Raw genomic sequence first — 72,089 nt, forward strand, 5'->3', positions numbered from 1 at the left:
ACCATGGGTTAACTGCAGGAAAACCACCAATACACCTGGGCTGCAGCTAAACCATAATGCAGCAAAGAAAAATCGGCCTTAGTTAATAGTTTCTAGAGAATTTGCTTTGCCTTCCTATGGACTAAAAATTAGTTGTTAGAGAGTGAACCTGACAAGTAGTAGATGTCTCCTCTATTATAACTTATGGAGGAATGACTGGATGTGCACATATTAGGACCAGAGAATTGTTTGCAATGGCGCAAGCTGGGTATCCTGGACTGGTCCAGATTATTGGAGATCTACAGCTGGGGTACAGGTGGCTTGAGGAGGGTAGGGAGGCGCATTAGGATTATGTTAATTAAAGATATTGTTTTATTTTTAATCTGAGTGTTATTTCAATTAAGTCCCCAAGCTTTTCACTGTGCTTTTATATGGGTGGGGCCAGTGGCATCACTAGGGGGTGGCTCTTGGGGCTATAGCCCCGAATCTGGGGCCCATAGCCCAAAGTCTCTGCAGGGGTCCTCAAGGGGAGGGGAGGTTCTCTGGGGACCCTGATGCAAGGGGGAGGCTCTCTGGGGACCCTGATTTAAGAGGGAAGCTCTCTGGCAACTATGATGTAAGTGGGGGCTCTCTGTGGACCCTGATGTAAGGGGGTCTCTCTGGGGACCCTTATGTAAGTGGGGGGGGGGTTCTCTGGGGATCCACACACACACATGTATATTACTTTATATACATGTGTATGCCCACCCAAACTTATCACTTTCTTTACTACGCTGTTATGTGCTCTAGCCCCAGATCTTTTTTAGACCTAGCAATGCCTCTGGGAGGTATAAAAAGGTAAATAGAAAAAGCGTAGTCAAAGCATAGCCAGAGCCCAGTAACCAGATCGAGTAGTCAGCCAGGCCAGAGTTCAATAACCAGATCAGGTAATCAGCCAGGCCAGAAGTCAGGGATCCAAGTAGAGAAACAGCAAGCAGGATAAAGAGCCAGAAGGGATGTCAGCAAGCCAGTCTTTAAACAGAACTGCAGGAGATGGTTTCTTGTGATGTGACCAAGGCGAAGGCAGAGGTGAAATGAGCTGGACAGCTTTAAGTAGGCAGGTCAGACGAGCATGATCAGGAACAGCTAGTACCTGTGGAGAGAGATGAGAGCTGGTAATTAGCCGATAGCTGAGCAGCCAGCCCAGAGAAGGAAGGGCTAAGCCAGCCCTGACACATAGTTAACCGCAGAATAGCCGCAGATGCCTGACCCCAATCCCCCCCCGTTGTGTTCTGGGAAACACACAGTTCCCCAAACACAACGGGGAGCAGTGAAGATGCACATGCGCAGTAGGGAACCAGACAGTGAAGCCGCAACGCTTCATTTCCTGATTCCCTGACAGAGGATGGCGGCGGGGGCAGCCGAGAGATGAGCGAGCACCCTGGACACCCTGGTGTCGTGTGCACCCTGGACAGGTAAGTGCCCATTTATTAAAAGTCAGCAGCTGCAGTATTTGTAGCTGCTGGCTTTTAATAATTTTTTTTACGGTGGAGCTCCGCTTTAAGAAAGGCCTGGAGTCATTCCTAAATGTACATAATATAACTGGGTACTAACATTTATAGATAAAGTTGATCCAGGGAAAATCGGATTGCCTTTCGGGGGATCAAGAAGGAATTTTTTCCCCTGCTGTAGCTAATTGGATCCTGCTTTTCTGTGGATTTTTTCGCATTCCTCTGGTTTAACTGTGGGTATAGGGTTGAGTATATGGGATTGTATGATTTTTTTAATTTCATTTTATTTTATTTTATGGTTGAACTAGATGGACTTGTGTCTTTTTTTCAACCTGACTCACTATGTAATTATGTAACTATGCATGCTTGTGCAGGGTAAGAGACTCAGGGAGGCAGGGACAGCCAAGGAACCAATATTCTGAGAAGGAGGTGAACAATGGCAGGCTCCTTATTTTGTCTCCTTTAAACAAAACATTTTCCTGACTTGAGTTTTCTGCTGCACCCAGTCTGGCCTTTTTTATAGAAGTCAACTTACAATTTAGATTCATCAGTAATTTCAACAGCATGTAATCGGAAAGTAAGAAATTGTTATCTGACATATTGTATCGCAAATCGTTTGCGCTTTCTCTTTTAATTGTTGTGACTAAGTGTCATTTTGTTATACAGAGCTGCAAATTTCCTCTTTTCTCTTTTCCTCTGTACTCACCAAGCTCTCCGAGCCCACACTGCAACCCAAGGAGCTACCGAATTCACCCATATTTAATGTGTATGTAAATGTAGTTGGAATTCAGGATTTTAATAAAACACAGCCTTGTAGAGTGCTCGCGCCTGCACTGTAAGAAAAGCTGCTTTGTGCTATAGACATCTTTAATCCGTAGCCTGGCTCTGTCAGAGGCTTTAGGCAGTGTAATGCACTGATGCAGCAACTTAATGACATCCATGGCTAGTTGCTGTGCATCAGAAAGGAGGATTTAACCAGCAGTTTCCAGTGTGGGACAAAGTGCAACTCTACTGTATATCACACTGCAGTATTACGGGTCTAATGTCTAGCCAACGCAGTCCAGACTGTAAAAGAAAAGAGGTTTTTATCTAATAAAAAATGACATCAGTTACTACATACAGTACGCAAGAAAAAACTACTTAAAGGGCATCTCCACTTTCTTTTACAAATAGAACAGCAGAGTTATGGGTGAAGACAAATGCACTGTGTAAGACTAATCACCTAATGCCACGTACACATGACCAGACTTTCCTGCAGACTAGGTCCGACGGAATAATTCCGTTGGATAGTCCGATCGTGTGTGGGATAGTCCAAACGTTATTGTTTAAAAAAATCAGATGGACCTAGAAATAGATAGAACATGTTTCAAATCTGTCCGATGGACTCAATTCCTATTGGGAAAACCGTTCGTCTGTATGCTGGTCTGATGGACCAAATATGACACAAGGGCAGCTATTGGCTACTGGCTATTGAACTTCCTTTTCTAGTCCCGTCATACTTCATCATGTTCAAAACTAACAGACTTTTGAATGGACTTTAGTCTGTTTGTGTGTGGGCAAGTCCGTTTGTTTGGAAGTCCGTCGTAACTCCCTCGAAAGTCCGTCGGACCTTTTCTGCCGGAAAGTCCTGTCGTGTGTACGCGGCATAAGAGTTTCAAATCTCCTTATCTGTCACCCGTTTAGGTGGCTACAAACGCAAAGGGAAGGATTGGCTGAACCAGCAATTTATGGTCATAGAATACTGTGCTTATATGTCTCCTACCAACCTTTCTCAACCTTTTTACCCAAGAGGAACTTCTATAATAATTTCTAGACATTGGAGAACCCTTACTAAAACCAATTGATTATGACTCAGTGACAAAATGTCCCTTACACTGGTGGTCAGTAGGAAGACTGCAACCCTCACAATGATGGTCAGAATGCCACCCTTACAGTCAGCTATAAAGATCACGGGTGTCATGTTGCTGGCTTTTCCAATTGGCTTTTCATTCTTGAAATATGCAGGCTCCATTAGATGGGAGGGGAGGTCAATCAGCCAAAGCTCATGGAACCCCTAGCAACCTCTTGAGGAACCCTCATTGAGAATGGTGACTCTAGACCCACACTATGGGCCAGGTTAACAGTAATTTAAAGAAATCAGGTGAGACAAAATCTTCTAGGAAGTTTTTAGGTAATATAATGAATAATAAATAATACAACAATCTGGTGGTAAACCTAAACTGTCCACATGTGGCAATATAGTATAGCATTTTTTTACAGTAACAAGACAGCTCAATATGTAGAACATACACGTGCAGTGTGCTTGAGGATTGCTCCTTCAAACTGCATCAAGTCATTTTTGTTGAAGATATTTTTTGTCAGTTATACAACAAAGAAACAAGACATGCAGTGGACTAAACCAGTGACCACTGTCAGAAACACTTACATAAAATCACAAACTTAGGGTAACTCAAGACAACAGGTTTTTGCGTCTCCCATAGACGGTTTGCTCAGGCCAAAGCTCTCTCAGAAAGCAAAGATATCACAAAACCTACTTTGCTTCTATCCGTGGGAAACGCCTGGGGCAGCATCTCAAAGTATATCTCAACCTGGTTGAGAGACCCTCTGCATTGGACTGGATCACCCCCAAATCACTAGGGAAGTGGAGCGGAACCAGACATACCTCTTATAGAGGTAATACTCGAGGCGGGTGCCTGCACAGAGACTGGAGCAGCAGCAGGGATGGCCTGCAACACTGGTTATACTGGAGCAGTCACAGTGGGAGATTCCAGGTGAGCCATGCAACTCAGGAGCATTTGTAATGCCATGGCAAACTGATCCATGCGGTGATCCTGCTCATCCAATTTGGAAAAAATAATACCAACAAGTGGATTGACTGCATCTTCTGAATTCATGGCCTTCACCTACTGTCAGAAACCATGAATGATACAGAAGTACAGTTAAATCACACTTGTTTAATAATAATAAAAAAAGGTAAACAGAGTAAACGTAGTCAAAACATAGCCAGAGTTCAGACAGGCCAAAATGTCAGGGAGCCAGAGATGGGCGTAGTAGAACAGCAAGTAGGATCTGGAGCCAGAAGGAATGTCAGCCAAGCAAGTCTTTAACAGGAACACAGGAGAGCGTCTCTAGAGCTGTGACCAAGGCGAAGGCAGAGATCATCTGTACTGGATGGCTTAAGTAGGCAGGACTGACGAGCAGGATATCATCAACAGGTGAGTCACTGGAGAGAGACAGGAGCTGGCAATTAGCCGACAGCTGAGCGGCCAGCTTTAAAAAGGAAGGGCTGAGCCCAGCCCTGACACTGTTCTGACACTCCTTGAATGGTAACGGTGCTCAGTGGCAGCGGCTGGTGGCAGCTGCCAAAGACATTCTTTTACAACTCTGTCTGAGATAGGTATCCCTGCCCATGCCCACTGGGGGAAGAGTATATGGCAGTGGAGCCTGTGGTGAGTCACTCACCTTGAATGGTATATACAGTATATCCAATTTGAATTTGATTAACCAGGTTAGATATTGGCTGCTGATCGTAACTGTTTTTTTCCCCCAAGATAGGCCAGTACTAGGGATGTCTTCAGAGTCTTTTCCATCTTCTCTCCAATGTCATTAACTTTCTTGTTCAGGCATACATGGCCCCAATGCCATTTACAATACTGTATATAGGTTGCTTAAAGGATAACTCCACATTTTCCTTAAAAAAAATCAATATAGTATACTTTTATTACACAAGCCATTTTATAATTTAAAGTTATTAAAAATGACCTTTCCATTTCAATCTACAGCCAGCTTTGGATTTGTAAAACTGATGAAAAATTAAAGTGTAGCTTCCTTGTAACCATGGCAATCGGTGGGCTTTCTGTACACTATTATAATGTTATTTCTTGCTTGTGTGGTTGGTTTTTTTTTAGCTGGTTTTCTATTTTAAAAATTACACTGATATTGTTTCTTGGCACAAAAAAGGACGGAAAGGTTTATTTTAGTGAAAAATGGAATACAGTAGTTTCTACCAAGTAGCAGGATTTATGAATCTGTAATTAAAGAAATAGCGTTCTGTACATGTAGTACATTGTCCCATATTCCTACATACTGTGGAAGGCTAGTTATGTGGTCAGACAGGATCTTGACTCCACTCCTTCCTCCTCATCATGGCCAGCCAACAACTCAGTAAGCAAGGAGGCGGCTGTATTTTTATTTTTTTTATTTTGGCATGGGGTTCCCCTCGAAATCCATACCAGACCTGAAGGGTCTGGTATGGATTTTGAGGGGCACCCCATGCCACTTTTTTTAAATTTTGGCGCGGCTTTCCCCTTAATATCTATACCAGACCTGAAGGGCCTTGTATGGAATTTAAGGCAATCCCTGCGCAATGTTTTTTTTTTTTTATTTTGGTTCAGGGTTCCCTTAATATTCATACCAGACCCAAAGGGCCTGGTAATGGATTGTGGGGGAATGCCATGGCGTTTTTTTCAATGACCTTTATGTGTATTGCCGGGACCGACAATTCATTATAGCCGGGAGTACTTTTAAATTACTTTTTTCCTTTAGAAATGTAATTTTGCTCTCGGACTGTTCTAAACACAGGAAGCACGCGTCACTTTACAGGCATATTATAGACACCCCCTAGGTACGAAATTTAAAGGAATATTTCACTTTTATTGTTTCACTTTAAGCATTATTAAAATCAATTCTCCTGAAAAAAAACGGCTGTTTTTAAAAAAAAAATTTGCATTGATACATGTCCCCTGGGGCGGGACATAGATCCTCAAACACTTTTTATGACAAAAAAAATTTGCGCTTTTGATTTCTACCATAGACTTTTAAAGGGTGTTCTGCAGCTTTAGAATTTGCAGAGAATACCCCAAAATGTTCGCTATTTGGCGAACAGGCAAACACCCGATGTTCGAGTTCGAACTTACTTTCGACTCGAACATCGGGCTCATCCCTACTGGTGTATGGCCAGCTTTAGCGGTAAGGTCTCATGCACACTGGACGTTTTTACAGCAGCTGTTTTTGGCTTCAGACATTTTTTTCTACAGTCAATAAACTCCCCATCATGTTATCCTATGTGTCCATGCACACTTAGGATGTTATCAGCAGTTTTTGGCTGGGGCGTTTTTTGGCTTTAAAAAAATCACAAAACTAGTGGGTTCTGAGAGGTGTTTTTCAGCTGTCTTCAGCTGAAAAAATGCTCTAATGTCAAAAAACGCTGATAAACGCTCAAAAACACGTCTCACCAGCATTTTTTTTAACATTTCTGATCCATTGAAATAAAAAAAAGTTTAAAACGCTAATGCGGAAAAATGCTAAGAAATGCTGTTGAAAAAACATTAAAAAACATTGAAAAACTCACTGCAAAGCTATGGGCGTTTTTATAATGTTATTTTTTTTTCTACTTTCAAATATTTTTATTTATAAATAAATAACGTTAACAAAGGTGATGTAAACAGTATACAATAGGCCTAAGATACATCTCTTATGAATGGTAGGCGAGTCAGACCAAAAACATAAAGGAGCAAGTAATCCTACTACGGTACCGTTAGCCTGTCAAAGAGCTCAGGCCCAAGTTTAGAAAAGGATCGGAGTCCCGAAGCTACCAACCCAGCACCCCTAACGTGAACTAACTGTGCCAGGGTAGCCTCCCCCGGGCTCTCATAGAATACCAACTTCATATGCTAGCCTGGAGCATGTCAATAAAGATAGAGATACGGGCACCTGGTACCAAAACGACAAAAAATTGCTACAAAAACAGTCTGGATATGTATTGCGGCCTTGTTACAATCTTAATAAAAATAATAAAAGTAAAAATAGAAGGGAAGGAGGAGAGAGAGAGGAAAAAGACCATAACAGACAATGCCTGAAACATAAGACAGACCGGGGAGGGTGGTGGGAGACGAGGCAGGAGAGGGGATAGAGAGGTAGGAGGTAGAGCCAATCAACGGGGCATATTCCTGTCAAGCACAGTCGAACAGTGGTTATTTGGGCAGGAGGCCCGGACGAAGTGCAGTGCCTACGTGTTGGGCCCATGGTTCCCATATGGATTCAAACCATTCTGTACAGTCAAACAAGATGCTTGTCAGTTTTTCCTGGGTCATGACCCATTTATAACGTTATTTTAATGTCCAGTGTGCATGGGGCATTAAGAGTAGCAACAAAATACAGTTGCTTGTTAAAGTGAATGCACAAATCAGAAAAAACATATTGTACATCAATAAGCAACATTTGTTTTGAACTACAATTCACTGCTTTTTTGATAGCAGATGCAGAAAAAGATAGTAAGTAAGGCCACATTCACACCTGAGCGATTTTCTGCTTGAAGCTTAATGTACACTGGACTTTTTTACAACCTCTCCTGAACGATTTAACTTGACAGACAGTAACCTGCGTTTAAAATGTCAGTTTTGGTGCGTTTACATGCTGCGTTTAGAAGCGTTTGAAAAAAGATTTTTTTTTTTTTTTAAATAGCCAAAAATGAAAAACGCCTGTAAATGAAACACGGCTAAATACAAGTTACCATGCTAAGAAGTGTTTAGCGCTTGAAATGCCTCTAAACTCAGCGTCTGAACTCATTTTTTTGCTTTCCTAAAAAGGCCTCTAAACTCAACTGCTTGGAAACTACTAGAAATTACCCTGTGTACATGTACTGATAAGATAACATAGAGGAGAGTTCCGGAGCAGTTGCAAAAAATGCCCAACTGCTCCTAAACGTCCGTTTAGCAACAGCAGTGCATAGCTCCCAACTGTCCCTGATTTTGAGGGACTGTCCCTGATTTGGAGCAATGTCCCTCCGTCCCTCATTCCTCCTCATTTGTCCCTCATTTTGGTCTGATATATATAGATGTTTTTAAAATGCAATTTTTATCTATCAAAAAGTGTTTTCCAGCACTAAAACCTTTATCTGATTTCTTTGCTGCATTTGCAAATTCCAAAAGCCAATACAGGAATATTAGTGGTAAAAAAGCACTTGCAGGTTTAACCAATCTTGTTTTTTTTTGTACAATTCTCCTTTAAGGGAGCATGTCCCAGGGTGTGTCCTATGCTGCATGCTTTTGCTGATAGGCAGGGGTGTTGCTAGGTCTACAAAAGATCTGGGGCTAGAGCCCATAGCAGCGTAGTAAAGAAAGTCATACGCTTGGGCGGGCATACACATGTATGTACAGTAATATATATATATGTATATATACCCAGAGAGCCCCCCCCACTTACATCAGGGTCCCTAGAGAGCCTCCTCTTAGATCAGGGTCCCCAGAGAGCCCCCCACTTACATTAGGGTCCCCAGGCAGACCCCCACTTACATTAGGGTCCCCAGGGAGCACCCCCCTTACATTAGGGTCCCCAGAGAGCCCCCCACTTACATTAGGGTCCCCAGAGAGCCTCTCCCTTGCATCAGGGTCCCCAGAGAGCCTTCCCTTTGCATCAGGGTTCCCAGAGAGCCCCCCACCTTCATCAGGGTCCCCAGAGAGCCTCCCCTCCCCTTTGGGACCCCTGCAGAGACTCGGGGCTATAGCCCCGAAAGCCACCCCCTAGCAACGCCACTGCTAATAGGTGTCCCTCATTCCCATCTCAAAAAGTTGGGAGGTATGGCAGTGTACATGAGGCCTAAAACGCTCAACAAGCCAAATACCATTAATTTCATTGGCCCCTGTTCACATCTGAGCGTTCTGTCACATGAAAAATACCTGAAGCTCAAAAAATTACACAAGCTTCTTTTTGTCAGATTATAAGCGTTTTTGGCACTATAGACTTCATTAGAAACACCAGACTTGAGCATTTTACGAGAGTTTTGTCACTCGTTTTCTGCTCAAATAGCAGCTCTCCACCCCTAATTTCCTCTTTTTCTCCTCCCCCTAGTGCTTTCTTTTGGCTAAACAAAAACACCTGAAGCTGTAAAATGCTTGTAAAACACTTCTAAAATACTTTAAAAATGCTTGTAAAAAGCTGCAAAAATGCTTAAAAAAAATACCTGAAAAACTCTTAAAAGTGCAGAGTGGATTTGCCTTTAGTTAATCGACCCCTTTGTGAAACTGTTTGTACACAGTCTTGTCTACCTACTCCACCACACATGTCTATAAACTGTGGTTTCAGGCTTTTGCCATAAAAGCATTAACATGCAGATCTGCTCTATATGCTTGGTTGACAAATGGCCCTGAATCACATGTTTTCCCGACATCCCAACCTGCAGAAACTAATTTTGCCCCCCCCCCCCCCCCCCACTCCCCACAGCAAAATATTATTTAAATCACTTTTTCAATATTTTTTTGCAGTGCTTCTGGGGAAGTGGGTGGGGGGGGGGGATGGGTTTCACAATGCTTTTTGGGGGGAGGGGTTTGGGGCAGTGGACAGTGTAGGTAGGGCAGGGCAGAGAGGTGTCAGTCGTTTTTTTATTTTATTTTTTTACACTTTTTCATTTTTTTGGGGGGCTTTGGTGAGATGTCAGGGGTCTAAACAGACCCCTGACATCTCCCCTTTGAGACAGACAAAGGGACTGAGGACACACATACCCCAGTCCCTTTCTCAGCACTAAAGATGAATGAACAGGAGACAGAGGCTCCTGTCCATTCATAAACTAAGTAGAGTAAACACAGTTTACTCTGCTCATTTATCACAGGACACAGGAGCGATCTCGCTCACTGTGTCCATTAACTAGTTCCCCCCGCAGCCGGTGGGAAAGGAGAGGAGGGGAGCCGGCTACAGGGGACAAAGGGGACCGGAGGAGAACGGGGGGGCAGAGGAGGACATGGAGGGGGCCGGAGGAGAACGGGGAGGGAGAAGGCCATTAAAGGGGCTGGAGGAGAATGGGGGTGGAGAAGGACATGTAGGAGGCCGTAGGAGAAAGTGGATGGAGAAGGACATGGAGGGGGTCGGAGGAGAACGGGGGTGAAGAAGGACATGGAGGGAGCCGGAGGAGAACTGGAGTGGGGTGGAGAAGGGAAGAGACTGGGGGTGGAGAAGGACATGGAGGGGACTGGAGGAGAATGGGGTGGAAAAGGACACGGAGGGGGCCGGAGGAGAACGGAGGTGGAGAAGGACATGGAAGGGGCCGGAGGAGAAGGGGGGTGGAGAAGGACATGGAGGGGGCCGGAGAAGAACGGTAGTGGAGAAGGACATGGAGGGGGCTGGAAGAGAATGGGGGTGGAGAAGGACATGGAAGGGGTTGGAGGAGAACGGGGGTGGAGAAGGACATGGAGGGGGCAAGAGGAAAACAAGAGTGGAGAAGGACATGGAGGTGGGCCGGAGGAGAATGGGGGTGGAGAAGGGAGGTGAACGGGGGTGGAGAAGGGAGGAGAATGGGGGTGGAGAAGGACATGGATGGAACTGGAGGAGAACAGGGGTGGAGAAGGACATTGAGGGGGCCGGAGGAGAACGGGGTTGGAGAAGGACATGGAGGGGGCAGGAGGAGAATGGGGGTGGAGAAGGACATGGAGGGGGCCGGAGGAGAACGGGAGTGGAAAAGGACACGGAGGGGGCCGGAGGAGAACGAGGGTGTAGAAGGGAGGTGAACATGGGGTGGAGAAGGGAGGAGATCGGGGGTGGAGAAGGGAAGAGACTGGGGGTGGAGAAGGACATGGAGGGGGCCGGAGAAGAACGGAGGTGGAGAAGGACATGGAAGGGGCCGGAGGAGAACGGGGTGGAAAAGGACATGGAGGGGGCCGGAGAAGAACGGAGGTGGAGAAGGACATGGAAGGGGCCGGAGGAGAACGGGGGTGGAGAAGGACATGGAGGGGGCCGGAGGAGAACGGTAGTGGAGAAGGACATGGAGGGGGCTGGAGGAGAACGGGGGTGGAGAAAGACATTCAGGGGGCCGGAGGAGAACGGGTGTGGAGAATGACATGGAGGGGGCCGGAAGAGAATGGGGGGGGAGAAGGACATGGAAGGAGTTGGAGGAGAACGGGGGTGTAGAAGGACATGGAGGGGGCAAGAGGAAAACGGGAGTGGAGAAGGACATGGAGGTGGGCCAGAGGAGAATGGGGGTGGAGAAGGGAGGTGAACGGGGGTGGAGAAGGGAGGAGAATGGGGGTGGAGAAGGACATGGAGGGAACTGGAGGAGAACAGGGGTGGAGAAGGACATTGAGGAGGCCGGAGGAGAACGGGGTGGAGAAGGACTTGGAAGGGGCCGGAGGAGAACGGGGTGGAGAAGGACATGGAGGGGGCCAGAGGAGAACGGGGTTGGAGAAGGACATGGAGGGGGCCAAAGGAGAACGGGGGTGGAGAAGGACATGGAAGGAGCCGGAGGAGAACGGGGGCGGAGAAGGACATGGAGGGGGCCAGAGGAGAACAGGGTGGAGAAGGACTTGGAAGGGGCCGGAGGAGAACGGGGGTGGAGAAGGACATGGAGGGGGCCAGAGGAGAACGGGAGTGGAGAAGGACATAAAGAGGGCCAGAGGAGAACGGGGGTGGAGAAGGGAGGAGAACAGGGGTGGAGAAGGACATGGAGGGGGCCGGGGGAGAACAGAGATGGAGAAGGACATGGAAGGGACCGGAGGAAAATGGGGGTGGAGAAGGACATGGAGGGGGCTGGAGGTGAACGGGGGTGGAGAAGGGAGGTGAACGGGGGTGGAGAAGGGAGGTGAATGGGGGTGGAGAAGAGAGGAGAACGGGGGTGGAAAAGGACATGGAGGGGGCCAGAGGAGAATGGGGGCAAAGAAGGACATGGAGGTGGCCTGAGAGGAGCACACAGAGGATTGATCACCAATCTCCCTGTATGCTTTTTAGCTGACAGCTGCGAGAGGGAGAGGAGAAGCGGCTGTCAGCTAAAAATCTATACAAAGGAGATCAGTGATCACAGCTGATCCCCGCCGCACCGATCATTCCCAGGAGATCGGGAGGCGCTTGCGGGTGTGCGGGAGCCGCCGCAGAAATGCAGGAGTCTCCCGCACCTTCCGGGAGACTTGATTGTCTGCTTTCCGCAATTAAAGCTGAGCTCACAATGGCAATGCATTGTTACATTACGGTGCATTGTTGATGCTGGTTGCATACCTCCCAACTGTCCCTCATTTTGAGAGACTGTCCATGATTTGGAACAATTTCCCTCTGTCCCTCTTTCGTCCTAATTCGTCTCTCATTTTGGTCTTATTTATATAGTTGTATATAAAATGCACTACCTATCTTTCAAAAAGTGTTTCCCAGTGCTAAACCTTTCATCTAAATTCTAAATTGCTGCATTTGTAAATTTCAAGAGCCAATATAAAGGAATATGTATTAAAAAATAGAAACTTGTGGGTATAACTAATCTTTTTTTTTATATATATAATTTTTAAGGGGGTGTGGCAGAGTGTGTGTCCTATGCCTACATACTTTTGCTAATAGGTGTCCCTCATTCCCATCTCAAAAAGTTGGGAGGCATGGTGGTCTGTTAATGCATACCTCCCAAACACCTATCAGCAAAATCATGCAGGCATAGGACACACCCCTTACCACGCCCCCTTAAAGGAGACTTTTACAAAAAAAAAAGAAGATTGTTAAACCCACAAGTGCTTTTTCACCACTACAATTCCTTTATATTGGCTTTTGGAATTTACAAATGCAACAATTTAGAAATCAGATGAAAAGTTTAGCGCTGGAAAACATTTTTTGATAGATAAAAAGTGCATTTTATATACATTTATATGGATCGGACCAAAATGAGGGACATTGCTCCAAATCAGGGACAGTTGGGAGCTATAGATTATGTACTAGCCGGGTGATTGAGGAATGTTGGATGGTAAAGTGGGTAATGGTGGGTAGTGTGGTGTTTTATGTCTTATTGGAGTTATTGTATGCGGGGAGATTATACTGGGCCTGGGAGTCTAGGCTTCGGAGTGGCAGCACCATACAATTGTGGGCTAATTCTCCTTTAATTCTTCTTTTTCTTTATTGTGTCCATATGGTCTTCTCAGACTTTCAATTTTTACTTATTGCTGTTGTTGTCACGTTTTCACATTTCCATACTGAAGCTATTTCCATGTCTGTGAATGCTGGAATGATTGCAGTACAAACCAGTTTAAATGGCCACTGGTTTATCTCATTGTACCCAGCAATTAGTGCTGTAAAGTACCACCTGCTCATGTCAATCTTCATTCTCTCAGTGGAAGGATCCTTTTTCTAAATGACGGTTACACCTAAGCATTGCACTCATTGTTTTCTCTGTCACCTAATGCTGCGTGCGATTAGGATCAGATTACACGTTCCTGATGTGCATTTATTTTAAACTACTATGTGCCATTGCACAGCCAGATATAGAGGCCATGGAAGACAATGTAAGTTTTGATAAACCAAGACAACTGGGCCTCAGGTCATTTACTATTTTAGCCTAGGTTCACATTGGAGCGATTTGTCATGCAATTTGAGAGATCAAATCGCATGACAAGTCGCAGCCTATTGGAGGCAATGGCACTGCTCCAATCAGCGCAACACTGATTTTGCGTCGGCGCACAGATTTGCAAAAATTCGTTTCTGCACTACTTTTGCCGATTTCAGGTGGTACTTCAATAGACATCTGTGCCTGAAGCCACACAGATGTCTATCAAGTCACACCTGAAATCGCGCTGACCTTGCGACTTTGAAATTGCACTACTTCAAGTGAAGTAGCGTGATTTCAAAGTAGCATCAATGTGAACCAGAGCTAAAAAAAAATAATTTTTTTTACCTCTTTTTTACCACTTTTTTACTTCTGAAAAAACAATGACATGGGTTTGCTCACTATTTGGATAAAGATTATTCATTTTTTTTTATTTTAATTAGTATGTTATAGTGCAACATTATACAGTATTTCATAAAGTGTATAGAACTGTTTAGATCATTCCTTACACCAGCAGCAGTTTGTAGTTCTAATGTTACTCTCATGCACACATACGCGGTTTAAGGTTCGGCTAGTTCATATTCCTGGTCACTTGTCTAGATGTTTGCTGGAGAAAAAATCAGAGCACCAAAATGTAAGTATGGGATGGATACACAAGCAGCGCCTCGAAGTTGTACATTAAAGCCTCGTACGCGCGATTGGACATTCCAATGGGAAATGTTCGATGTGAAGCTGTTGGCGGAAAATCCGACCGTTTGTACGCTCCAACGGACAATTGTTGTCGGATTTTCCACGTAAAAATTTTGGATGGCAGGCTTCAAAATCTTCAGTGGACAAATGTTTGTTGTCGGATTTTCCGAGCGTGCGTGCACAAGTCCGTCAGACGAAAGTCCAAAGTACAAACACGCATGCTCAGAAGTAGCGTTCGTAATGGAGAATTAACATTTGTGACGTGGAAAATTATGAAATCTCAAAAAGCAGCGCACGTTCTCTTCTTCTTTAATGGGATAATAATGAAGCTGCTTTGCCTGTGATACTGATAGAAATTTTCAAAGGCTTTTATTATAATATTATTATGCTTTTTTTTTTGGGCAAGTTACCGCAACACCATTATCCCGTAGTTTTTAAGATCAAAGATACAACTATATTGGTGTCCCTTGTTAATTTTGCATTGTATTTTTTTTAAATGTAACTACCTACTCCCAAACTGTCATTTGAAGTAAAACACATAGCCAAGTATTATTCTACACAATCGTTTTATTGTGAATTAAAAAAAGAAAACAAATAAAATTAGGCATGCTATCTGCCAATAGAACTTAAAGGGGTTGTAAAGGTAAATGTTTTTTCACCTTAATGCATTCTATGCATTAAGGTGAAAAAACATCTGACACTGCCGGCGCCCCCAGTCCCCCCATTTTACTTACCTGACCCCTCGAAAATCCCGCGTTCCCCCCGCCGTTCTCTTCGCCGCTCAGCCTGGCCGCTGATTGGCTGGAGTGGATGGATTGAAAGCAGCGCAGCCATTGGCTCGCGCTGCTGTCAATCACATCCAATGACGCAGCGCGCCGGGGGCGGGGCCTTGTGATACAGCGAGCGGCTATAGCCGCCAGCTGTATCACGGGAGCGCACCCGCAGGTGCTTCTCACCAATGCGAGGGAGCTCGCATGAACGTGAGAAGCACCTGTGGGAAGAAGCAGAGACAGCCGCCGAGGGACCCCAGAAGAGCAGGTTCGGGGCCACTCTGTGCAAAATGAGTGGCACAGTGGAGGTAAGTATAACATGTTTGTTATTTTAAAAAAATAAAAAATTTGACTTTACAATCCCTTTAACCAAAAAGTGCATTCTATGCATCCAAAAATATAGAAAATATACCAAATCAAATCATTATTCAACCAAAAAAATAATGTCAAAGCAATAACTCCAAGGCCAATAATAAATAAATAACACGTTATCTCCTCCGATTCCGCAACATGGCTGGTTGACGAACGGCCGTTCAGAACAAACTGAAAAGCGTGAAATGAAAAGTGCGAAATTAAAAGTGCAATATAGCATTTTTTGAGCTTCAGTATCTAGGAGCAGAATTTTTTTTTATTTTTGTAGAGTTTCTTGGAGCATTTTTCCAGCAGAAAAAACGCTGAATGCTCTTAACTGCTTCTAAATGCTACTAACAGCTTTTCTTTACTTTTTTTTTCATGTACTGCCGAAACGCTAGAACATTTTAATGCTCCTAAATGCTCGTAAATGCTCCTAATAGCTTCTAAATGCTTTTAAAAGCTACTAAAATGCTACTAGAAGCTGGCACAAAAAAGCTATTATCAACATTTTTCACCCAGCATTTTTATTCCAGTTTTTTTTGAGCTCACTAAAAAATGGTAGAAGCATTTTGAAGCTTTTAGGGGCATTAGCATTTTATTAGAGTTTTTGCTCCAAGAAACTCCAAAAAAATTAAAAATGTTTGTTCAATTATTGTTGCAATACATAGGATAACACTATTTAGCTTTTAGGAAAAGAGAAAATGCTAATGCTAATGCCTTATACCAGTCCCTGCCCTCAATTACTATTCCACCCACTGACACCAACAATGGGGCCGTATTCCTCTTACTACCAATGATGATTGGGGCACTATTATTCCTACTGACACCAATGATGAAGAATTTCTACTCCCACTGACATCAATGATGGGGCACTTTTCTTTCCACTGATACCAATGATGGGGCAATATTCTTCCTACGAACACCAACGATGGGGCACTATTCCTCCCACTGACATCAACGATGAGGCACTATTGCTCTGACTGACATCAACGATGGGGTATGATTCCTCCCACTACCATCGATGGGGTATGATTCCTCCCACTACCATCGATGGGGCATGATTCCTCCCACTGACACCAATGATAGGGCACTATTCTTTCCACTGATACCAATGCCGGGCACTATTCTTCCTACAGACACCAACGATGGGCCACCATTCCTCCAACTGACATCAGCAATGGGGTACGATTCCTCCCACTACCATCGATGGGCCATGATTCCTCCCACAGACACCAATGATGGGGCACTATCCCTCCCACTGACACCAATGATGGGGCACGATTCTTCCTGCAGACACCAATGATGGGGCACTATTCCTCCCACTGAAACCAATGATGGGGCACGATTCTTCCTGCAGACACCAATGATGGGGCACTATTCCTCCCACTGAAACCAATGATGGGGCAGTATTACACCCACTGACACCATGATGGGGCACTATTCTTTCCACTGATACCAATGATAGGGCACTATTCTTCCTACGAACACCAATGATGGGGCACTATTCTTTCCACTGATACCAATGATGGGTCACTATTCTTCCTACGAACACTAACGATGGGGCACTATTCCTCCCACTGAAATCAATGATAGGGCACTATTCCTCCCACTACCATCGATGGGGCATGATTCCTCCCACTGACATTAACAATGGGGTACTATTCCTCCCACTGACACCAATGCCCGGCCTCCCTAAAGTCCGAAGGACAGTAAGCTGGCCCTTTGTTTAGAAAGTTTGGAGGCCCTTGCCCTAGATGATACATTGATATATTTCCTGGAGCTAAAGCAGTAGTCATCATATTCGTATCACAATGGTACAGTCTAAGTGATCATTAGGAGAGGAAAGGTTTCTTCCTGCCTGAATCAAACTGATGACATCATTATCCCAGAATGCACCTCTCAGCCTAAGCACAGCCACTTGCCTGAGAGCCCATTCACACAGGGGCAACACGACTTGTAGGCGACTTGAGTCAGGCAACTTGGACACGACTTGAGTTAAGATCACAGCGCGACTTGGGACGACTTCAAAACGACTTGTGATGACTTCAAGCCCGACTTGGGACGACTTACAAGTCGCCCCAGGCCAGGCGACTTTTGCCGAGGCCAAGCAGAGAATGAGCTCAAGGGGGAACTCCACGGCAAATTTCTGAAAAAAATTTGGCGTGGGTTCCCCCTCCGAGAGCATACCAGGCCCTTAGGTCTGGTATGGATTCCAAGGGGAACCCCCTACGCCGAAAAAACGGCGTGGGGGTCCCCCCCAGATCCACACCAGACCCTTATCCGAGCGCGCTACCCGGCCGGCCAGGAAAGGGGGTGGGGACGAGCGGGCGGCCCCCCCCTCCTGAGCCGTACCAGGCCGCGTGCCCTCAACATGGGGGGGGGGTGCCTTGGGGGAGGGGGGGCGTGCGGCCCCCCCACCCCAAAGCACCTTGTCCCCATGTCGATGAGGACAAAGGCCTCTTCCCGACAACCCTGGCCGTTGGTTGTCGGGGTCTGCGGGCGGGGGGCTTATCGGAATCCGGGAGCCCCCTTTAATAAGGGGGCCCCCGGATACCGGCCCCCCACCCTATGTGAATGAGTATGGGGTACAATGTACCCCTACCCATTCACCTGTGGAAAAAAAGTACAAAAAAAAAAACACAACACAGGGAAAAAATATTTTATTGCACAGCTCCGGGGGTCTTCCGTCTTCGGGGGTCTTCTCGCCGGACTCCTCCGCTATCTTCTTGTAGCTCTTTTACTAGCGGAGGAGTCCGGCTTTCTTCCTCCCCGCCGCCGGCCTCTTCTCCCGACTTCGGGGGTCTTGTCCCCCTCTTCGGTTCTTCTGCCGGGCCACCGCGCCTTCTTATAGCTCTTTTACAGGCGGTGGCCCGGTCTTCTGCTGCTGCCGCCGCCGCCGCCGCCGCCGCCGCCGCCGCCGCCCGTTCTTCTTCTTCTTCTTCTTCTTCTTCTTCTTCTCCAGGAGATGTTGACACGACGCTCTCTCCGGCCACAATGCCAGGGACGCGCTCCGCTGCCACTTATATAGGGACAATGGGGCGGTGTCACATGGGTTGATGTCACATGGGTTGGTCACATGGGTTGATGTCACATGGTAAGGGGGCGGGGTCACCATGTGACATCAACCCATGTGACCAACCCATGTGACATCAACCCATGTGACACCGCCCCATTGTCCCTATATAAGTGGCAGCGGAGCGCGTCCCTGGCATTGTGGCCGGAGAGAGCGTCGTGTCAACATCTCCTGGAGAAGAAGAAGAAGAAGAAGAAGAAGAACGGGCGGCGGCGGCGGCGGCGGCAGCGACAGCAGCAGAAGACCGGGCCACCGCCTGTAAAAGAGCTATAAGAAGGCGCGGTGGCCCGGCAGAAGAACCGAAGAGGGGGACAAGACCCCCGAAGTCGGGAGAAGAGGCCGGCGGCGGGGAGGAAGAAAGCCGGACTCCTCCGCTAGTAAAAGAGCTACAAGAAGATAGCGGAGGAGTCCGGCGAGAAGACCCTCGAAGACGGAAGACCCCCGGAGCTGTGCAATAAAATATTTTTTCCCTGTGTTGTGTTTTTTTTTTTTGTACTTTTTTTCCACAGGTGAATGGGTAGGGGTACATTGTACCCCATACTCATTCACATAGGGTGGGGGGCCGGTATCCGGGGGCCCCCTTATTAAAGGGGGCTCCCGGATTCCGATAAGCCCCCCGCCCGCAGACCCCGACAACCAACGGCCAGGGTTGTCGGGAAGAGGCCCTTGTCCTCATCGACATGGGGACAAGGTGCTTTGGGGTGGGGGGGCCGCACGCCCCCCCTCCCCCAAGGCACCCCCCCCCATGTTGAGGGCACGCGGCCTGGTACGGCTCAGGAGGGGGGGGCCGCCCGCTCGTCCCCACCCCCTTTCCTGGCCGGCCGGGTAGCGTGCTCGGATAAGGGTCTGGTGTGGATCTGGGGGGGACCCCCACGCCGTTTTTTCGGCGTAGGGGGTTCCCCTTGGAATCCATACCAGACCTAAGGGCCTGGTATGCTCTCGGAGGGGGAACCCACGCCAAATTTTTTTCAGAAATTTGCCGTGGAGTTCCCCCTTCAGAGCTAATAATTCTGTCAAAGTCGCCTCCGTATAGACGGAGATCCGACTTGGAGGCGATCTCCATTGAAATCAATGGGTACCGGTCGCCTACAAGTCGGATAGAAGTAGTACAGGAACCTTTTCTGAAGTCGGAGCGACTTCAGTAGTGTGCATTAAGACGGCTCTCATTCACTTACATTGCTTTTTAAATGTTGTCCGACCTGAGGCGACCTGAGGCGACTTGGGGCGACCTGAAGTCGGATCAGGAGTTGCCCCTGTGTGAATGGGCTCTGAAGCTGGGATGCTTTTGATAAAAGGTAGCGATTATTTCGAGATTTTATTCTGTTGCTATATTGTGGTATTTATTTTGGGAATGTATTGTTGCTGATTTTTTTTTTTTTTTTTGTTTACAAACTATTTGTATTGGGAACCAAGAAATGGTACAAAAAGATTTTGTCATATGCCGTAAAAAGTTAATTTTTGCAGATTTAACGTTATTGATAGATCTACATAAATGTGATAAAAGATGATTTCTGAGGTTTCCATGAGTTACAGAACATTATCACGTATTGCAGTGTTAATAAACAAGAACCTTTGTGTATTTACTGTGCACTAACATCATGCTTGTGTTTAAGTTCATTCCTTCCAGTGCACTATTGCTTCAGCTCATTATTATATGTGTTTGCTTTCCTGCTAGTTGTTTATATATTTAAGTATTTAATTATGTATGAGAGCAGGTGTTTGGTTAAGAGCGCCAGCAGTCTGTGGATCTGTGAGATGCACTTGTTGATCTGTTTAGTCTTCAGCATTTTGCTGCTTGTTGGGTAAAGGGATGATAATTTTGTTGCACAACGTCCAGTATATATATATATTTTTTTTAACCATTATTTTTATTGAGATTTTCACAGAATATCAATACAGAAGGATAGGAAATCAATGACAGGTCTTATTGTGCATTATAGCGTAAGGTAGAGATTTACTTAACCAAGCCTCTTTTTGAGATTTGTTGTTTACAAGTTAAAAACATTTTTTTTTGCTAGAAAATTACTTAGAATCCCCAAACACTATAATTTTTTTTTCTAACACCCTAGAGAATAAAATGGCGGTCATTGCAATACTTTCTGTCACACCATATTTGCGTAGCGGTCTTACAAGCGTACTTTTTTGGGAAAAATACTCTTTTCTGAATTAAAAAATAAGACAACAGTAAACTTAGCTCAATTTTTTTTATATTGTGAAAGATAATGTTACGCCGAGTAAATTGATACCCAACATGTCACACTTCAAAATTGCGCCCGCTCGTGGAATGTCGACAAACTTTTACCCTTAAAAAATCTCAACGGCAACGATTAAAAAAATTCTACAGGTTGCATGTTTTAAGTTACAGAGGTGGTCTAGGGCTAGAATTATTGCATTCGCTCTACCGATTGCAGCGATACCTCACATGTGTGGTTTGAACACCGTTTTCATATGCTGGCGCTTCTCATGTATGCGGTCGCTTCTGCACATGAACTCGGCAGGACGGGGCATATTTAAAAAAATATATATTTTTCTTATTTAAGTTACCTTTTAATTTTTATTTTTACACCGTTTAAAAAAAATAAAAAAATTGTGTCACTTTTATTCCTATTACAAGGAATGTAAACATGGCAGGACCTCTTAAATATGAGATCTGGGGTCAAAAAGACCTCAGATCTCATATTTACACAAAAATGCAAAAAAAAAAAAAATAGAAAAAAATAAAAATAAAAAATGGGCCTTTAAGAGCTGTGGGCAGAAGTGACGTTTTGACGTCGCTTCCATCCTGCATTGTTATGGAGACGGGTGACGGGTGGGGGCCATCATCCCCTCACTTGTCTCCATGCTTAGCCAGGGTGAAGATCCGATTGCAGTGGAGGGCAACGAAACATGGCGGGGGGACCTCTCCCACCACTGATAAAGGTGATCGGGCAGCAGATCTGCCACAGAGACCACTCTTATCAGAAACCGGACCGCCGGCCGAACACGAAGATACCGGGGTTATGGCAGCTAGCTGCTGCCATAACAACGATATCTCCTGTCAAAGTAAGGATGTATATAAGTGTGCAGTGGTCCGGAAGTGGAGTTCCACCCTTATAAAAGTGTAGCTGCTGACTTGTATTAATCAGACACTTACCTGTTCCAGGGTCCAGCGATGAAGCGTACGAAGCCCCGCTCTCCCTCCTCTCTGTGGCGCCGGCATTGTCACTGTGGGTGCCCGGCTGTGTCTTTACAGTTGGACACGCACTGCGCTGCACACTGTGGCTGGTCGGGCAATCTTCTGGGACCTGTGACATGTCAAAGATGATTGGCGAGAGGGAGGAGGGAAAGTTGAACTTTCTTCCGGCTCTGCAGCGCTCCGGGTGGAAGTGGGAGCTGGATCTCTCTAAAAAGAGGGTATCCATCCCCACCCCCCAAGAAAATGACATGACAAATGTGGCATGTCAGGGGGTCGCCTTCACTTAAAGCAGAAGTTCCATTTTTGGGGGGAACTCCGCTTTAATGAACGCCCAGTATCTTTATATAGCAGAGGAAAGGAAATATTTTGTGTTGATCATGACAGTCATTTAGATTTCATCCGTCATTTTTTTGCAATGTCAGTTAGAGGATGTAAGAAAGAATTATTTAGGGCCTTTTTTACATTCCTAAGGTGCATCAACACATGTGTGTTAATGTGTATTAAGTTGCACGTTAACGCATATTGTGTTAACGACACCCATTGAAATGAATGAGCTGCCAGCACATCAACACAAAAAATAGGGTTTGCCAAGCATTTGTAACGTGATGCACTGTGGTGAATTGTCATGTGTAGCCTTAGCACATTGGGTGTGTCAATCATAATGAATGCATTTCCCCAACACATAGATGTAAATAGACCTTTTGAATTTGGCGCTGGGCTCCGTCCCTGTGCGTTGCGACTCTCGCAGTGAACGGAGCTTGAAACACAAGTACATCACAGGATCCTGGGGACAAGGTAAGTAACTTTCCCAGGATACTGCGATGCAATCCCGAGTGTGGCTCGGGGGTTACCGCTTTTGGTAATGAAAATTCACCCTGAGCCACACTCGGGATTACCACCAGGGAGGTTAAAGTTCATGTGCGTGTAAACTTTTGGTAATATAGTGTATGTGTCCACGGCGGCCTGAGGTTGGTTTATGTGCTGAAAGCACGTTCATTATGTATGTCCAGCTCAATGACCAAGCTGTCACCGGCAGCTGTTTGTCACGGCTTCTGATCAGGAGCCATCAAGACAGACTCCTGATCGTGTAATTGTTGTCAGAGTCAATCACAGAGGTTCTATTATAGAGAAGCTGCACCACCTCCCAGGCATAATTGCCCACATAACCGTTTCCGACCACCTCATGCAGATATACTACGGCAGAAGGCACGTACAGGCAGATTAACGTACCTGTACGTTGCCCTTTAAGAGGCGGATCATGCGCTTGCCCACCGAGAGGTCCAAGATGGTGGGTCCTGCGGACCCGATGTCCATGGGGATACCCGCGATCGTCTCATGGTGAGGAAGAATGGGGATCCTGTAATCGGGAGCGCTGATCAGCGACTTGTCACACACAGTCCCTCCTCCCCCCACAGTTAGAATCACTCCCTAGGACACACTTAACCCCTTCAGGGCCACCAAGTGGTTAACCCCTTCACTGCCAGTCACATTTTTACAGTAATCAATGCAATTTTTTAGCATTGATCGCTGTATTAATGCCAATGGTCCCAAAAATGTGTCAAAATTGTCCGATGTGTCCGCCATCACTAGTAAAAAAAAAGAAGAAAAAGATCAATAAAAATGCCATAAAACGATCCCCTGTTTTCTAGACGCTATAACTTTTGCGCAAACCAATCAATAAACACTTATTGCGATTTTTTTTTTTTACCAAAAATATGTAGAAGAATACATATCGGCCTAAACTGAGGAAAAAAAATGTTTTTTAAAATATTTTTTGGGGATATTTATTATAGCAAAAAGTAAAAAATAATGCGTTTTTTTCAAAATTGTCACTATTTTTTTGTTAAAAGCGCAAAAAATAAAAACCACAGAGGTGATCAAATACCACCAAAAGAAAGCTCTATTTGTGGGAAAAAAAGGACATAAATTTTGTTTGGGAGTCACGTCGCACGACCGTGCAATTATCAGTTAAAATGACGCAGTGCTGAATCGCAAAAAGTGTTCTGGTTAGGAAGGGGGTAAAGTGGTTAAAGCGCCACCAGGAGGTGGTGTGAAGGGGTTAAAAAGGATAAAAAAAGGTTCAATCCACACATTGGGGATAAATTACAGATAAGCGTGTATGTCGGTGTGCTTATTGCGCACACACAATCATATTGTGTGCTCATGGTATTTTATACTATGTCTGTGTTGCATGCACACTATGGGGGTTATTTCCGAAAGGCAAATCCACTTTGCACTGCAAGTGCACTTGGAAGTGCAGTCTCTCTAAATCTAAGGGGTAGATCTGAAATGAGGGGAAGCTCTGCTGATTTTATCATCCAGTCATGTGCAAGCTAAAATGCTGTATTTTCCTTACATGCCCCCTTCTGATCTACAGTGACTTTACTTCAGTGCACTTTCAGTGCAAAGTGGATTTTCCTTTAGTAAATAACCCCCTATGTATAGATACACTGGTTTTAATAATAAGTAGGGTTTGCTATGGAATGCATGTTGCAGAGCCCAAATGTTTCGCTAAGCTAAGACAGCTAATGCCTAAAATTAAAATCCTTAATTTTTATTGGTCTTTCTGAGCAGGGTTAGGTTTTTAAAATCTATACATACATTTTTTTTTAGTTACGATTAGAGTAAGGAAGGGTTAAAACCGTTTCTGTTTTGATGTCTGTGTACTATTGGGGAAATTTTCTTTCACTTCTAGTCCCAGGGACACAAGTTAGAGGATGTCAGAGGAAATCTCCCAAAGTGATAGGAAATCCATCTTTACACATTTCCCCTGACCTCGGGGACAGAGCAAAAATCTTGCATTTCTCTCTTTTTCTTTCTTGGTGACATTGGTCACCAGAACAAATAGAGGGGAGAATCTCCCCACTGGGTTACAGACAGACAAAAAAACTTGACGTAAGGTCTAAACCTGTCCCACTTTACCCAAAACGAAAAAATAAAATAAAATTGTCTAGACAAACACTTTAACCACTTTCAGACCGGACCATTTTGCTGGTAAATGACCAGAGGTCTTTTTACACTTTGGCACTGCGCTGCTTTAACTGGTAATTGCGCGGTCATGCAATGTTGTACCCAAACAAAATTTGCGTCCTTTTCTTCCCACAAATAGAGCTTTCTTTTGATGGTATTTGATTGCCTCTGCGATTTTTATTTTTTGCGATATAAACGTAAAAAGACCGCAAATTTTGAAAAAAAATGATATTTTCTACTTTTTGTTATTAGAAAAATCCAATAAACTCAATTTTAGTCATACATTTAGGCCAAAATGTATTCAGCCACATGTCTTTGGTAAAAAAAAAGTCAATAATTGTATATTTATTGGTTTGCGCAAAAGTTGTCACATCTACAAACTAAGGTACGTTTTCTGGAATTTACGCAGCTTTTAGTTTACGACTGCCTATCTCATTTCTTGAGGTGCTAAAATGGCAGGGCAGTACAAAACCCCCCCAAATGACCCCATTTTGGAAAGTAGACCCCCTAAGGAAATTGATAAGAGGCATGTTGAGCCCATTGAATATTTTATTTTTTGCCTCAAGCGATTGAATAATGACAAAAAATTTTTTTTTTTTTTTTTTTACACAAAGTTGTCACTAAATGATATATTGCTCACACATGCTATGGGCGTATGTGAAATGACACCCCAAAATAAATTCTGCTGCTTCTCCTGAGTACGGGGATACCACATATGTGGGACTTTTTGGGAGCCTAGCCGCGTACGGGGCCCCGAAAACCAAGCACCGCCTTCAGGCTTTCTAAGGGCGTAAATTTTTGAGTTCACTTCTCACTACCTATCACAGTTTTGAAGGCCATAAAATGCCAAGATGGCACAAAACCCCCACAAATGACCCCATTTTAGAAAGTAGACACCCCAAGCTATTTGCTGAGAGGCATGTTGAGTTCATGGAATATTTTATATTTTGCCACAAGTTGCGGGAAAATTACAAACTTTTTTTTTTTTTTTTTTTTTTTCACAAAGTTGTCACTAAATGATATATTGCTCACACATGCCATGGGCATATGTGAAATGACACCCCAAAATAAATTCTGCTGCTTCTCCTGAGTACGGGGATACCACATATGTGGGACTTTTTGGGAGCCTAGCCGCGTACGGGGCCCCGAAAACCAAGCACCGCCTTCAGGCTTTCTAAGGGCGTAAATTTTTGAGTTCACTTCTCACTACCTATTACAGTTTTGAAGGCCATAAAATGCCAAGATGGCACAAAACCCCCACAAATGACCCCATTTTAGAAAGTAGACACCCCAAGCTATTTGCTGAGAGGCATGTTGAGTCCATGGAATATTTTATATTTTGCCACAAGTTGCGGGAAAATTACAAACTTTTTTTTTTTTTTTTTTTTTTTTCACAAAGTTGTCACTAAATGATATATTGCTCACGCATGCCATGGGCATATGTGAAATGACACCCCAAAATAAATTCTGCTGCTTCTCCTGAGTACGGGGATACCACATATGTGGGACTTTTTGGGAGCCTAGCCGCGTACGGGGCCCCGAAAACCAAGCACCGCCTTCAGGCTTTCTAAGGGCGTTACAGTTTTGAAGGCCATAAAATGCCAAGATGGCACAAACCCCCCCCAAATGACCCCATTTTGGAAAGTAGACACCCCTAAATTTAGGGGTACACTACTGAGACTAGGTAATAAATGGCGGGTGCCCTGAAACTATAAAAAAATAACTAACCAACCAGCGTCACCTGTAACAGTTATATGGTGATCACTGGTGAAAGGGTTAACTAGGGGGCAATCAGGGGGCTTTATGCGGTAGTATATGGGGGTCCCTGGCGCTATAAAAAGCTGCGGCGAACCTAAATACCTACCTGCCTAACTAGCGTCACCTGTGACACTAATACGGCGATCAGAAAAATGATCGCTTATTAGGCTGGGTTCACACTGGAGCGATGCGGAAACGCCGCGAATCCGCGGCGGGTTCCCGCATCGCATGCCTCCCGGCGGCAGTTCACACTGCCCTATGCGAACTGCTGGGAGTGTCAGTGAAATGTTACTGACACCCCCAGATCAGTTCGCATATCGCAGTGCGATCTGCAAACTCGGATCGCATGGTGTGAACACCCATGCGATCCGATTCTGCTGCGGGCCAAAAAAAGGGTCCCGTGCGAATTTGCGGCGGGTGCGGCGGGTGTGGCGGGTGCGGCGAATGGCTGAACTCGAATCGCACAGAGATCGGATGTGATTTGCACTGCAGTGCGGTGCGAATCACATTCGTTCTCATAAACCGCTGCAATGTGAACCCAGCCTTAGTGACACTGGCGACGGGGGGTGATCACGGGGTTAAACCTTTATTGGGGGGGGTTAGGGGGGCACATTAGAACTAAAGGGGGCTAACTCTAACTGCCCTAACAGTTATTACAGTCACAAATGACACCAATGCAAAAAAAAAAAAAATGACATTGGTGTCACTGTGACTGGGGGGCAGGGGTAATTGGGGGGGTGATCGGGGGGTAAAGGGGGGGTGTGAGTGTGCCTGGCATGTTCTACTGTGTGTGTAGAGTGTTGGTGCAACTCACCGATCCGCTCTCCTCCGTGTCGGAACGAAAAATACCGACACGGAGGAGAGAATACATCACTTCCTCTCCTGTGTTTACATTACAGGAGAGGAAGTGATGTCACCGGGGATTTCCATTCGTCGAGAGCGATCGCGAGGGGGTGGCCATGAATGAATGGCCGCCCCCTCATCCCGGATCGCTCTCGACGGAATGCCGACCGCCGCAGGCACCGGGGGGGGGCCCGATCGGGCCCCCCACCCGCGGGCAGGCAGGGACTTATATATACGCCCATATGCCTGCCCGTGCCATTCTGCCGACGTATATCGTCGTGCGGCGGTCGGCAAGTGGTTAAATGCGCATACCAGGTAGGAGTAAATCTGCTTTAAGTTTACACTGTTAACCTTGAGAGAAGCCTAGCTAAGTCATAGGCCTGGGGAGGGGGTATTGTACCATGCAGCATACACTGATCTTTGTGTGCATGTGCAGAAATTCAAACAGAAGCAAACAAAATTCCATAAGCTAGTGCTTGGAAGTCAGATTTCAATTATAAATATCCATACATATGCTGAAATTCTTCTATGACAACATGTTGAACAGGTTATTTTAGACCTGCTGCTTTTCTTGGAGATTGCACATTTTGTTGCTTAGCAAGATGGTTTAGCATTTTTTATTTTTTTGGCTTTGTTTTTTTTTGTATTTTCTTTTTTTTTGTCATAAATTAATGGCACAGCAACTCACAAAGGCCTCATCTACACATGCCATTGGGGGGGGGGGGGGCGGGGGCATTGCAGTAAAAGTTGAGCTGCGTTTTTACAACCTCTTCCCCTTAGAGTAGAAGTTCAGCCAAAAACTAATGCCACGTACACACGATCGGATTTATGGTCGGAAAAAGGTCTGATGGTTTTCCTGACGGAATTTTGATGGAATTCCGCTCAAGCTTTCTTGCCTACACACGGTCACACCAAATTCCGACCGTCAAAAACGCGGTGACGTACAAACTCGATGTGGATAGGGGAATTCGCCCCATTTCAGCCTTTGCATTCATATGCCGTGTACACACGAGCAATCTTCCCGTCGGAATAAACTCTGAAAGCTTCTCTGACGGAATTTACGACGGAATTCAGCTCAAGCTGTCTTGCATACACACGGTCATACCAAAGTCCGATCGTCCAACATGTACAACACGTACGACGGGACTAGAAAAGGGAAATTCAATACCCAGTAGCCAATAGCTTCCGTCTCGTAGTTGAATCTGAGCATGCGTGAGTTTTTGCGCGTCGGAATTGCATACACATGATCGGAATTTCCGATAGAAAGTTTTTCCATCGGGAAAATTGAGAACATGCTCTCAAATTTTTGCTGGTGGGAATTCGGCTAGGTAAATTCCGATGGAGCATACACACAGTCGCATTTTCCGATGAAAAGCTCTCATCAGTCTTTTGCTGGCCAAAATTCCGATCGTGTGTACGCGGCATAACTCTAAATATACTGGCAGCCACATTCTAAAACGAATCTATCTAGTCCTGTAAAGAAGAAATCCCTATACATACCTTTTTTGCAGCCGGTCCAATCCCACACTGAGCTGTCAGCAGTGGCTTCGAGGTGGAGGCGGGTGCAGAGGACACAGCCAACAACGAAAACCCCATAGTAAGTTTATGGGTGACGTCACTTCCCATTAATTTCCCAGCCATCGACTGTCTCTTACACACAGCATCCGCCGCTGGAGACCGGACCAGATCAGCTTCAGAAAAGGTATGTATAATTTTTGCTTTACAGGGTTAGATAGATTAGTTTTACAATGTGATGCCAGTAGATTTAGAGTTAGTTAATTTTTGGTTGAACTTCTACTTTAAGTTGCAAAGGCAGTAGAATGGGGTGTACACATGCTATGGCTGCAAACCTTCACTTTGATGCAAGAATTTAATCCCCTGCTTTAAAAGGGTTGTAAAGGTTCTAAATAGGTTCCTTTAAGCTAGTGCATTGTTGGTTCACTTACCTTTTCCTTCGATTTCCCTCCTAAATGTTTTTTTTCTTTGTTTTCTTTGTCTGAATTTCTCACTTCCTGTTCCTCCTCAGTAAGCTGTTCTGGCTGACTAAACACCGCTGGGATGATGGTGTGAAGTTTACTGAGGAGAAACAGGAAGTGAGAAATTCAGACAAAGAAAAAAAACATTTAGAAGGGAAATCGAAGGAAAAGGTAAGTGAACCAACAATGTACTAGCTTACAGGAACCTATTTAGAAAATAAATACTAGTGTACTAATATTAGTGTAAACTAGCCCTAATTGTGTCATGTTATGATAAAATGCAGAAAAATGCACATTTTACCACCCTTTACTGCACAGCCAGCCTCAGCAAGAACCTGAATCAAGAGACAGTGATCTATATAGCTAAATTCCCTTTGCCATAAAGAAAGACCTGCTGCACTATCCACTCTGCAGAGCACACTGTAGTTTCCTGGACCTGGCTTGGTTTCACTGTAATCAAATACATGCTATTACATACACAATCCATAGGTTTGTTTAAAGCCCAACTTCAGGGAAAAAAAACAACCCCCTCTCATGCCCATCCCACTAAATACCCTTTTTACTTATCCAAATCAGCACTCATCTGACTTTCAGGTCCAGATCCTTCACTCCCCTTCTGTTTTCTTTTAGCAGGGTTCTTCTTTGAGTGTCCACATTACTACCTATGTGATGTGGACACTTTCTATTTGCTGTCAATGTGTAGGTTCTTTGCAGGTTCTCTCAGGATCCATAAGCAAAGTGATGTCATCACAAGGAGGTGGTAGGGAACAGGACAGGGAGAGATAAACTGCACATCTGGGTTGGTGGTAGACATGTGCATTCGTTTTCGTCCAAATGCATTTTCGTCCGAATTTCAGGTATTTTTGTTATCGTTTTGACAAACAATAATGAAAGCACAGAATCCGAAAAACGAAAGATCCAACATAAATAAATGCTTTATTTTTGTTTTCGTTTTGACACAGTTCGATACAGATAGTCATAGGATCATAACAGTCCATTCACACAGGGGCAACACGACTTCCAGCACGACTTTGGGAGGCAACTTGGACACGACTTGAGTGTGAATCACAGTGCGACTTACAACACGACTTTAATGTAAAAAAAAAACAAACAGCATGGGTTCCCCTTCAAGAGCATACCAGGCCCTTCGAGTCTCGTATGGATATTAAGGGGAACCCCACGCCAAAAAAAAAATGGCGTGGGGGCCCCCCTCAAAATCCATACCAGGCCCTTCAGGTCTGGCATGGATATTAAGGGGAACCCCGCACCCAAAAAAATGGAGTGGGGGTCCCCCTCAGTATCTATACCAGGCCCTTCAGTTCTGGCATGGATTTTAAGGGGAACCTTGCGCCATAAAAAAAATGGCGTGGGGATCTCCCTCAAAATCCATACCAGACCCTTATCTGAGCATGCAACCTGGCAGGCCACAGGAAAAGAGGGGGGGATGAGAGAGCGGCCCCCCTCCTGAACTGTACCAGGTCACATGCCCTCAACATTGGGAGGATGCTTTGGGGTAGCCCCTCAAAGCACCTTGTCCCCATGTTGATGAGGTCAAGGGCCTCATCCCCACAACCCTGGCCGGTGGTTGTGGGGTCTGCGGGTGGGGGCTTATTGGAATCTGGAAGCCCCCTTTAACAAAGGGACCCCCAGATCCTGGCCTCCCCCCTGTGCGAAATGGTAAGGGGGTACAAAAGTACCCCTAACATTTCACCAAAAAAGTGACAAAAAAGTGTTAAAAATGACAGGAGACGGTCTTTGACAAGTCCTTTATTAAAGTCTTCTTTCATCTTCTTTCTTCTGGTCTTCTTCCTTCTTCTTTTCTTCATCCTTCGGTTTCTTCCTCCATCTTCTTCTTCCTCTGATCCTCGTCTTCCTCCGATCCGCTTCTTCTTGCTCCGGTGTTCTCGTCCGGCACCTTCCTCCACGGCGTCTCTTCTTCGCTCTCGGGCCGCTCCGCGCAATGGGAGGCTCCCGCTGTGTCACGCTTCTCTTCTTCTGACAGTTCTTTTATAACGGAGAGCGGGGCCTTTTCGTATTGTGGAGGATGGGGAGGTTACAGGGAGCAAAAATCCTTTTTGGAAGAGTGAAGGTCTGTAAGCCCAAGATGTTATAAAATATGTCACTGCCACTGGTTTGCTTGCTGGTTCACACAGGAGTAAAGGGGCAGATTTATAGGGTTTCAACAACCAGCAGCTGTAAGCATTCTTATGAAAAGGGGGGAGGGAGTGGTCCTCAAACAGCTACAGTACAGTAAATATCATGATAGGCTCAAGTTGTCCACTATTGGCACAACAGTGATGAAAAATATGAGATCTGCCACCTTTTTATCCTAATTATTAATGATTTCCCAACCCTCAATTTGCATTTAGACATTGGAGCATCCTGCATTTGAGAGCCAACACTGTGCCTGGATGGTGACTCTCAATCCTAGCTCAACCCCGCTGATGATCAGAAATCATTTAGATATGTTCTCAATATTGTGATCATTATGCCAGGAGATATAATCACATGTAGGCTGGAGGCAATGAGAAAATGAGTGTTACTAAACCCACAACAGTAACATCAGTCTGTATATGCAGTAAAGCATGCCTGTTATACTCTCTGTGGAACCTAATGGGTTAATCTTCTGCATTGTGTAAAAATGCTGTTTGATCCTGTCTTCTCTGATCCTGCCCTTCTTCCACTGTCCCCAATTCATTTCCTGATAGAACAGAGCCTTGGGAGAACTCTGCACATGTTCAGTTGTGTGTGTATTGTTATAGATTTGTTTTTCTTGGGATGGTGCATGGAATCACCATAGGGCAAATCAGTACTGTCCAGACAGAGGGCCAGGGTTCCTGCAGCCTCATAGGACAGTAAGAGGAGAAATAAATCTCCTCCTAAAAGCTTTAATATAAAGTCACAAAACTGCTTTATACTGCTTATATTTACATAGTAGGAGGCATAGTAGGCGAGGTTGAAAAAAAGACACAAGTCCATCAAGTCCAACCTATGTGTGTGATTTTATGTCAGTATTGAATTGTATATCCCTGCATGTTGTGGTCGTTCAGGTGCTTATCTAATAGTTTTTTTAAATTACCGATGCCTCCCGCTGAGACCATTGCCTGTGGAAGAGAATCGCACATCCTTACTGCTCTTACAGTAAAGACCCATCTACAGTTTAAGGTTGAACCACTTTTCTTCTAATTTTAGTGAATGGCTACGTGTCTTATTAAATTCCCTTAGCAGAAAGGTTTTATCCCTATTGTGGGGTCACCAGTACAGTATTTGTACATTGAAATCATATCGCCTCTCAAGCGTCTCTTTTCCAGAGAGAATAATTTCAGTGCTCCTAACCTTTCCTCATTACTAATATCCTCCAGTCCCTTTATTCTCCAGTCCTGTTCTTACTATTTATGTACTTAAATAATTTCTTGGGATTTTTTTTACTCTCCTCCGCTATGTGTTCTATCTTAGCCGCCCTCATTGCACACTTACATTTCTTGTTGCATTCTTTGTAAAGTTGGAATGCTGATGATGATCCCTCAGCCTTGTATTTTTTGAAGGTCTTCTCCTTTGCTTTTATATGCATTCTTACGTTGGAGTTAAGCCACCCAGGACTTTTATTAGCTCTTTAAAAAAAAATCCCATTGGAATGCACTGGCTAATACTCTTATTTAATATGCTCTTAAAGCTTACCCATTTTTCCTCCGTGTTCTTTGTTCCTAAGGTTTTTTCCCATTTAGTTTCTTCCAGCAAAGATCATAGTTTAGGGAAGTTGGCTCTTTTGGAATTCAGCGTCTTTGTATTCCCCTTATGTATCCTATTTGTGTGATTTATACTGAAACAAATTGACCTGTGATCGCTGTTTTCTAAATTGTCCCGTATTTCCACATCCGTGATCAGGTCTGTATTGTTGGTACTCAGCAGGTCTAGTAACGCTTTGTTTCTAGTTGGTGCATTTACTATCTGACCCATGAAATTTTCCTGCAAGACATTTAGGAATTGGTGAGCCTTAGATGAATGCGTGGTTTCTTCCATCCAGTTCATGTCTGGATAATTAAAAGCCCCCATTATAATGACACTTCCCATCCTTGCCGCTAATCCAAATTGTGATAGGAGGTCCGCCCCCACCTCCTCCCTCTGGTTAAGGGGCCTATAGCATACTCCCAGTTTTACTTTCCCCTCCCTTTGTAGGTCTTGGTTGGCTGGTTGGTGGGCCTGGCGTGCGTCATCTGGAGCTAGCTTCAAGGACCCAGAAGAGGCAGCTGGGCTCAGAAGGACATCAAAGGGGAAGATGGTAACACAGGACCTGGGCTACATCACCTTAACAATGAATCGCAGAAAGACAATGGAAGATTTGTTGGCAGATGTGTATCTGAACTGTATAACAGGTAAAGCCATACGTGGATCGAAATTTTTCTGAGTCAGCAGGGACCGGCTACATTTTGATCCATGTATGGGCAGGCTGATTGTACCTAAGTCTATCCTTTGATCGACTTAGTTACAACCAGCCTGTCGGATTTTTCTATATGTGATTACTGCCAGGGGCTATAGCCACTAGCAGCCTCATTGTATTCTGCTGGCTTGGAAGGCTACCCATGCCCCTTCCGCCCCAGAATACAATAGTGCTATGGGAGGCATTGACTCACTGTGTCGATGGAGAAATCAAGCTATTTTTTGGAAGCAAAGAAAATAGACTCATCAATGGCTTAAGATAGAGGGGGAGAAAGGTGTAGTTCCAAGGCTGCAGATAACATTACACTGGTTGCCTATTGGGTATTTAATCTCAATACAAGGTAATTTCACTTATACATATACAGTCAAATATGGTAGCTTTGGCTTTAAAATGTCATAATTTCTCTAACTGGAAATATCACAGGTAAGAAGTTGTTATTGTGCGTTTTAATCACTTTGTTTATGCCTTCAAATGTCCTTGTTGTAGAATATAATAATAGGAAGGTATAATTTGCTTATTAAAATGGACTTTCCAAGACTCATTATGAGGTTATTGTTAGACAGGAAGTGACAGACTGAATCATCATTACATTATTAAGAAAAAATGGCTGCACCCCTCCCACCCGCCTTGCCACTCTCTGCTGAAATGTCAAAATAATTGTATTTGCTGATGCTTGGAAAAGTGACTTTTGCCGTGGAGAGGCTCTAATAAGTGAGCTTGTCTGTGGACATATAAGAGATTTGTGCATTACTAAGTGATTTTGTTATAGATCCATTCTATCCTCGGCTGGCAGATTCACAGGAAAGGTCAAGACAACAGACTGGCCTCTTCACCCGACAGACAATCTGAAGATGAAATGAAAAGCTTCCTCTGTGTGGCAGTGCATTACGCAGCAAAATGTGACCGCGGCAGAGACCCGAGTCTGTCGTTAGGCGGCACACAACGCTCGCAGAGCAAAGGTTGCTGGGTAATAATACCACACTCCCAGCACTGTCTAATCTAGGTTTACATTTATCTACCCCTTTTCTGGTGTGCCTAACTAATTTCATAAGTGCAAACAAGAATGTATTCAATAACCCATACTAATCAATAATATTTCAGCATTCATTAGTTTAGAGGTGTCAGAACTAAAAAAGGTGCCATCTACTTTAACCACTTAAGCCCCGGACCATTTGGCTGGCAAAAGACCAGAGCACCTTTTGCGATTAGGCACTGCGTCGCTTTAACTGACAATTGTGCGGTCGTGCGACATGGCTCCCAAACAAAATTGGCATCCTTTTTTCCCCACAAGTAGAGCTTTCTTTTGGTGGTATTTGATCACCTTTGCGTTTTTTATTTTTTGCGATATAAACAAAAAAATAGCGACAATTTCGAAAAAATTCATAATTTTTTACTTTTTGCTGTAATAAATATCCCCAAAAACATATAAAAAAAGTATTTTTTCCTCAGTTTAGGCCGATACGTATTCTTCTACATATTTTTGGTAAAAAAAAATTGCAATAAGCATTTATTGATTGCTTTGCGCAAAAGTTATAGCGTCTACAAAATAGGGGATAGTAATCATTTTTTAGTAATATTTTTTTTTACTAGTAATGGTGTCGATCAGCGATCGTGACTGCGACATTATGGCAGACAGATGGGACACTTTTGGCGCTATTTTGGAATCATTCACATTTATACAGCGATCAGTGCGATTAAAAATGCATTGATTACTGTGTAAATGTGACTGACAGTGAAGGGGTCAACCACTAGGTGGCGTTGTAGAGGTTAAGTGTGTCCTAGGGAGTGATTCTAACTGTGGGGCGGAGGGGCTGTGTGTGACAACACTGATCACCACTCCCGATTACAGATCATTGTCAGTGTCACTAGGCAGAACGGGGAAATGCTTGTAAACATTAGCATTTCCCCGTTCTTCCTCTGCGTGAGACGATCACGGGTATCCCTGTGGACATCTAATCCGCGGGACCTGTGATCACACTCACGGAGCTCGCGGCATACACCTGCAAACCACTTCTTAACTGCTTGCTGGCCACCTCACACCGATATACGTTGGCAGAAGGGCTCGTACAGGCAGAATCACGTGCCTGTACATTGCCCTTTAAGAGATGGCCAGGCTCCGCGAGTTGGGTCGCGCGTCCCGCGGACTTGATGTCTGCGGGGATACCCACGATCGCCTCACAGGGAGGAAGAATGGGGAGATGATAATGTAAACAAGCATCTCCCCGTTCTGCCTAGTGCCAGTGCCACAGATCTCTGCTCCCTGTAATCGGTGAAATGTCACATGTAGCCACGCCCCTCCCACAGTTAGAAACACACCCCAGGACACACTTAATCCCTACACTGCCCCTAGTGGTTAACCCCTTCACTGCCAGTGTAATCTACACAGGAATCAGTGCATTTGTCGTCACGATAAAAATCGCTGATCGCTGCCATTACTAGTAAAAACATAAAAAATAAAATGAATAAAAATGCCAGAAAACTATCCCCTATTTTGTAAACGCTATACATTTTTTGCAAACCAATCAATAAACGCTTATTGCGATTTTTTTTTATTTTTTTACCAAAAATATGTAGAAGAATACGTATTGGTCTAAACTGAGGAAAAAAAGTTTTTTTTATATATATTTTTGGGGGATGTTTATTATAGCAAAATGTAAAAAAGAATGAGTTTTTTCAAAATTGTCGCTCTTTTTTTTGTTTATAGCGCAAAAAATAAAAACCACAGGGGTGATCAAATGCCACCAAAAGAAAGCTCTCTTTGTGGTAAAAAAAGGACGTAAATTTTGTTTGGAAGCCACGCTGTACGACCACGCAATTTTAAGTTAAAAGTGCTCTGGTCAGGAAGGGAGTAAATTCTTCCGGGGCTGAAGTGGTTAAAGGGCAACGTACAGGCACTTTAATATGTCTGTGCATGCCCTTCTGTCAACGTATATCGGCGTGATCCGGTCAGCAAGTGGTTAAGCAATGTTAAAGTTAAAGCTGAACTCTAATCAAATATAAAAGATGCAAATGAATGCAGCTCTGTACTCATTATAAATCATTTTGTGCATTTTGTAATGGAAGGAGTGTAAGTACCTGAATTTGACTTAAAGTGGTTGTAAAGCCTCAAGGTTTTTTACCGTAATGCATTCTTTGTCAATGGATGCAGCAGCGTTACTCAAGAGCAAGCCCGCACGGGTGCCCCCAGGGCTGAACAAAATAAAACTAACAGCATAGGAGGAGTCGCTGTAATAACTGTGATGTTAGTATATCAATCTCACCTGCTGTGCTGGGATTGGCCCCCCACCAGAACACTCCGGGCAGCACTCTCAGCCATTGGCTGAGAGCATTGATTGGGACTCAGTTGGCAGTCACTTTTCGCTCATGCCCCTCCATGCGGCCGGCTTCTGTCAGACTAACTGCAGTACACACGGGCTGCAGGTCGGACTCTTTCTATTTAACTGGACGATGCCACCTGACATTTGTGTGTACTAGGCTTTACTTGGCCCAGCACCCATTCCTGGAATGTTTACTCTGTAGAAGACCTACACCACCTAAAAAGTCTTGATATTCATGTCCTCTATGGATGTAGGGCCATTGAGAGGAACCACAAAGCCTAGATGGGGAACATAGGCATCTGACATTTCTGGGAGTGTTGTATTGTATTGGATCCACCACACAGCTTGTAGGCTTGCCCGGTTTATTCAGCGAGTTTAGTGAATGGGTGTGGATGTGCCATCATACATTCATAGTAACATAGGAATCTCCACCAGCACACCTTGGTAAAATAAGGATCTTGTCCTTTATTCCTATAAAGAAACAGAAATCAAAAGCCAATGTTTCAGAACTTTGCTGAATCCCTCGCACAAGTGCTGTTGGCTCAAACCTTTGAAAGCAGAACTTCATCCAAAAGGGGAAGTTCCACCTTTCTTCCCCCTTCCCTTCAACTTTTGGCACCTTAACATCTTTTGGGAGGAGCAGATACCTGGGTTTGACAGGTACCCACTCGTACTTCCATCCAGATTGCCTAAGCAATCCGAGTGGAAGTTCAGCTCCCTTCTCTTTACCTGAAGTCTTCTGGGACATGTCACAGGTCCCAGAAGACTGTGGGACTATTTACAAAGCACAGTTTGTACAAACACAGTCGGAAGCCAGTTGAGAAGCCACAAGAAGTCACAGCTGACTTCCCCCACTAAACATGCTGACGTCGGGGACCCGAAGACTGGTGAAGAACCGGCCAGGGTTAGAACGGTACTGGATCCCTGGTAAGTGCCCTTTTATTAAAAGTCAGTATTTGTAGTTGTTGACTTTACATTTTTTTCTTGCTAGTGTGAAGATCCTCTTTAACTAAAGCAAACCGAGGACAAACCTAGATAATTCAATAAAAAAGAAATGGCTAAATGGCCAGTTGATCCAGAATTCAGAATACAATCTTATTTTTTCCAGTAAAAGTTGGCCTTACCCCACCACCCATCCCAACAACTTCTCCATTAGCCATTGAACAAGATGGGGATCCTGACTGACCAATAGGGAGACTTGGAAAGTACAGGTTCCCCTTACACACAACTAATATTCACCCATGAGACTTTGAATGAGGCATAATACAAAAGTCATAAACTATCAATTTATTGTACAAGGATTGAACACATAAATGTATCAAGTACACACAAAAAAAATGTTTGGCATAACAAGCCAAAGGGTTACACGTAACAATATTTCCTGTACGTCAAGCTGGTATATTTTCAAATACATGCCTTACATAACCAAGATTATTGCAATATAAGACTGAAATGCATCTTGTAACTTGACGCGTTTCGTGAATACTTTCACTTCTCCAGGAGTAGATGCCTCCATCAACAGAGCCCTATACTAAAAGACAAATACATAAATTATATCAATGAACTTCCTAGAAAGATGTACCCCTTTTACAGAAAAATGTACGTATAACCATTGTGTATTATGATATGTCCATTGCTTAGTCACAGCTGCTTAACCACTTGCTTACTGAGCACTTAAACCCCCCTCAGTCCCAGACCAATTTTCAGCTTTCAGCGCTGATGCACTTTGAATGACAATTGCGCGGTCATACAACACTGTACCCAAATGAAATTTTTATAATTTTTTTCCCACAAATAGAGCTTTCTTTTGGTGGTATTTAGTTACAGCTCGGAGTTTTATTTTTTGCTAAACAAACAAAAAAAGATGCAAAAAAAAATAAAAATAAAATCATGTTTTAATTGTTTGTTATAAAATTTTGCAAACGGGTCATTTTTCTCCTTCATTGAAGTGCGCTGATTAGGCGGCACTGATAGGCTACATTGGTGGGCACTGATGGGCTGCATTGGTGGGCACTGATGGGCTGCATTGGTGGGCACTGATGGGCTGCATTGGTGGGCACTGATAGGCATAGTTAAGGCGGCACTAATAGGCACAGATAAGGCGGCACCGATGGGCACAGATAAGATGGGCACAGATAAGATGGCACGGATGGGTGGCACGGATAAGTGGCACGGATGGGTGGCACGGATGGGCACTGATAGGTACCACAGATAGATGGGACTGATGGGCACTGATAGGTGGCACTGATAGGTGGCTCTGATAGGTGGCACTGATGGGCGGCACTGCTGGGCACTGATGGGCGGCACTGCTGGGCACTGATGGGCGGCACTGGGGTGCAGCACCTTTGAGGCAGATTGGGTGGCACTGTGGGTGGCACTGTGGGGTGGCACTGTGGGTGGCACTGTGGGTGGCACTGTGGGCACTATGGGCACTGACGGGGGGCACTTACTTTTGCGTTTTATTTTACTTCAGGATGGCACTGCGGGAGGCAGGTGGGCACTGGCAGGTGGCAGGTGGTCCCTTGTATTGATGGCCGTGATCGGGACTGATGTCCCGATCACGGCCGCCGGTGATCGGCTTTTTTTTTTCTCCTCGCGCTGTCAGCGCGAGGAGGAATAATAGCCGATTACCGGCTCCGTTCTATCACATGATCAGCTGTCATTGGCTGACAGCTGATCACGTGATAAGGGGTCTCATGGACTCGCCGATCACAGAGCGCGCCACGCGCGCCCCTCAGGGGGCGCGCAGGCCGCTCGTAACCGGGACGACGTCAATAGACGTAGTCCCGGAAATGTAGGTCCGCGCTAATGCCGTCATTTGGCAATAGCGCGGATCTCAAGTGGTTAAAGTGGTTGTAAACCCTTACAAACCACTTTGACCTACAGGTAAGCCTATATTAAGGCTTACCTGTAGGTCCAAGCAATATCTCCTAAACCTATATGGTTTAGGAGATATTTGCCCGAAAACGGGCACCGCTGTCTACGGTGCATGCGCCGTAGACAGCGGCGCACAGGCGCACTGAGCGCGACATTCTCAGCGACGGAGCTGCCGCGCGTGTCGGCTCCCGTGCGCATGCGCGGGAGTGACGTCATCGCGGCTTCGCCGAATGACAGCGGCGGAGCTGCGAGACCCCACCAACAAGATGGATGCGGCGGACTACAGGGGACAGCGGCGACTTCGCTGGCTCCTGTGTCAGGTAAGTGACACATAATGGGCTACTATGCGATGCATAGTAGTCCATTATGCTTTGCCTTTGCAGGGAATGAAAGAGGAAGTAAACTCATCAGGGTTTACTTCCTCTTTAAGGTTGTGACTGATTACAGTGTATGTAAACACTAATGCTGTGTACACACGACCAGACTTTCCGGCAGACGGTCTTCCCGAAGGACTTTTGGCTGAGTTCCGACGGACTTTCCGAATGAGCAGACTTGGCCACATGGGAATGGACTAAGTCCGTTTGTAAGTCCATTCGTTTTGAACGTGATGACGTAAACGGGACTAAACAAGGAAGTTCAATAGCCAGTAGGCAATAGCTTCCCTTGTGTCGTATTTGGTCCATCGGACCAGCATACAGACGAACGGTTTTCCCGATTTTAGTCCATCGGAATTGAGTCGTTCGGATAGATTTGAAACATGTTCTATTTCTAGGTCCGTCTGTTTTTAAAAAAAAATTATCGGACTAGCCCACACACGATCGGATTGTCCAATGGACTAATCCCTTCGGACCTAGTTTGCCGGAAAGTCCAGTCGTGTGTACGCAGCATCACAATACATTTCTCTTATTTGCTTTCTTTTGGTCTGTTAGATACACCATTTAGACTTACTCACACCACAATTCACATGCAATCCAGGTGCAATGCAATTTCAGCCCATTCATTTGAGTGTGCTGAAATCTTGCAAGACCGCAATAAAAGTAGTGCATGTACTACTTTAAAAAATGCACAGTAACAGTAGGTACTATGCGATCTGGTGTAGCGCCCTGCATTTGCAACCTGCTTTTAGGGTGTCGTTAAATTTACACTGACACCAACTACAGATTGCAAGTACAGTGCAAGAAAGATTCATGGAACGTGCATTCTGCATTCTGGTTTGAACAGGCCCTAAGAAAACGTTTTATATTATCTGTTCAACAAGTGCTTTACATCCAGCCAGAAATATTATGAGCTGATAACTTCCTACAATCCTCGTCTCTAGACTGTTATCAGTTGGCCTATTCCCTTGCTATTTCTGTGGACTACAAAACACCTCCCCTTGTTATGAGGAAGACAGGAAGGTGCTTTGTAGTCCTAACACAATTCCTGTCCTAGCGTGACAATGCTGCTCAGTATGTTTGTCACCGTAGGACAGGAAGTGCATAAATAGCAGGATTAGTACTGTAAAATAAAGGGGGAAAAACTGTAAAACAAGAAAACGAATGCAATCACCACATCATGGACCAATAAGCTACAATACTATCAATTTTTGTTCTTGGATTTAGATACGCTTTGGCTTTAAGCACCTGTGCTGTAGTAACTTCATTATACCAGTACTACAGGTTCATCATAACAGGTTTTTTTATTAATAGTAATTCTCACTGATTTTCTTACTGACAACTTTTGCCTGTAAAACAAACTATAGTTTTCAATTGGGAATCTTCAACTTTTTTTTTTTTTTGCATGCAGCTGAAACATTCTTCACTGTTTTTTCCACATGTAAACCATGTGAAAACACTTCTACTTCCTTTTCTGTTTTAAAGAATTGCTTGTCTCTTTACTGTTATTGATTACGTGCCCATTTGATAGTTACTGAAGTAATCTGTTTGCAAGTTTTAATGGTACAAATTACATTTTTATGACAATTAATATTTTTAACATACATCTTTATTAGTAAAAGCAACATTTTTATGACAATTAATATATTTTTTTTCAATAAAGATTTTTATTGAGTAAACACATATTTAGAATAATAATACAAAGATAACAATCCAGGGTGTCATGCATTATATCAAACATATGTTATGTTAAGGTATCTTTCACAGGACAATTCATGTTTTTTTTTAACATTTACAATAAATACTATTTTTACAGTTAATATGTTTAACAAAGTAGCAATATAAGATAAGTTTTCAGTCTTTTTTTTTTCCAAATGGTAAGAAATATAGAATTAAGTGATTTTGCAAGGTAAGGGAGGAGGATTAATATATATGCAGTATTAGGAAGTTTATCATTGTAGAATATTCACATATTCCATAAACTACAAAAAAAGAAAACTAAGTTGGCAAAAAAAAAAAATATATATATATATATATATATATATATATATATATATATATATATATATATATATATATATATATATTTATATTTATATATATTTATATATTTATTTATATAATATAAATATAATATAAAAAAATATATGAATATATATATATATATATATATATAATTTGCCAACTTAGTTTTCTTTTTTGTAATTTATGGAATATGAGAATATTCTACAGTTATATACTTCCTAATATTGCATATGGGTGTATTGCTAACTAATGTCTGTTGTTTTTTTTATCTCCTGCAAGTCTGGGCAAAAGATCAATCACAGCTGCCGCACTGGACACTCAGTAAAACTTGACTTGAGCGTTCATGGCCTGCCATGTAGACGTACTTGTGGGCAGTGAACGGAATCAATAAGACACCTCCGACTGCCTCTATTTACAAACTAGCTGCCTTGAGCAGCCAGCCTGTTTAAGCACTTCATTCCCATTCAGCAAAGGCCATCTGCTTCCCTTTGCTGTAAGTCTTTCGGAAAAAAAAAAAACCTCAGCCTTGACAAGCTGGAGATATGTCAGTGCAGTTATCAGCAGAAAGCAACATCTGCCATGCCTGACACCCACTATTGTAGGCCCTTTAATCTGTCCCCCTCCTCCCTTTAACTGCAGACAACAGCTCCCTATATTATATTTTGCCACTCAATTAGCACTATCATCCTGCTGAAATAGAGGCCAATTTACCTTTAATGACATCATTGTTAGGAGAGTGGCAGCGGCTGGTTGCTGGCTGTCATTGGTTTGCAGAAGGCAAGCTTGTCTCTCTTCGCTAACCCCGGCAGAGGCAGGGAGAGGCTTGGTGGCCTATCACAGGCAGCCTTCACCCCCGACCATAGACATTGTTTTCGACAGTTCGCAGAAGCACTGTGGCGGAAAATTGAGTCCAGATTCATTAGGTTTTTCAGTGTGCTGCTCAAGTCAGTTAAATTGATACATTTCCTAACAAAATTGAAGTGCTTTGTGCTGCCAGCGGAAAGCCTGGTGACCCTGCTCGGCCCACTGAGCAGCCGAAACGAGTTGATGGATCCATTAGGCCGCTCAGAATGCTTTTCCCCCCTCTCTTTCCATTCCTGAGTGACACTGTAAATCTGAGCCAATTTCAGGCCCTAATCATCATTACAAAAACTCTCCACTGTTCATTTATTACTCTACAATTCTAATAACGCTGCGCAAATGGGTCAGCACACGGAGAGGCACCGCGGAAGCAAAGGCAGGCTTAAAGTGCCAGAGTCAAACCGGTATTACCGCCGACTGCTGGGGTCATCGGTAAGCACTGGGCCGGACCCTATTTTTCTTCTTTATAAACAAAATTCTTTCCAAGCCTGCAAAGTAAAGATGGCAGAAATTTGTGCTGACCTGTCCCATTAACACTGCGTGATCTTTTGGCCTCGGCTCGATGGAACAGGATAACCGTTTTAGGGGAAAAAAATGTTTTATTGGCTTTTATTACCAATTTTCTTCAGCTGTTTTGTCTTCTACTTTATCTATTTTTTTCCTGATATTTCCTGTTTGTGACTAGCTGCAGTTGTTCTTTAAAATTTAAAGGGATAGAAGAAAAATAAATGGTTGTATAAAGGGGTTTGGGAAGTAACATGCCAGTAAAAACTGAAAGGCTACCTGCTGTAATTTTGCTGGCTTAGTTACCATTATTGATGGACTCAGGGGCATTCAGATCGTACCCTCCAGGAAGCCGTCACTGCACACCGCCAATCATAGGAAGCCTGTGTATATGCAGCTGCGGGTTGGGAAATGCCTCGCTGCCTATGATTGGCTGTGTGCAGTGACAGCTTCCTGGCGGGTACGATCTGAAGGCGCCTGATCACATCTCTAGTTACATTTTATTCATACTTCTAGGGTTTTCCACTCACACTGCTCCCAACCCCTAGGGCTTTTTTTTAACCACTTAACGATCGCCAACTCTATATATACGCTGGCAATTTAAAGATGGATATCTTGGTAATGGCAGCAGGTATCCTTCTTTTCAGTGGGCAGTTCTGTTTACGATAATGGTGATTTATATGGGGGACTTGCCGCGAGATCACCGTTATCGGTGGTGGGAGAGGGGCCACCCCTTCTCCCGCGCCCTCCGGTGCTTACCGGAACCGTTGGTAGCGGTGGAGGTGATCGGGTCCTTCTCCTTCCGTGGTATGGATACGATTGAGGGGAAGATGGTCCCCACTTGTCTCCATACCAGAGCAGGGCGGAAGCGACATCAAAACATCACTTCTGCCCATGCATCTTAAAGGGCCATTTTTTTCTTGTAATTTTTTCAAATGACAAAATTTTTTTTTTTTATTATTGAAATTAAGTTCAAATATGAGATCTGAGGACTTTTTGACCCCACATCTCATATTTAAGAGGACCTTTCATGTTTTTTCTATTACAAGGGATGTTTACATTCCTTGTAATAGGAATAAAAGTGACACACATTTAAAAAAAAAACGGTTTTAAAATCAATAAAATAAAGTAAAATAAACGCATACGTGAGCAGCGTATATATGAAAACGGTATTCAAACTACACGTATGAAAAATCACCATGATCGGTAGCGTGAGAGCAATAATTCTAGCCCTAGATCTCCTTTGTAGGTCAAAACATGCAACCTGTCGATTTTTAAGGGTAAAAGTTTGACGCCCTTCCACGAGCGGGCGCAATTTTGAAGCATGACATGTTGGGTATCAATTTACTCAGCGTAACATTATCTTTCACAATATATAAAAAAATTGGGCTAACTTTACTGGTGTCTTATTTTTTAATTCAAAAGTGATTTTTTTTTCCAAAAAAAGTGCGCTTGTAAGACTGCTGTGCAAATATGGTGTGACAAAAAGTATTGCAATGACCGCCATTTTATTCTCTAGAGTGTTAGAAAAAATATATATAATGTTTGGGGGTTCTAAGCGTTTTTCTAGCAAAAAAATATGTTTTTAACTTGTAGACACCAAGTCTGAAATACAGGCTCGGTCCTTTGGATTGGAATAGTCCAAATCTGAGTCTGGGACAATGTATGCAAAGGAATGTAATTTCTCTATGGCCATCCAGTCTCTCCCACAGACTAGACTATGAGAGGGAGGTTGCATGGCACAGAATCATGTGACAAGTGGAGACAATCCCACGCGATATGTAATTAATCTGGCTGCATTAGATTGTAAAGAAATAATATAGAGGGACAGTCACAAATAAATAATTATAGCTTGTAGCAGCTCAAATTAATATTGTGGTGAGGAGAAGAGATGTCGTCCTACACACAGCTCACTTCCCATCCAGTAATCCCGCTAGTATGGGGCTTATAACACAGGAAAATCGTTTTTAGAGTAAAGTTAAAGCGCAATTTCAGGAAGATATTGAAATAATATTATTTAATCCAGGAAAGCATTAAGAAAAAAAACATTACAATAATATATTATTTATATAGAATTAGCATAAGCATCAAAATCCATCAAGGTATCAGCTTTATGTGATCAACAACACAGGAGGACTCCCACTAAGAAAAGGGAGGGCAGAACTCTAAGCCAATCAGAGCTCTACTGCTCTGCACAGTGCTGTTAGTCAATAGCAAGGTCCCTCAATTTTTTTTAAACAAAGAGGCAGCTCACTGTCCTCAAAACTTTATGGGTGTAGAAAATGCTCTGGTGTCAGTGGTCAGTGGAAGTAGACAATGCCCAGGGCTCGGAGGTGAGTGGGATAAAAAAATGTGCCAGTGGTTGTGAGCTGTGGGAGTAAAAATGGCCTAGCATTTGTGGTTAGTGGGAGGAGCAATGAAGCCACATTGTTTCTGTTAGTGGGAGGAATAATACCCCATCGTTGGTGTCAGTGGGAACATTAGTGTCCTATTGTTAGTGTAAGTGGAAGAAATAGCTTCCCATGATATCCTCGGGAAGAATAACATCCCATTGTTGGTGCCAATGGGAATAATAGTGTCCCATCATTGGTGTCAATGGGAGGAAAAATGCCTTATCATTGGTGTCAGTGGAATGAATAGTGCCCCATCATTCATGTCAGTGGAAGGAACAGTGCCTCATGGTGTCAGTGGGATGATTAGTGTTCTATTGTTAGTGTCAGTGGAAGAAATAGCTTCCCATTAATGGTATCAGTGGGAAGAATAAAATCCCATTGTTGATGGCAGTGGGAAGAATAGTGCCCATCATTGGTGTCACTGGGAAGAATAGTGTCCCATTGTTGGTATCGGTGGGAGGAATAATGCCTTATCTTTCATGTCAGTAGAAGGAATAGTGTCCTATAATTGGCGTCAGTGGAAGGACTAGTGCCCTATCATTGGTGTCAGTGAAAGGAATAGTGACCCATTATTGGTGTCAGTGGGAGGAATAGTACCCCATAATTGGTGTCAGTGGGAGGAATAGAACCCAATCATTGTGTCTGTGGGAGGAATAGAACCCAATGTTATAATTTCCTGGTTTGATGTCACTTCCGGTCTGTGGATCACACGCTATGAACAGCTGCTTCCTGTATCTACAGCTCTATATCCATGCCTGTTTTTAACCGTCTTTTTGTAAGTACCGATCCCTATGCGCATTAAATCAACTTTTATAACAGTATTTCACTATTAGTCTATCCTCTTTTCATTCCTGGGTGCCTGTATATCCTGTTGAAAGCCTCCTATTGGAATTTATCATCTGATGTTTACACCGATCCACCATCTGATGTTTTGACACCAAGCCACATGTGTGGGCTACCATTTACAAGCCTGAAGTGACCCTAGACTGCAAAGCTGGAGGTCGTCCTGTTCTGGTGAGTGGGGATGCAAAAGGGGGTGTCACTGTTAATAGTTAGTTAATAATTTTGAAATTTTTAAAACAATTTTGTTTTTTATTTTTACAATTTTGGCCATTCGTTATAATAAAACATTTGAGGGGAAAATGTATTAAAACATTGTACTAAATGAAAGCTTCTCTAAGCCTGTGTCTTAAAATGTTTTTATTTAGGTGGTCAAGTTAGTCAACTGAGTTGTTGTCAAGCTGTTCAAAGCATTTTAACACTGCTAAATTTGACCTAGACATCTAAGCATTTATTTGATATTTGGATTTTGAGCAGATTTTGAAGAGATAATTCTCTGGTTTCTGGCAAAGAACTCCCTAAACCTGAGCTCTCAGTCTAGCTCGTTAGTTCACCATTATGAGAAGGTCTTACTGTGGGATTACAGTACAGAAATTCTGGTAAGTCAATCCCTCCTCTGAAGTCTATAAGAGATAAAAGTCGTTCAAGAGTGAGGTAGCCCACCAGTGTTCACTCATAAATGAAAGTGAAGGGAATAATCCATGGAACATATACACTAAGACAATGGCTTAATGGTCAGCCTTACAGAAATGCCTTTGATTCCTACAAGGGACAAATCTATATGCAGTAAACTATATATATTCCTATCATGTCTGTGCAAGTTTCCTCTCAAAAAACCAATAAAATTTCATCTAAGCTTTAACATTTTAATATAATTTAAAAAAAATGCAATATTCTTTAATTGGTAGCTTTCACTAAAACAATACTCAGTGATTCTGCCATATATTTTTGAGGCATTTTCTGTTATGGGGATACAACTATCAGAAAACTATGCAAGTCAGGAGACATTTGCCGGTTTAAAAAAAAAAACAGCCGACATTCGACCCGTGTGTATGTCGGATGAGCATTCTGGAAAACCAATCCCGATCAGTGCTCTCTGCCAATGGCTAATAGTGTGTACCTGGCTTCAGTGTATGTAGACAGGAAGTGCTTGATAGAGGCTAGAGAAGATCAGCAGTGCTGAGACACAAAAAAGAGGATAAAAACATTGAAAAAAGTATGTGCGCGGGTACATTGGGGAACCTTAGACTGGGTCACTTGCTCTACAAATGGAGTACCTTTACTTATGTACACATGAACTAATAAACTGGACTTCATGCATGTACCTAGATACAATTTTCCTCCTTCATACTTTTGCATAGGCACAAGTGGGGCTGACCTGCTCCCGTTGTTATGGATCTCTCAGAGAGGCTATCCCACCTGCCCAGGGCAGGACTTAGGGTGGTGGGGGCCCCTGGGCTTGAGTCACTTTCGGGTCCTACATTCTATACATTACCGTATTTATCAGCGTATAACATGCGCCGGTGTATATCACGCACCCCAAATTTAGGAGGGAATTTTAAGTAAAAAAACTTTTAGGAGGCAGGTTTAAGAAAAAAAAATACATTTAAATGCCCATCAATGCAGCCTTATCAGTGTCCATCTGCAGCCTTATCAGTGTCCATCTGCAGCCTTGCCCAGTGTCATTGCAGCCTTGTCAGTGTCATTTGCAGCCTTGTCAGTGTAGTCTTGTCATTTTCAGCCTTGCTCCAGTGTCATTTGCAGCCTTGTCATTTGCAGCTTTGTCATTGCAGTCTTGAAGTTTAAAAATGGCGCAGCCGAGATACAAAGTCCTGTGTATCTCGGCGGCTCTCGGGTCCTCTCGCAGTCCCGAGCGGATCCGAGAGTAGCCGAGTGTGCTTGGCTCACAGTCACGCCTAGTCCCTGTGTTATGTCCATCATAGGGTGGGACTGGGTGTAACTGTGAGCAGAGCCGAGCTGAGTACACTCGGCTATGTATCTTGGCGGGGCCCATGGGCTTGAGCCCAGTCAAGCCCAATGGTAAGTCTGACCCTGCACCTGCCACATGTACACACTAACAACGGGCTGCATGTAAAACCTGTTACCTTTGGTAACCACTTGCTGTTTTCTGCACTGCGTTAGCTCTTGTACTGCTGTCTTCCTAACACAATATGCCTTAACTGGCCCACGCTGTAGACTATGTGTGCCTGTTACTTGCATTACACCCCTTGAGTAACTTTAGATCAGGCGGGGAAAAAGTTTCAAAAGTTTTACTGGAAACTCTCAGTGTAACAGTTCCAAAACAAAGTGCAGTCTTTTCTCTAAATTAAGCATTAACTCAGGCTTGTGGCTGCCCCAGCATACCTGCACAGGCAAGAGTCCATACAAAGCAGAGTTCACAGTGGCAGATCTCCAGAACAGGGAAGACTGCAGGTCCCAGCAATCCCCCTAGTCTCTAAGCAGCTGGAGATTATATTTTGTGGCTCATCTGTGCCTTTCCTTCCCATGCAGACTGAGAGACTGGGCAGAGCTCTCCCCCCTTTTATTATCTGTGCAAGGAGAGAAGCAGAGCTCAACAAAAAGTGTGAAAAAGTAACCTGGTGATTGTGTCCCTTCTGACTGTGGCAGCAACGATCTCACTAGCCAGCATTTCAACATGCCTACAAGTATGTATGAGCAAGCAAACATGGCATTTGCTTATAATGAACAGTGCTTTAAAGCGACTCTGTTAAGGAAAAAATATTAGTCAACAAAGGCAGACCCCATCCTTTTCTCATGACAGAGTTAAGCTAGTCATAAACTGCTTGAAATTCAGATATGTTGGAAAATTACAGAATACCTGAACAGTGACAGCCGCTGACTGGTTCAGGTCACGTTTAGGCCAACAAAGCTTCTTTGATCGTCAGAGTAAAGTTTGTTGAGCCAGGTGGTGATGGCCGGTCCACCCACCAATCAAATGTTTGTAGTTTCAGCCAGTTCAGTACGACATTTTATCTACATATGACTAGCTTTAATCTAACAAATCAAATTACAACTAATTTGGGCTTAAATCTAATTACCCAACATCTAAATTAACCGACCATAGGCCAGCCATAGATGGAACAAATTTCTTTCCTGCGACCATGGGTTGCAGGAAAGAAATGTGCTAGATCCCCCCATCAACACAGGCATCCCTCTTGCCAGGCCATTGTCTTCTCCAGGTAGGGGAAGCCATCCAGGCTGGGAGAAGACAGTGATTACCAGTAGCAGCTATAGAAGGCGCTTGCATAAAATCGTAAGAAAATCTGGCCGGCTGGTTGTACCCAAGTTGATTCAGCCTGCCCCCTACTAAAGGTTTGAATCTTGTCTGGTTCCTGCTGAACTGGCCAAGAGGCTAACCGTGTATTGCTGGCCTAAGTCTGAATTTCCGGAGTAGAAGGACTGATAATCTCCTTCTCTATCTATATCTTACTAAGATATCCCGAAAGTTACAATAAGATATATATATATATAAGATCGCCATGAGTCAACGACAGTAGACAGACATCAGCATTCACAAGTGTAGATGTTTGTGTACATCATCAGCATATATTTTACACAACTTGATTTTTAGTTTTATTGTTTTTTTTAAGTGATTTGAAAGTTTCAAGTTGACTGTCCCTAATAGAAAGTCCTCATTGGCCGCCGCTGGTGCTGCATTGGAAATTGAGGTTTATAGCGCGTGGAAGATTGCATTCCAATCCAAACATCTAGCAGGGGCACATAGAGGATTCATGCTTGTTTATATGTTCACTTTAAAAATGTACTGTTAACTGCATTACTTGTTTATGAATTAAAGCTGCTCCATAGTGCAATTTTCAGCATACAGTCATTAAGACTAATAGTGATTGCCTCTGCATAATTAAAACATACTTCTGTCAGATCGCAGATCTTTAAAAAAACATTTGCGACCTCTTTGCAAATTAGCTCTGTCAACACCACCGCCTGTGCATTCTGTCATTCCTTTAGCCCCACCAGTTTAAAAATAAAAATTCAATTAAAGGCTGGTATATGTTCAACAAAGTTTTATAAGCCGCAAAAGAGAACCTTTCCTGTTTACGCTTCATGTTTCTAAACTTTCATTTTCCCATTAGCCCAACAGGTCATGTTTTCAAGATTTCCCTAATCTTCAGCCTGATGGGCTAAGTCAAATAATGGATTTTTATGTGTGTTGTAGATTTAAAGTATAACTGAATGCAAAACTTTTCTTTAGATAAAGTGGAGAGGGATAAGAATAGGTTTTATTGCTGCATGTGTCTTCAATAGGGAGATCCACCCTTCGACCGTTATCAGTGAAGAAAACCCCAAATTGTGGTCATCAGAACAGGAATCGAGGGGACATCTTCTAATGGTAGCTCTAGTTCTGGTGACCTCCGTGACTACAGGGGATTTCCCTTATTTTGGAGGAATTTCAAATCACTTCCTGTTATGACTACAGGACAGGAAGTAAAGGGAATTCTCCATTATGGGACACAAATGACAAAAAAACTTAAAGGGTTTATACCTTCCCTTACTCTATCTAAAATGAAAAAAAGTTTTGCGTTGAGTTCTAATTTAATCTGTGACAACGCCCCGCTGTTGCTAGTGGATCTGTTTCTGTCTACATTACAGTCTCACTTCTGCTGTCACAAGGGGGTTGTTCTTAGATGTTCCAACTCTTTCTACTACATGGAGGTAGACTGAAAATCCAATATGCTGTCATATTTACTATGGCAGGGTTGTAGCCTTGGGGGCTCAGTATAGATACCCCACTCTAAGTATCCCAAAGAAACATTCAAAACTACTATGTAATTTTAATTTCCAGAAAATATCCAAAAATGTCATATACTTGTATGTTAATGTTACTACAGATATATTTGATATATGATATTTTATATTTGTTATATTTTTTATATGTTATATATGTGAACCCCTGGGTCAATGAGTACCATTGGTGTTCTACCCATGCACAGTTTCAGAACACCACCTGTTGTGTGTAGTTGAGGACAATAGTTGAGGATTAGTGCTGTAAAATTCCTCTTAGTTACCTTTTACTTCTGTTACATTAATGACCTCTGATGTCCAATTACATACCTAAAGTATCAATCATTTACCCCCTTCATATAGATGATGTAGAAAAGTGGCATACTTAATAAGCCTTGAATAAGAAGCACATTTAATACCTCCCATTAAAATATCATTAAACCAATAAAAAAAGTACTGATAACTTTCATAAGTAACACTTCCAAAAACATTCTGGAAAATAAGATCATTATATGCACTCTATTTACTTTGTTAGCTACTTAGGCTTCAGGATGCTAACATGACAAGTAGCAGTAGTAATTTATGGTATTACTGGACATGGTCTACTACTCTCATTTTAAATATATTGGATAGTGTAAGTCATAAGGGTTTTAGGATTTCCCCTAAAGGTACCCAAAGCTTGATATTATGGTGGGACTTGGTGATCATAAGATCCTGAGAGCTATACCAGTGGTGACACAGATATTCGTGGGTTCACCCATGCTCATAGATTAATTAATGTAGCATGATGCCCTATGCATGGTAGCAAAATTTGTCCCCCTCCCTTCCTTTCCTTGGCCTACCCAATCAGATGCCAAATACTTTCTTAAAGTGCATTTTCCCATGTGAAGTAACAGACAGGTACACAGCATTGACCAACTGTACTTTCTCCCTGGTTTAGTGCAGAAGAACAAAGGTTGTAGCTGAGCCCCATGGACATCCATTGGACCCTAGACTCTTTTCTTAGTTTGTCATGTGGCTGTTCTGACTGTGACCATGCAAAGAAGGTCTCTACTAATGAACCAAATAAAAAAATAGTACTAGTCTATTAGGCTGGGGGCTGGACTTAGAGCTAAAAAGCCTAAGCAGGGGGCAAATACCCTTGATGTGCTGCGGAGTCTTGTATTAAATAGTACTATTATCCAAAGGTAGAGTTCACAAAAAGTATATGCAGTACAAAAAAGTGCATGCAGCAGTTTCTTAGCACTTAGCAAGTACACTGAAATATGGCACCTCATGTTAAAATGCATCAAGACTTGATAAAAAAAGAAAGTTTCACTACTATATGAGACCAAGAGTGAGGTCAGATGTTTTTTTTTTGTGTAATTAGTAATGTTCTGGCAATACAACATTTGAGATCAACGAGAATGCTTATAACTTGACTAGGTTGGGTAAAAGCCAATATTTAAAGTATCAACAAGTGGTCAAAAGTAATATATATTGGAATTTATGTCACCATGTTACAAATTTTCTTATGAGTCGTTTATTCTAACTGTATTTGAGAGGATATTTATTCAACTCTCTTGGTCCCTAGATCACTGAGACTACCATATCTGCAAACCTTTCAAAAACAGAAATCAACACAAGCTAAGCCTTTTCCTGAAGTGCCTAACACCCCAAACACACTTTAGGCAAATCCAACCTCTCTATGTGGCTCAAAATTAAAGTCAGGACACATTAGGCCCCTCCCTCAACTGTCCACCCGTTCCTTGTGATTGGCCCATATTTGAAAAACTAGTCCCAGTTAAGGCAAGTACCAACTCTTTATACATATCAAAATCTAGGTTGTTTAGAGTTCTTGTAATTGATGGAATATACATTTGAATGGAGAATTTAAGTTAAAGCTGTGGATAGAATGAGGAAAAGTTGACATTTCTATCTGATTTGTATTACTCTCTATAACTCCATTGCAGAGATTTCCCTTACTTCCTGTCCCAGTAATACCTGTAAAAGGAAATTGGTGGTTTGAGCATCATGAGGACAGGAAAGCACAAACAGGAATAACGTTATAAATTCTAACCCTTGCTTTCTAAAAATGTGTTGTTTTTTGTGTAAACCTGTATCCCAGTCCTTATGGAAAAGTTTGAGGAAATCTTCCCAAAAGGGTCGCATATCACAATAAAAACTAAGAGAGGCTCTATCTGTTCCCCACTCTATCCAAAACAAAAAGCTTAAAGCGAAGTTCCATCCAAAAATTTAACTTCTGCTTTAAGGGAAGGTGACCCCCTGACGTGCCACATTTGGTATGTAATTTTTTTGGGGGGGTGTCTTTTTAGAGGGTTCCAGCTCTCATTCCTCCCAGGGCACCACAGTGCCGGAAGTAAGTTCACCTCTCCCCCCTCCCTCTCAGCAATCATCTGGGACACATCACAGGTCTCAGATGATTGCTCGGCCAGTCTCAGCGTACAGCGTGGCTCGCGCATGTGTGGTGCGTGCCTGACTGTGAAGCCACAGCCGGGCGCCTACAGTGACAATGCCTGCACCGCAGAGAGGAGGGGGAGACAAGCGAGGCTTCGTTCCCCCGCATCGCTGGACCCTGGGACAGGTAAATGTCAGATTATTAAACGTCATCAGCTGCAGTATTTGTAGCTGCTGACTTTAATTTTTTTTTTATTTATTTTTTTAGGTGGTACTCCACTTTAAGTTGGCTTTGAAACAAGCACTATCTCAATTAAACAAAAAAAAAAAAAAAAAATCATTCTGTCTTTTTTAACCTAGTTCATTTTTCTATTTGGGCCTTATTTTGATAGTTGAGCTGAAGTGATGATATGTTCATTGATTATTTTGGCAAAGTGCAAGGGTTTGGACATGGTAGAGAATGGAAAATATTACGGTTTCTCTATAGAAGTGTGTGACATCTATCTGATAACAGCTGGGAAGTGTTTCATGGGTGTTAATGGCAAGTCTGTCGGAGTTGTGTTCAGCGATATTTATAATCCATAGTGTGAGAATGGTAAGCTTTTGATGTGGGTCTACCTGTTTTTTTGTATTCAGCATGATGTTAGTGAATGCAAAGCCCATACGCATAAAATCCAATAGGGTTCCTTTTTTATCAACATTCAACATACATTACATCTTAACTTTCTGAGACGGGAAACAAAAACAAACGTATCGCACACTTTTACTAGCATCATAGCAAACATGGAGCTCTAGGCTATAGCACACATCACACTAAACTGTGTCATGTGGAAAGATGTGGTTGGAACTACCTCTCACTCTCACTAAAATGAATGTATAATTAGCTCAGTCATCTCTGTCAGAATACTACAGAAACAATTAGTATGGTTCAGAGCCATCTATTGTTCTGTAAAGGAACAGATCCAAAAACAGCATGGGGTTCCTCAAAAAAGCTGTACCAGACCCTTATCCTTGATGAAGCTCTGGTAAGGATTTTAAGGGGTACCTGTCATGGTCCTTGGAATACTGAAGTATTTTTCCTTGATTCTATTACACAAGGGTGGGTCTTCCGTCCTGTCTTAAGGCTTACCCCCTCCAGATGGCTCCATGGTCTGGAAGGAAGGCATTGTTCTGTGTTTGACCGTTTGTTTATGTACTTTCATTATCTCCTAGGACTTCTCTGTGTCATTACACATATCAGGCCTCCTATTCAAGCTATCGGAACAATCTCTACTGACCCTGTTTCAAGTGCTCATTTGCATGGCCATGAGGACTAGAGTGTACTTTACAATTGACCAATAGGAAAATGGTTGTTTGGGTGGGGTGTTCAAACTGCTGTGTATAAAAGTGTGTTGTGTGCATCCAATAAACGTGAGATTCCTGTATGCCTGCCTGGTGTTTAATCTAAGCTATCACAACTGGATTGAACGGCACATAGCTGTAGTTGGAATTCCGGAGCATCGGACAAATGAAATATCAGACGTTGCGATCTGATCCAATAGCAGCAGAGGAGTGTCGGGAGAGTGGAACAAAGCGAGCAGGGGCTCATAAAGCCCCATACACACTATCAGTTTTTCTACTGAGTTTTTCCTTCAGGTTTACCAAAACCATGTAGTGCAAGGACCTGCCTGATTGCATACACATTGAAACTCCTGAGGTTTGACCTCATATTATATGGTTTTGATAAATCTGAAGGAAAACTCAGCAGACAAACTGATAATGTGTATGGGGCATTACAGTACCCCATGCACACAAAAAAATCATACCTAGCCCTTAGCAGGGCATGTAGCCGGGATAGTTAGGAAAGGGAGGTGTCAGAAAACTCATGCTGACTATGCAGGCCATGCATAGACGTGCACATGTTCTCAAGAACTGGAGCTTAACTAAGGTAAGACGTGCAAATATGAGAATGTGCATGCTGATAAGCACACACGTGCCACGACGAGCATGTGGATGCACAGACACGCCTCCCATAAGTCCTGGGACCTAATGTCCTATTTAAAGTGGTTATAAACCCTTACAACCAACTTTGACCTGCAGGTAAGCCTAGATTAAGGCTTACTTGTAGGTCCAAGAAATATCTCCTAAACCTACACGCTTAGGAGATATTTGCTGAAAGACAGTCACCACTGTCTACGGCGCATGCACCGTAGTCAGCGGCGCGCAGGCACGCTGAGGTAAACGGCGATATGCCACGAGTGGCGGCTCCCGTGCGCATGCGCGGGAGTGACGTCATTGCGGCTTCGCCGAATGACAGCGGCGGAGAAGGTGACCCACCGAGAAGATGGATGCGCCGGACTACAGGGGACATCGGTGACTTCGCTGGCTCCTGTGTCAGGTAAGTGACACATAATGGACTACTATGCGATGCATAGTAGTCCATTATGCTTTACCTTTGCAGGGAATCAAAGAGGAAGTAAACTCATCAGGGTTTACTTCCTCTTTAAACCTGAGACCTGCATGATTACTGGATGATCTTCGGCTTTTGCTCGTGTTCTTGAAAGTCTGCTTGATCCTGACCCAGCTATGTCTGACTCTTCTTTGGATACCACTTTCTTACTCGTGTCTGATGCTTACCCACTTGGCTTAAAATTTTGACTAAGATTCTGCCTTCTGATTTGGTACCTTGGTGCCAGGACCTTGCCTATCTCTGATCTGGACTCTGATTGTGACTTTGTACCTGACTCCATGCTTCTGCTCATTCAGATCTAAGCATCTCTAAGCTCAAGTTTGTTGATCCAACTCCCTGGCACCTTCAAATTCTCCTCTACCCTAGCAATTCCTGTCTCTACCACCAGGTGTACTTGGTTGGGAATTGTGCAAGTGGCCACCCTCATCAGCTCATGCTCCACTGACAGATACATGACAGGGGGGCAGTGAGCGTACATCCCTCTCCTGAACCATACAGGGCAACAAGCCATAAACATAGGGAGGGTACACTGGCAGGGCGCCTACCTGGCAAAGCATCTTATCCCTGTGTTGATAGGGACAAAGGACTCTTCTCCACATCCTTGGCCCGGTAGATGTCGGGGTTGCGACCCTTAGATGTCCATTCCCTTTCCTATGTGAATGAGTAAGGGGTAAAAAAAAAATAGAAAGTAAATAAACACACTATATATTTGACAGAGTAATTTGAGGTGTAAATCCATGGTCATCCATCTACATCACTGGGTGATGTGACTGACAATGGATTTACACCATAAAGCTTTTTTTTACAGCGTCATTGGTGGTTATGGCATCCTAGCAACCAGTGATGTCATTGGTTGCTAGGACAGTTGCCTGCAAACTCATTGGTTGGTGGAATGGCAGAAGGTTCTTGTTCAAGAATGACATTTTAAGCACATACAGCCATTCACTTGTATGGCAGGCAGTACGCACCTCCTGCAGCTCCCTGGGAATGGGAGAACACCCAAAATGTTAAGCTGGATATATTTTTGGCCTTTGTGTGCATGATGCCTTTCAGTAAGCCTGTCAAAAGCCTAGGTAAATCAAAGTAAGGTAAAAAAAATGCATAAGTAGAGGATACCTTTAATGAAGCATGAATGATAAAATAATCAGGAGATTCTGAGAATAGGGAAAGGTGTGAGACCGTGTGAAGTTTTTATTACTGTTACTGGAGAGATTCATCCCTCTCTTTGTTCTGTGACCATTATCATTGAGACATACCATTTTCAAGATGTGGGAAAAAATTAACCTGAGGGGTAGATGTTCAGGGGACAGCTGTCGAATATGGGAATTCTGCTTATTTGAGAATCATTTTTCCTCTTTTCCTTTGCATCTTCAGGGCAGGAAGTCTCCACCCTAAAGACCCTTGAACACAGGGGCAACTCGCTGTTGTGCGTGCCTCCTGGCACAGGTCTTCTGCGTTCCCGGCATTTGCCCCTGAATGCATAATTCCTCAAACGCGAGTACTATTAGCAGTGGAGTTGCTAGGCGGGTGACACCCGTGGGTAGCGGCACCACTAACACCGCTGCTGCCCTGTGTCTCACGCCACGGCGGTGTCCCTCAGCTGAGTGGAATGAAGCTGCCTCCCCCTCCTCTCTGTTTACATCCACAGAGCAGGAGGAGCCCGAGCTGGAGGGACACCCGCCACTGTGTGTATCTGCTGTTCTGAGGTATGTAAGGGGGGTGTCTGTACTGCTGGGGGGGTATGCACTGGGGGGTCTGCACGGAGGGTGGTGTCTGTACTGAGGGGGGTCAGTACTGCTGGGGATGTCTGCACTGGGGGGGGGAGGGGAAATTGTTTTTTTGTGCGTTGCGCTGCTGGATTATATATGTCCTGGATGGGGGGAGTGAGGAAGGAAAAAAGAGGGGGTTTTTTATGGGGGAGGGGAAAAAGGTTTGGGGGGAAAAAAACGCTGAAGTTGATAAATTGGTGTGGCGGATTTAGGGATGTCAAGTCTGCTTATCACAGAGTTTTGCAATCCTTGCTGTGTATGTCAGTAAATGCAGCAGAAGTAATGGATAGCTGGCAGGATCACAAATTATAGTCCACAGTTACTGGTTGTGGAAAATAGTCATAGAAAGGGGATGATTTCTTTAGCACAGGCAGGTAGGCAGCATGTTCAAGGATAGAAGGTACCTTGTAAAAGACATATAAACAGAAGAAAAAACAGCGCCAATCTAAGTGCAGTATTGTTGAATCAAAGACATTTAATTTGTGAAGTTATGCACTCACACTCTACCAGAAGGTTTCAGGCACATCATGTATCTAGAGGGCATCGCAGGGCTCTCGAGGAGAAGCGGTAACTCGTTCGGCTGTATCTCTCGTCCGGTGGCGCCGGTGGTTTGAGGGGCGCACTGCGATGACGTTTCGTTGTGGTTTACGTTGCAACGTAAACCACAACGAAACGTCATCGCAGTGCGCCCCTCAACATAACAACGAACGGACGAACGGACCTCCCTGACGCTGTTACACCAAGCCGTGCGACGCTGGGAACCACCGGCGCCACCGGACGAGAGATTCAGCCGAACGAGTTACCGCTTCTCCTCGAGAGCCCTGCGATGCCCTCTAGATACATGATGTGCCTGAAACCTTCTGGTAGAGTGTGAGTGCATAACTTCACAAATTAAATGTCTTTGATTCAACAATACTGCACTTAGATTGGCGCTGTTTTTTCTTCTGTTTATATGCACTGGGGGGGGGGGGTCTGCTCGGGGGGGTCTGCACTGGGGGGGTCTGCACGGAAGGGGGTCTGCACTGAGGTGGGGGTGTCTGTACTGATGGAGGGGTCTGCACTGAAGGTGTGTCTGTACTAAGGGGGGAGGTTTATACTGAGGGAGGGGGTCTATATTGATGGAGGGTGGTCTGTACTGAGGGAGGGGGATCTATACTGTGGGAGTGGGGTCTTTAGTTAGTGGAGGGTAGTCTGTACTGAGGGGGGACTATAGTTGGTGGAGGGTGACACCATTTTTTTTGCACCGGGTGAAACCAGCCCTAGTGACGCCACTGACTATTAGGCACAACATTTAGCCCTATTCAGCTGCAGCCTGCCGTAGACATTGACAGGCTGCAAACATAAGGGCAGCATGCTGTACCTGTGCTTCTTGAGAGGCACACACAGCAGTTAGATGATCCTGTGTGCATGGGGCCTTAAATTAAGCCTTCAGACTTCATGTACACGTAGGCTACTTTGACTCTTGGCCACCTGAAAACACGGTAAAAGCACACTGCAATTTTGCCACAATGTGCGGCCTGGCGGTCAAAACGTTCCTATCCTGAATGCGATTCTCCCCTAACCTCAGCAGCTCATAAACAATCCTAAAAGCCTATGTTTACATTGGCACAAAGGGGTTAATTTACTAAAACTGGAGAATGCAAAATCTGGTGCAGCTGTACATGGTAGCCAATCAGCTTCTAACTTCAGCTTGTTTAATTAAACTTTTACAATAAACCCTGGAAGTTGATTGATTTCTATGCAGAGCTGCACCAAATTTTGCACTCTCCAGTATTAGTAAGTCAACTCCATAGGCTTTTATGGAGTTGAGTTTAGGAGCTTTAGTATATATGAAGCCTTAGAGAAAATGTAACATTTTTCCATACAACTTAATTTACCTATTTCTCTGTATCTACTATGTTTTGACATGCGGTATTCACAGATGGTAATCTCTTAGATTTTTTCATCATATGTTCAGTTTGAATTGCCAGGTTTGTGACAGCTTTTGCTTAAATAACAAAAGTTTTTATATTTCCTCTAGCTTTGTGTAAGGTTGTATTCAAACTCATGCACTGTGGTAACTGAAATTCATGTTATCACATCATACAAGCATTAAATTTTTGCACCCCAACAGGGCCGGTGCTACCACTAGGCAATCTAGGCAGCCGCCTAGGGTGCCCTGCTGCCTAGGGCGCCCGGCCACTGGTGTTCCTATTCTCTTCTCTCTGCAGCAAGCAACTAAGTCTCAGCATTAGCAAACAGCCGCCGCTCTATTTGCACATAGTGTCAGAGCCGCAGCGGGTGTCCCGACTCCTGAATGAATGGAAGAAAGCAAACATTCATGATGGGCACTGGTGAGGCTACATTTGATGGGTGCTGGTGAGGCTGCATTTGATGGGTGCTGGGCAGGCTGCATTTAGTTACATAGTTAGTAAGGTTGAATACTGTTCAACCTGAGTGTCAACAATTGTCCCTATCCCTGTACATTGCACACTCACATCAGTCCCTACCCTCAGGGAGCCCACAATCCAAGGTCCCCATTCATATACTAGGGTCAATTTTGGACAGAAGCCAATTAACCTACCTGCATGTCTTTGGAGTGTGGGAGGAAACTGGAGTACCCGGAGGAAACCCATGCAGGCACAGGGAGAACATGCAAACTCCAGGCAGGTAGTGTCGTGGTTGGGATTCGAATCAGCGACCCTTCTTACTGCTAGGCGAGAGTGCTAACCACTACACCACTGTGCAGCCCATTTGATGGGTGCTGGTGGGCTGCATTTGATGGGCACTGGTGAGTCGGCATTTGATAGGGCACTGGTGAGGCTGCATTTGATGGGCACTAGTGAGGCTGCATTGATGGGCGCTGGTGAGCTGCATTTGATGGGCACTTCATTAAAAAGGTGGGGTATACATGGGCAGGTAAAAGAGGGTGGAGTCGGGGTGGAGCCAGGGGGGGCAGCAAAATTAAGGTTTCACCTAGGGTGCTAGAAATCCTTGCACCAGCCCTACACTCCAATGTACTAAGAGAATGCACATGAGGGTCAGCACGTACATTGGTAAAAATGGTGCATGTCCCTTTTTATGTGTTTGAAGCCCATTCATTTGAATTGGTTGCCCTAAGATATACGCGGGGGGCAGTGGCGTAACTAGAAACTTCAGGGCCCTGATGCAAGAAACCATGAAGGGCCCCCCTGAACCCCAGCCAGGGCCCTTCCCTCCGAGTCCGGCGGTGGAACTCCAGGGCGTGGTCACAGGTATGACCTTTGTGAACCCTGTAGTTCCACCACTGGTATCAGTAGTTTTTTGTTTTGTTTTTTTTAGGTGCCCCATTGGGGGACTGTCCCTAGGCAGGATGGGGTCCCCATCCCCAGAAGAGATGAGGTCCTTTTCTCCAGGGCAGAGGTCCTTTTCTCCAGTTACTGCCCTCAGGTGAGAAGGGGTCCCTGTCCCCAGGGGAGGTGGGGGTCCTTGTCCCCACGTGAGAAGGGGTCCCTGTCCCCAGAGGGAGATGGAGGGGGTATGTAATGGTGTGTGGGGGATGGGGTCCTCTCACTCAACATGACCAAGCTGTAGGCCGCGCACTCATCCATGTTGGCCTGGGCTCCATCCAGTGTGCTGGACGGCCGATCAGCATATCTCCCAGAAAGACCTTTCATCATCTGTGTATGACGGGGGAGGAGGGGGGCTGGCAGGCAAGCCTGCAGTGTCCTCCGGGGAGCCAGCTCTCATAGGGTTGCACTGCATCTGTGTGCTTAAAGTTTGTTTACTCGGGAGAAGTATTCAGTGCAGTGTGGGCCGGACTCAGGGGGGGGTGGGACTCTGGCTGGGGAGAACAGACATCGGACTGAGCGGCAATGCATGGAGCAGGAGAGGGGTACTCTGAGGAGCCGGCCGAGGACACAGGTCATGCGGGGAATGCACAACTAAAGAGCAGCCAGTGCGATAGTCGAGCATGGAGCTCTACTAGTCACCCTCCACCTCCAGCCACCCGTGTGCATGATGCACTGGTACCCCTAGCTGCCTATGCTGCTGCCGGCCATATGTAGAGGGGGCTGCATGGGCCCCCTGCATCACAGGGCCCAGTTGCGGTCGCGACTGCTGCACCCCCTATAGTTACGCCCCTGGCGGGGGTTATTTACTAAAGGCAAATCTATTTTTCGCTGGAAGTACACTTGGTAGTGCAGTCACTGTAGATTTGAGGGAGGCATGCAGGGAAAATAAAAATCATAATTTTTACTTGCACATGATTGCACGATAGAAATCAGCAGAGCTTCCCCTCAATTTGATCTTCCCCCTCAGATCTACAGCGACTTCACTTCCAAGTGCACTTGTAGTGCAAAGTGCATTTATCTTTAGTAAATGAACCCCAATGGGTCGTAGGTAGATGTAAACCATAACTGAATAGTGATGGCCGAACGGTTCGCCCGGCGGTCGTTTCGCGGCGAATTTCCGACATTCGCGGTCCGCACGTTCGAACGCCTTTTTCCGTCGTTCGCCGCGGCGGACTTACGTGTTTAATGTATACAAGAACTTTAACCTTTGGTGACACGTTTATCATGTGATACAGGACAGCCAATTGAGACATGACAGCACATGGACACTTGTACATTCCCCCTAACCTATAAATACACCCGATCCGGTGGCCATTTTACATTCTTTCTTCTGTTAAGATAGGGACAGGTTCCTGTGTGGAGTAGGGAGAGATAAACCACTAGCTATTTGGTACACAAAAGTTCTTTTCAGGACTGGTATAGGTGTTAGGTGTTGATAGGTTTGCTGTGCTGCTGATTCTTGCAGCAGCCTGAGTGTCTTTTGTTAGTTTAGAGAAAGGGAAAGGACGGTGTATGCTACAGGGACAGCCAGATTAGTCTTTCATCATCATCATCATCATCATCATCATTAGCTGTTACTATCAAGGTCCACAAAAGAGCTGTTCCAGTAACCACTAATCGTTCTCTTTTTTTGCCAATTTGTATAGGGACAGGAAGGAAGCAGTGTTGTCAGGCAGTGAGGGTAATTTTAAAGACTTGCTGTTATTATTAGTTCCACAAAGGTTCTTTTCAGGACTGGTATCAGTGGTACAGTAATAGGCTTGTACATGTATAATATTCTTTCTTCCAAATATAGAAAGGATATTATACTTGACTGCTGCCCTTCTGCTGCAGTCTGCTAAACATTCACAACTCACTTGTTCCACAAAAGTTCTTATAAGGACTGGTAACTTGGTATAGGGTGCTACGGTACATAGGCTTGAGTGCGGTACAGTCTGCTGTTCTGTAAGGACCGCTATCGGTCCACAATAGATAGGGTTGACGTGCACCACTGCTGACCGCTGCCCTATACTGCAGCAGTCCTTCAGCGGTATAGGGACTGACGTACAGTCTGCTAATCACTAACACACAACCTGCTTGTTCCACAAAAGTTCTTATAAGGACTGGTAACTTGGTATAGGGTGCTACGGTACATAGGCTTGAGTGCGGTACAGTCTGCTGTTCTGTAAGGACCGCTATCGGTCCACAATAGATAGGGTTGACGTGCACCACTGCTGACCGCTGCCCTATACTGCAGCAGTCCTTCAGCGGTATAGGGACTGACGTACAGTCTGCTAAAAACTAATACACAACCTGCTTGGTCCACAAAAGTTCTTATAAGGACTGGTAACTTGGTATAGGGTGCTACGGTACATAGGCTTGAGTGCGGTACAGTCTGCTGTTCTGTAAGGACCGCTATCGGTCCACAATAGATAGGGTTGACGTGCACCACTGCTGACCGCTCACCTATACTGCAGCAGTCCTTCAGCGGTATAGGGACTGACGTACAGTCTGCTAAACACTAATACACAACCTGCTTGTTCCACAAAAGTTCTTATAAGGACTGGTAACTTGGTATAGGGTGCTACGGTACATAGGCTTGAGTGCGGTACAGTCTGCTGTTCTGTAAGGACCGCTATCGGTCCACAATAGATAGGGTTGACGTGCACCACTGCTGACCGCTCACCTATACTGCAGCAGTCCTTCAGCGGTATAGGGACTGACGTACAGTCTGCTAAAAACTAATACACAACCTGCTTGGTCCACAAAAGTTCTTATAAGGACTGGTAACTTGGTATAGGGTGCTACGGTACATAGGCTTGAGTGCGGTACAGTCTGCTGTTCTGTAAGGACCGCTATCGGTCCACAATAGATAGGGTTGACGTGCACCACTGCTGACCGCTCACCTATACTGCAGCAGTCCTTCAGCGGTATAGGGACTGACGTACAGTCTGCTAAACACTAATACACAACCTGCTTGTTCCACAAAAGTTCTTATAAGGACTGGTAACTTGGTATAGGGTGCTACGGTACATAGGCTTGAGTGCGGTACAGTCTGCTGTTCTGTAAGGACCGCTATCGGTCCACAATAGATAGGGTTGACGTGCACCACTGCTGACCGCTCACCTATACTGCAGCAGTCCTTCAGCGGTATAGGGACTGACGTACAGTCTGCTAATCACTAACACACAACCTGCTTGTTCCACAAAAGTTCTTATAAGGACTGGTAACTTGGTATAGGGTGCTACGGTACATAGGCTTGAGTGCGGTACAGTCTGCTGTTCTGTAAGGACCGCTATCGGTCCACAATAGATAGGGTTGACGTGCACCACTGCTGACCGCTCACCTATACTGCAGCAGTCCTTCAGCGGTATAGGGACTGACGTACAGTCTGCTAAACACTAATACACAACCTGCTTGTTCCACAAAAGTTCTTATAAGGACTGGTAACTTGGTATAGGGTGCTACGGTACATAGGCTTGAGTGCGGTACAGTCTGCTGTTCTGTAAGGACCGCTATCGGTCCACAATAGATAGGGTTGACGTGCACCACTGCTGACCGCTCACCTATACTGCAGCAGTCCTTCAGCGGTATAGGGACTGACGTACAGTCTGCTAATCACTAACACACAACCTGCTTGTTCCACAAAAGTTCTTATAAGGACTGGTAACTTGGTATAGGGTGCTACGGTACATAGGCTTGAGTGCGGTACAGTCTGCTGTTCTGTAAGGACCGCTATCGGTCCACAATAGATAGGGTTGACGTGCACCACTGCTGACCGCTCACCTATACTGCAGCAGTCCTTCAGCGGTATAGGGACTGACGTACAGTCTGCTAAACACTAATACACAACCTGCTTGTTCCACAAAAGTTCTTATAAGGACTGGTAACTTGGTATAGGGTGCTACGGTACATAGGCTTGAGTGCGGTACAGTCTGCTGTTCTGTAAGGACCGCTATCGGTCCACAATAGATAGGGTTGACGTGCACCACTGCTGACCGCTGCCCTATACTGCAGCAGTCCTTCAGCGGTATAGGGACTGACGTACAGTCTGCTAAACACTAATACACAACCTGCTTGGTCCACAAAAGTTCTTATAAGGACTGGTAACTTGGTATAGGGTGCTACGGTACATAGGCTTGAGTGCGGTACAGTCTGCTGTTCTGTAAGGACCGCTATCGGTCCACAATAGATAGGGTTGACGTGCACCACTGCTGACCGCTCACCTATACTGCAGCAGTCCTTCAGCGGTATAGGGACTGACGTACAGTCTGCTAATCACTAACACACAACCTGCTTGTTCCACAAAAGTTCTTATAAGGACTGGTAACTTGGTATAGGGTGCTACGGTACATAGGCTTGAGTGCGGTACAGTCTGCTGTTCTGTAAGGACCGCTATCGGTCCACAATAGATAGGGTTGACGTGCACCACTGCTGACCGCTGCCCTATACTGCAGCAGTCCTTCAGCGGTATAGGGACTGACGTACAGTCTGCTAAACACTAATACACAACCTGCTTGGTCCACAAAAGTTCTTATAAGGACTGGTAACTTGGTATAGGGTGCTACGGTACATAGGCTTGAGTGCGGTACAGTCTGCTGTTCTGTAAGGACCGCTATCGGTCCACAATAGATAGGGTTGACGTGCACCACTGCTGACCGCTGCCCTATACTGCAGCAGTCCTTCAGCGGTATAGGGACTGACGTACAGTCTGCTAAACACTAATACACAACCTGCTTGGTCCACAAAAGTTCTTATAAGGACTGGTAACTTGGTATAGGGTGCTACGGTACATAGGCTTGAGTGCGGTACAGTCTGCTGTTCTGTAAGGACCGCTATCGGTCCACAATAGATAGGGTTGACGTGCACCACTGCTGACCGCTGCCCTATACTGCAGCAGTCCTTCAGCGGTATAGGGACTGACGTACAGTCTGCTAAACACTAATACACAACCTGCTTGGTCCACAAAAGTTCTTATAAGGACTGGTAACTTGGTATAGGGTGCTACGGTACATAGGCTTGAGTGCGGTACAGTCTGCTGTTCTGTAAGGACCGCTATAGGTCCACAATAGATAGGGTTGACGTGCACCACTGCTGACCGCTCACCTATACTGCAGCAGTCCTTCAGCGGTATAGGGACTAAGAGTTTTGTCACAGGGTCATTTAAAAAATGACATGCAGAGGAAGAGGCAGGCCCTTCCGCAGGGGTGGTAGGGGTAGGGCAGGAGCAACAGGCTTGAGCCAAAGTGGGAAGTTGCAGAAGGTGCGTTCAATTACTTTAAAGGATGCACCAGACTTGGTTGAGTGGCTCGCTCAGCCTTACTCTTCTGCACCCTCCTCATCCTCTCGATCTGCACCCTCTTCTTCACTCTCTGCTATGTGCACCCCCAAAGACACTACCACCAACAACACGACCACCACCACCACCACCACATACCTTCCGCTTGAGTCACTGGAATTATTTTCCGATCCATATCAAGAGGACATTTCTGATGCGCAGCCACTCTTGGTATTGGATCAGGAAGAGGAGGTAGCAACAAGCGCTACTCAGCAGTCTGACGCCAGTACCCAGATCAGCCCAAGGAGGAGGTTGGTCCCCGGTGTTGCTGCCTACTCCGAGATCTCTACTTATAGCGGTGGGGAAGGTGACGTTGATGATGACGTGTCTAGTGATGTCACGTGGGTGCCCACAAGAGAGGAAGAGGAGGGGAGTTCAGAGGGAGATATGGACCAGCAGATAGGGAGGAGAAGCAGCAATGACTTACATTGCACAGCAGGGACAAAGCAGACTGCAAATGTATCAGGAGCGAGTCATCGACCATGTACGGTCACATCTGGCGCTCCCAGGACACCGGCACATGGCTCCGCAGTGTGGGCTTTTTTTAACGTGTCCGCTGCTGACAATAGCGTTGCCATCTGCAATCTTTGCAGTCAACGCGTTAGTCGCGGTAAGCCCAATACTCACCTAGGGACGACCGCCTTAAGAAGGCACATGAGCAGCCATCACCGAGCCCAGTGGGAGCAACGGAACACACAAAGCCACACTGCAGGCTCTCACCGTCCAGCCTCGTCTTCTACTTCTCCTTCTCCTCTCTCCTCACAATTGTCCTCCACTCCACCTTCCATCACGCCAAGCTCACATTTTTCTGCAAAAAGGCAGGCTTCCGTGGGCCTAATGTTTGAGCGTAAAAAAATGATGATGCCGGATAACCCTCTTGCCCAACGGTTGGCGGCTGGCTTGTCAGAACTCATAGCCCGCCAACTACTGCCATATAAACTGGTGGACTCGGAGGCCTTTCGCAAATTTGTGGCCATTGGAACACCACAATGGAAGGTCCCAGGAAGGAAGTATTTCTCAGAGAAGGGCATCCCAGAGCTATATGGCCATGTTCAGCGGCAAGTGAATGTATCTCTGGCACACAGTGTCGGTGCCAAGATACATCTGACCACAGACACGTGGTCTAGCAAACACGGGCAGGGAAGGTATATCAGTTTTACTGCCCACTGGGTGAACCTTCTGACGGCCGTCAAGCATGTAACCCGTGGCACCCGTGTAGATTTGGTTTTACCGCCACGGATTGCATGCAGGCCTGACTCTTCTTCTCCTCCTCCTACTCCATCCTCCTCCCTCTCCTCCTCAGCTGCCTCCTCCTTTTCCGCTGCTAGCGTCTCTTCCACTGCACCGCCCAAGCTCCCCAGAACCTATTCCACATGCCAGGTGAGACGTTGCCATGCCGTGCTGCGTCTGTTGTGCCTGGAAGCAAAGAGCCACACTGGCCCGGCACTCCTTTCAGCTTTGCGTTCACAGGCAGATGAGTGGCTAACACCGCTCAATTTGACAGTTGGTAAAGTGGTGTGTGACAACGGTGCCAATCTGCTTAGCGCATTGAAACAGGGCAAAATCACGCACGTGCCGTGCATGGCACACGTCTTAAACTTGGTCGTGCAGCGATTCCTTGTCAAATACCCTGGGGTCCAGGACATCTTGCGGCAGGCAAGGAAAATCTCGGCCCATTTCAGAAGATCTTACACGGCCATGGCTCGCCTTGCTGACATTCAGCGGCGACACCATCTGCCGGTCAGACGTCTTATTTGCGATTGCCCGACGCGATGGAACTCAACCTTCTATATGCTTGATAGGCTGCTCCAGCAGAAACGTGCAGTTAACGTCTACCTGTATGAACTCTGCGAAAGAAACGGTTCTGGGGAGCTGGGTTTTTTTTCACCGCGCCAGTGGCTGCTCATGCGCGACACATGCAGACTTCTGCGGCCATTTGAGGAGATCACCAAACTGGTCAGTCGCAGCCATGGCGCCATCAGTGACATGGTACCTTATGCCTTCTTTCTGGAGCGTGCATTGCGTCGTGTCATTGATCAGGCTGTGGAGGAGCAGGAGCGGGAAGATGAGGAAGTCGCAATGCTGGATGAATTCCCAGGGGGGGCTACTCTATCTGAGACAAGTCAACAACAGGAGTCTGATGAGGAGTCAGAGGAGGATGGTGCCGGGGCGGATGAGCAGGAGCAAGAAGAGCATGCTTTAAACCTTTCTGGGATCCCTGTTGTGCGAGGATGGGGAGAGGAGAATGAAGAGGACGACATTATCCTGGATGATGAGCAGGAGCCAGGCCACCACACCGCTTCCACTTTAGTGCAAATGGGGGCCTTCATGCTCCAGTGTTTTAATAGGGACCCCCGTATAAAAAGCATGAGGGTCAAGGACCAGTACTGGGTGGCAACGTACTTAGACCCCCGGTACAAACACAAAATGGCGGAAATGTTACCGCCGTCGCAGAGGGCTGTCAGAATGCAGCACTTCCAGGCCTTGCTTCGAGAAATGCTGCATTCTGCTTTTGCGTGCGCTGGCAGAGGAGCAATTCCCACTCCCAGAGAAGGATTTGCGGGTACCAATCCAACAGCGCCTGCAAGAAGAGGCCGGTTTGAAGATGTGTTGGTGACTTCGGATATGAGGTCATTCTTTCAGCCGACCCATCGACAGGTGTCATCCGGATCCAGCATCAGGGAACGCCTAGACCGTCAGGTGTCCGACTACATTGGGTTAACGGCCGATGTGGACGCTCTGAGGAGTGATGAACCCCTAGACTACTGGGTGGGCAGGCTTGACCTCTGGCCAGAGCTTGCCCAATTTGCAATCGAACTGTTGGCTTGCCCCTCATCCAGTGTCCTGTCCGAAAGGACGTTCAGCGCAGCAGGGGGGATTGTGACCGATAAGCGTACTCGCCTAGCTCACCACAGTGTTAACTACCTCACATTTCTAAAAATGAATGAGGCATGGATCTCGGAGGAATTCAACACATGTGACCAGTAGACCATGTATATGTCTATAAACTATTTTTTTAATCAAGCACACAGACCTTCTTAATTCATTTGGCTCACTTCCTTGACCCAAAAAAGCACACCGTACTATATGCCCCTACCCTCCTCTTTGAAGAGGTTGAGCGGTGTCATATTTCTACTGGGGCTGCTTATGATATCCCTGTGCTGTGCTGACTTCCTCCTGGGGGTTCTTATTATGAAGGGATCACACTATCCCTGTGCTGTGCTGACTTCCTCCTGGGGGTTCTTATTATGAGGGGATCACACCATCCCTGTGCTGTGCTGACTTCCTCCTGGGGCTGCTTACGGTGCTGCTGTCAGTGCTGTATGTCACGGTGCTGCTGTCAGCGCTGTATGTCACGGTGCTGCTGTCAGCGCTGTATGTCACGGTGCTGCTGTCAGCGCTGTATGTCACGGTGCTGCTGTCAGCGCTGTATGTCACGGTGCTGCTGTCAGCGCTGTATGTCACGGTGCTGCTGTCAGCGCTGTATGTCACGGTGCTGCTGTCAGCGCTGTATGTCACGGTGCTGCTGTCAGCGCTGTATGTCACGGTGCTGCTGTCAGCGCTGTATGTCACGGTGCTGCTGTCAGCGCTGTATGTCACGGTGCTGCTGTCAGCGCTGTATGTCACGGTGCTGCTGTCAGCGCTGTATGTCACGGTGCTGCTGTCAGTGCTCTGTATTACGGTGCTGCTGTCAGATGCCTCTATCACGGTGCATGTGTCATTCCGGTATGTCACGCTGCTGGTGATCATCTCCTGCACCCTCTTCTTTGCCTACCCTGGTCCCTGACCTTCCCTCTCCTCCATTGCCTTCATTAGCTCCATAGTCCTGAATTGTTAGAACAATTTCCCAAATAAAATAAAAATGCTTGTAGTTATCGATCCCAAATTCACCTCATACATGTATTATGTCATTGTCCAGATGGTGGGACTACGTTTTACCCCCTAATAATTACCACGTGGCCGCAAATTCGACATGAAGGTTTGCAAAGTTCGCCTCCCATTGAAGTCAATGGGGCCCGCGGCGAACGGTCGGTTTCGCGAACGTTTGGGTCCGTTCGCATTTCGCGTTCGCGAAACGTCCCGTCGGAAGTTCGTCCATCACTATAACTGAATGACATTTTGTCTGCTCTGTTTATCATAAACTACTGCCATTTAAAAAAAATAAAGCTCTAGCTTTCACCTTTTGTTAATCCCTTATTATACCTCAGTACTGCTGATCACCCTTTTTGCACCATTTTTCTATACGTATTCCAGTGATGGCTCTGCAGTGCCCTACCCAATAGTTAGGGTAAATTTTATTTTTGGCTTCATTGTTCTCAGCTGAGAAATTATCTGTTACAATGGAACCTTGGTTAATGAGTAACGTGGTTAACAAGCGTTTTGAGAGAGGAGAAATTTTATTTTTTTAATTCTGACTCGGTTTGCGAGAGTTGTCTCGCAAAACTAGCAGAATTCATGCTAATGGGGTGTGCGGTACCGCATTTGGCCAGAGGTGGGGGGGCCCCGGTGACACTCGGAACAGTTCGGAAGCCATTTGGAAATACTTAGTTCCTGAGTGTTTCTGAGTTCAGCCAAGCTGTCCCTGAGTATTTCTGAGGCTCTCTGACACCCCCCACCTCTGGCCACATGCGGTATTGCATGCAATATAAGTCAATGCAGAGTGAATTATCTTTGTTTTCATTGACTTCTATGGGGAAATTCACCTTGATATGTGAGTGCTTTGGATTACAAGCATTCTCCTGGAATGGATTATGCTCGTAATCCAAGGTTCCCCTGTATTTGGACTGGTCAGGGTTTCCCCAAGCCATTGGTTGATTGCACTTGTTTGGTTCTGGAGGATGCTTCCAGAAGATAGAAGGGAAGGGTCGACCACTTTATGATTATTTTCCAATCCCCAGCCAATCCCTGGGAAGGGGGTGCCAAGAAGCTGACTGGAGAGGTGATAAATGTTAGGAAGGCCTGTTCAGAGAGTTCTTGTTTAGGCGCTGCTGCCCCAAGGATGTAGACTGTGTACTAGAGTTGCTGTCTGGGCCCCAGGAGGTGCTGGTCTGTGGGCTGGAGATGGCATGCTAAAAGGATTTTTTTGCTGGACGGCATTAATTGG

At 44.9% G+C, this 72,089-nt stretch overlaps 1 long non-coding RNA gene across 1 annotated transcript; it reads right to left on the reverse strand.

The window, feature by feature from the left end:
• Positions 1 to 38,379: 38,379 nt before the first annotated feature.
• Positions 38,380 to 57,223, reverse strand: LOC143925513 (uncharacterized). Its single transcript, XR_013262019.1, has 2 exons — positions 57,134 to 57,223; positions 38,380 to 38,638 (listed from the first exon to the last, which is right to left on the reverse strand). It is a non-coding gene; the product is annotated as an uncharacterized LOC143925513 (long non-coding RNA).
• Between the last annotated feature and the right edge of the window lie 14,866 nt (positions 57,224 to 72,089).

Source organism: Lithobates pipiens, unplaced genomic scaffold (assembly GCF_037356315.1).
Source record: "Lithobates pipiens isolate NorthernLeopardFrog02 unplaced genomic scaffold, aLitPip1_a1.2 Scaffold_22, whole genome shotgun sequence".
Taxonomy (NCBI): domain Eukaryota; kingdom Metazoa; phylum Chordata; class Amphibia; order Anura; family Ranidae; genus Lithobates; species Lithobates pipiens.